Here is a 72,089-nt window from a genome sequence, read left to right on the forward strand (position 1 = left end):
TTTCCATGCTAATTCTGATTGGGCCTATTTAACCAAGATAATAAAATTAGTACAAAATTTTTATCAAGGTGTTAAAGGAATTTTCAGTTTTAAATCAATAGTTTACTTCTGAACTTCAAGTCTCAGTATAGTCTTACAGAGTAGTAATCCAAAAATGTGTGTTAACAGTCTGTCTAAACTGCTAAATAAGAGCAATAGTACATTTATGCTGCTTAAGTTATCTTAACTGATTGCTGATAACAAATAAAAATGTTTCCAAGCACAAGCTTGCATGTTACAGGCAACATGGATTCCAGAAGAAATCTTAAAAAGTAAAATCTGAGATGTGATATAATGGAGAACTTAAAAACAGCTATACCAAAGGTAAGAATTATGAGTTAATTATAAACTGTATGTTTCTGTTAATGTGTTGTAATTGTTTTGTGTTTGTCTGTTTGTTCAATGTCAGTATATATTTTGATATCTCTGGATGGTGATATAAATTAATAAATAAAAATTTTTAAAAGAGCTCTATTCAAATGGCCAAAAATTAAATAAGTGCTTATATTAATATGTAAGTTTAAATGTTAATAAGATCTCTACAATAATAAAAATTGTAAGTCTTGATTAACAAAATTACTATAATTCTTTTCATAAAAAATAGTTTTTGTCTAGATTAAAATGAAAAGTTTATTTTTCTTCACTGGATAAAATAAAGGATGTAAAACTTAAATGAATATTAAAAATGGTTAAAAGTTTGTGGGAATACTGACTGAAATTTAATGAGTTTTTTCTAAAAAGTGTGTTTTGTCTTAAAATAGGATGGCTAATTTTCATAAACTCAAGGGACCTAAATGCATGTGGCAAGTTTGTAGAAGGTTTGTGGTAACTTTAAGTAAGGGAATGTGTTCTATGAAGGTAAAATTTGTCTTAAAATAATATAATTATAGTCTATGTAGTTTTAAATAATTACAAGAAGTTTAATGAAGCATTGTTTAAATTAAGGTATTTAAATGGCTAATTCCAAAAAGTCATTATTAAACAAAAACTGAATTGATAATAATAATAATAAAACTTGTAAGCAGCCATCCTCGCCTGCCAACTTGCTGCTAGGGGACTGTTTCTGGTATTGCATGCTATTAAGTATTTAAAGTGAAGAAAAATTCATTATTTGAACAAACTTGTTTAGTCTTGATGGTAATTATATGTTAGAAGAAGTTTGCCTGGAAACAGTTTCCAAAATTGTTTTAATGATTTATGTATGTGAGATGTATGGAATGTGTTTTATTGTTAAGGAAATGAGATAATTTTGTCCTAAGATAAAATAATTGATTATTGGGAAAGAGTAGAGTGTGGGACAAAACCTAGGTGAATACTGAAGGTGTAGAACATTTGTGGAAAAGAAATTTTTATGATTAAAATTAAATAAAATTTGATGGGACTATCTATAAAGTTTTTTTTTTCTTTTGTAAAATAGATTTTTATTTTTTAACACTCTATCAAGTGCTAAAAATCATGCCACTGTTTATTTTACCAGATTCTTTTCTACATTTTCTGTTTTTTCCCAATATTTCCAAAGTTTTTCATTTTCTTGTTTATATATGAGAGACATACGTTCCTCATCATATCTTTTTTTTTTTAATTTTTTTATTTTTTATTGACTTTGTAATAATATTACATTAAAAATATATATGTGAGGTCCCATTCAACCCCATCCCCCCACCCCCCCTCTTCCCCCCCCAACAACACTCGTTCCCATCATCATGACACATCCATTGGATTTGGTAAGTACATCTTTGGGCACCTCTGCACCTCATATACATTGGTTCACATCATAGCCCATACTCTCCTCCATTCCATCCAGTGGGCCCTGTGAGGATTTACAATGTCCGGTGATTCCCTCTGAAGTACCATCCAGGGCAGCTCCATGTCCCAAAGACGCCTCCACCTCTCATCTCTTCCTGCCTTTCCCCTTACCCTTCGTCCACTATGTCCACTTTTCCCATTCCAATGCCACCTCTTCTATGTGGACATTGGATTGGTTGTGTCCATTGCACCTCTATGTCAAGAGGAGGGTCAGATTCCACCTGGATGCTGGATGCAATCCTCCCATTTTCAGTTGTAATCACTCTAGGCTCCATGGTGTGGTGGTTGTCCTTCTTCAACTCCATCTTAGCTGAGTGTGGTAAGTCCAATAAATCAGATTGTAGGTGCTGAAGTCTGTTGAGGCTCAGGATCTGGCTATCACATTGTCAGTCCAGAGATTCAAATCCCCTAAATATATCTTAAACCCCAACATTAACTGCACCTCCAGCACATTGGCATGAAAGTCTTATGAAGGGAGATCCCATCTGAGTCCAGATTCATCACACATAAACACCATTTCCAAAGAGGGGCCATCTGACCTGGTAGTTAACCCCATCGGCCATGACCATAACTCCCGTGGGTCTCTTTAGCCCTCAAAGGAACCAATATGTGGGGGTTGTATCTGCTTTATCTGTCTCTCTGACTCTGCTCAGTTGTGCATGAGGGCAAACCTTCTGCCAGCCTCCAGACTCTTTTTTAGAAACTCGTAGCCATATAAACTCATTTCTCCTTTCCATTTCCCCCTTACTTTAGGTCAAACAGCATTTTAAAGTCATGGTATTTTATGTAGACATGGATATTCTGCTGATCCGCATTGAACCTTCTGTATAAGGTCATTTTCCAGTTGCATCATCAGTTGGTAGTTGATAGTGGTCCCTCGTTGCCAGGGAGGCTCATCCCCGGGTGTCATGTCCCACGCTGGGGGGAAGGCATTGCATTTACATGCTGAGTTTGGCTTCGAGACTGGCCACATTTGAGTAACATGAAGGCTGACAGGAGGAAATTCCCAGGCACAAAGTTGTTCTAGGCCTTGTTCTTATTTTGGGTTTATCAGCTCACAAGCATAGTCATTAGCATCAGGGGCTCACTGTTGAACCCTCACTCCCTCCCGGTCCCCGCCGCTGTACCTGGGAGACTGTCGCTGCTCCCCTAGGGACCACGACAGAGCACCACTGGCCAGGAACCCAGTACCCCCCCTACTGTGGTTTTTAATTGTTGCCACTATGAGTATATCCAAACATTGCCATGCACCCTGGACATATGTTCTGTACAGCTCCCTGTCAGCCATATATCACCTGTCATTGGTACCCCATACCAGTATCCCTCCATTGCCATTGTTGAAACACTCTGTGATCCAGAACTCCCCAAAATTTGAAGCCCAATATAATTTCATGGTCCCTTACTAGGGAATGGCATATAGCGATGAGCTTAAAGGATAGATAAAGAACTTGGATAAAGTTAGATAAAGAACTTAGATAAAGAATGTTGACTTGAAAAAATTCCACATCCTATCTTTTTCTTTTTCCCCCCCCCCCCCTAATTATTCAGCTTTTCTTCACAGGAGTCCTAGACCACAGCAATGTATATATATAATATACAGCACTCCCACACATCCACCAGAAAACCTTTTCCCTTCCACAGTGATACTCTTACGCCCTATTCATATCATATTTACTTAAAGTGATGTACAGAGTCTGAGACATTAGCTTTCTAACAAGGTGACATCTGTGCTTACATTGTGGTGCATACTTTAGGATACACAGTTCTTTACATTTTTAGTTATCCTATGTTTTACATTATGGTTTACATTATCAGTCTGTCATCTCCTATATGTTATAGTGTAATATTACATGTTTTATATCCATCCTTGTGTACTCTCAAGAAACTCCTCTCTTACCCCCCATTTACTTTGGTTCCACACATTTAACGTCCATTTTCCCTTCCACCTTGGTGTCCTCAGTGATAGCCAACCTCCGTTTCCTGAGGAGCCACTTCCAGAGATAGATGGAATAGTGTTCAGGTCCTAACTTACTCAACTGCCCCAATGCCCTGGGAGCCACCCTTTCTCTCGAGGGATACAGTTCCCTCTATTTGATGGCATTAGTCCTCCCCAGGATGTGGGTCCACCCCCACTCTCACTACTTGGGTTTCTACCCCATGGTGTCACCCACTCTGGCAGAATGAGCAATTAGACATTCCCCAGGAGCCCGTCCTGCATCAGACCCTCCCCTCCGAGCATTCTAAACAGGTAACCCTCTTTATTATATTTTGATATGATTTTCTCGGCATTTTACTCTCCACCAACACCTGACCCTCTCCTGGTTCGTATGCTACCCCTCCCTCCCCCCACTTTTGGGCAACGTTACCCATCCGTCCCTCCCCAGCCACCCTCAAACCCGCAAAGCCCCAAGCAAAGGCAACCCCTTGCCCCCCTTTTATCTCTTCTTTGTGTTCATACTTACCACCATCTATAAAGTTTTAAAAGCTTTAGTATCAAGTAGTATGTATCAAAGTTAAAATTTTTGTTCTTTCTCAAAGTCTCTCAAGTCATTAGTCTGTTTTGGTAAAAGTTTCCTGAATAATCAGTATACAAAGAAAGTCTGTTTTATCAAATTACTTCTTGTGCTTTAACCTCATCATTTCCTCAGTCTTTGAAGAAGAAAGGGTCTTATCTCTTTTAAATGAACATAATATACAAACCTGCTTTCTAAAAACCAAATCCTGAAAAGTAGCTTATTATTTCAAGCTAATTACAAGAGATTTGTTCTTTTACCATGAAAGAAAATTTAAAGTAATAGTTGAGTTCATCTAATATAAGTAGAAGGTGTTTAAAAGTGTTATAAAATTAACAGGAAATTTTAACCCTCTGTTAATTAAAGTTGTATGAGTAAAATGTTCAAATGAATACTTAAGAGTGTATAAATTTACCAATATTTCAGCATAATATTAAACAGGAGTACAATGTGATTAATTATGGTTTTAATTATTATAAAAAGGTTTGTGTTACAGAAACAACCACTTATCATAATTTAAAATATCACATTTGTATGCAGCAGTCCCAAATAGTGCTAGTTTGTTGCAAGAAGTTATTGTCCAGCTGTGTCATTATCACTTTGTTTTAAAATGTGCTAAGACTTTCTTTAGTGTCTTCTTAGACAGGTCAAGCCAGCCTGCATTCTCCTACCTGTAGAAAACCCAACAATGGACTTTTGCAGGACTTTCCCAAGGCTGTGTGCATAACCCAACCATCTGTCCTGGCATGGTAATAATAATCTAGCTGCAAAGAAAAAAAATTGGTGGCTGAAACTCTACTGATGACATTATGTTAACCAGTAATCCTTTGTTTTCAGAATGAAAAGAAACATCAGAGACAATAGTATCTTATCTTAAGAGCCTGAACTAGGTAAACAATTGGCACAGGCTGCAAAATCCCTGCTTCTCTCTCAAATTCTTCAATGTTGTTTAGTTGGGTAAAACAAAACTGTACTCTCTGCTGTAATTGATAAAGTACAATGTTTTCTCATGTTAGTAGAGTTTGTAATAATGTTGAAGTACTAAAAATCATCCCTCATTTAGCTCAAGTGTTAAAACCATTGTATGTATTAATTGGGAAAGGTCCTTCATGGAAGTAGGAAAACCTCCAGCAAGCTGCTTTAAATAATAATAAAAGGAAGGTAAATTGTGGACATTAACTTAGCCTATGAATTGGATGTAGCAAGCACCAATATTGGCTTTGGGTGGAGTTTGTGGCAAAAGCAAAATTCTAAACAAGTAATCCTTGGGTTTTAATCACAATTTTGAAAAGAGGCCAAAAGCAAAATATAAAAAAGCAATTATGTGCAGCATGGGAGGCCCTGCTAAAAGTGAAAGACTTAACCCAATAGTGTCTGGTCACTCTAAAGACTGCCATCCCTATCCAGGGGTAGATTGCAAATAATAAAAGCAAGACAGAAATGATGGACTATTGCAAATCACCCTCAGATCTATGAAAAAACATCCAGGATATCTGCTAGTAGTAACAGGTGACTGTCTGTCTTGTTCCTACCCACCCCACTAACACACCTTTTAGGACTATTCACACAGATGCCTTTGTGAAGATCCAGGGCCCTACCACTGAAACCTGAGAAAAGGCAAAGTGACTCCACTGAAAAGGCAAACATCATGAGTAGCAAACCTTGTGGTGCCTAGCCCAGCAGTTATGGCTGCCTGTTACTCGCCAACAGCTCATAGACATGCCCCATAACTTCCTTCATGCTTACTCCAATGACTGTGACATCAGATCCCTTCTGCTCTTGAGAGAAATGATCTCTCAGATGCACAATTCAAGCCCTCCAGGGAGTAATACAACAAAAAGCCACCTGAGCTGTATTCATTACTTTATGAAAACAAAAAGGAGGAAAAGTGGAAATATGGCTGGAAGTTAAAATACTTCACTGAGACCTGTGGCAATTGCTGCCATGCATCACATTAACTTTACAAATCCTGGAACTGTGTACTTGCAGCTTGTGTCTGCCTATGGACTTTGGGCCTGTGTGCCCTCTCTTTATGCTATTGTGTCAGGAACTGTTAACACTATGAAGGAAAATGGATACAGGCCCCTTGGGCTAATGTTACTCAGTCATAACCTACAAAAATATTTGTGGAAAATATTTCTTGGAATTGCCCCTACTTATGAATGGTTGGGAAATATAAATAAGACAAAAGAGTATTTGACACTTAATCAAACATATCATCTTAAAGCCTGTTAGAGATCCATTTGTTTTCATAACTGGTAAGATAAATATTAAGAATGACTCACTGTTTTATGAAAATTGTGCCTTGTATACATGTCTATCAGAAAGTGTGTCACAGGATGGAGAAACAATAGTGATGGCCAGAAGAAGGAAAGGCAGCTGGATACCTGTGAGAATGATGCAGATTTGGCAGTCATCTCCTGAAAGTCAGTTATTGCTACATATGGCACAAGAATTCTTGAAATGGACTAGATGCTTTATTGGACTGCTTATTATAAGCATTTTGGGACTGATTGGAATCATTACAGCTGCTGCTGCTGCTACTGCTATGGTAGCTTTACATGAAAGTACAAACACAACAATATGTATCTGATTGGCATAAAAATGCTAGCGATTTGTGGCATAGCCAAGAGCACATTGATGAACAGTTAAATAATTGGGTTAATGATTTAGAATTGGCTGTTTTGCACATTAGAGAATCAATTGTATAATTTAAACTTGTCAAGGGGATTGAAATGTGATTGGAATGAATGCAACTTTTGTATTACTCTTCTTGCCTATAATTCATCCAATATAGAATGGAGAAAAATTAAGAAAAATTTGCTAGGCCATAAAAGTAATATCTCTCTGAAAATAATTGAATTATGACAGAAAATATTAGAAATGACTCAAAATCAAATTCATGTAGCCAACGATAAGGATATTTTCTCAGGTATGATTTCATATATTACAAAATTTAACCCAGTTAATTGGTGGAAATCAGAGCATTTCTTGTCAGCTTTAGAAATAGGGCTAATCATATTTGCTCTGTTGCTCATGATTCTTGCCTGTGCCAGACAGTGCTTTCAAAGAAAATTGCAAAGTGTAACAGCCATGGGACATGCAAAGCACTTCAAAGTCGAAGAACTTGACTGGTAGTCAGTGATGGGTAAGACTCTGAGAGGAGGGCAACCTAAGACAGGTACAGTTGCCTTGACTAAAACAAAAAGGGGGAAATGTTGGAAACTGAGGCACAGTGGTCTCACAAGGAGAGACATACTGTTTCTATGGCTATGCTTGCACCCTAAGGAATGTGGTAATTAAGAGTTCTCAGCAAATGGGATGAAGCTGTTAAAAGGCTGAAAGAAAAGATGAGCACATACCTTTTGTCATAAATAGAACATTTAGACTTTTTACCTTGAGATTAGATTTTTTGAATTCCTTAGTAATGCTAATAGTTAACTGCATGTTGCTGCTTGTTGTCACATAGACTACATGTTGCTTCTTGTTGTCATGTGGACTGGGGTATATAGAAAGCCCCTTGCAAATAATAAATTTGTCTGATGAGTCTCTACTCACAGACCTCCTGATCCCAGTTCTCTTGTTCTTCCTTTCTTTTTCTTTCTTTCTCTTTCTTTCACTCTCCTTTTTCTTTTTCTTTCATTCCCAATACCCTTTGGGTCCAAATCTCCAACAGTTTGGCTTTGGTATTAGGATAATTTTGGCATCATAGAATAAGTTAGGCAATGTTCCTTCCACTTCTATTTTTTTGTAAGTCTTTAAGCAGGACTGGTGTTAGTTCTTTCCAGAATGTCTGATAGAATTCCTCTGTGAAGCAGTCTGGTCCTGGGTTCTTCTTACTTGGGAAGTTTTTGGTGACTATTCAGTCTCATTACTTGTGACTGGTCTGTTGAGTTCATTGATTTCTTAATTTGTCAATGTAGGCTGCTTCTATGTTTAGGAATTTGTCCATTTCCTCTCAGTTATACTTCTTGCTAGCACATAATCTTTCAAAGTATCCTCTTTTGATACTCTTTCTTTCTGTGAAGTCAGTGGTGATATCTCCTTCCTTGTTTCTTATTTTGTATATTTGCTTCCTCTTTCTTTTTTCCTTTTAGCCTAGCTAGGGGTTTGTCAATTTTATTGATCTTCTTGAAGATTCAGATTTTAGTGTTTTTTTTTCTATTGCTTTCTTATTTTCAATTTCATTTATTTCTGCTCTAATAGTTGTTATTTCCTTCTTTCTACTTACTTTGGGGCTAGTTTGCTGTTCTTTTTCTAATTCCTCCAGTTAGTGCAGTTAGGTCTCCAAATTTGGCTCTTTCTTCTTTTTTGGTATATGCATTTTTGCCTATGAATTTCCCTCTTAGCACAACTTTTGCTGCATGCCGTAGTTTTTGGTATATTATCTTGTCATTTTCATTCATTTCAAGGTAGTTACTGATTTCTTTTGTAATTTCTTCCTTGACCCACTGTTTGTCTAAGAGTATGTTGTTCGATGACCATATCTTGGTGCCTAAATTGGTTCTCTGTCCTTTACTGATTTTCTGTTTCTTTCCTTTGGAGTTCAGAGAAATTCCATGTATAATTTCAGTCCTTCTGATTTCATTGACAGTTGTTCTGTGTGGCCTAGCATATGCTCTGTCTTGGAGAATGATCCATGGGCACTCAAGAAGATAATATATCCCACTGTATTTGTATGTAGTGTTTTGTAAATGTCTGCTAGGTCCAGATCCTCTAAAGTATTATTCAAAATCTTTGTTTCTTTATTGATTTTCTGTTGAAGTATTTTGTCTAAAGGTGACATGGTGTATTAAAGTTCCTCACTCTAATTGTAGAGGCATCTCTTTCTTCACTTAGTTTCTCCAGTGTTTGCTTCATGTATTTTGAGACACCCTGGATAGCTGCATAAGTGTTTATCATTGTTCTTCTTGAAAGATTACCCAATTTACTAATATATGGTGTCTGTCTTTGTCTTTCCAATTTTGCATTTAAAGTCTATTTTGTCCAATATTAGTATAGCTACTGCCACCCTTGTTTTTGATTGTTAATTTCTTGTAAAATTCTTTCCCAGCCATTCACTTTCAGTCTCCTCAAATCACTGGGTCTCAGGTAGGTTTCTTGTAGATGGAATATGGATGGGTCATATTTCCTTATCAATTCTGTCATTTTGTATCTTTTTCCTGGTGTGTTTAATCCATTAACAGTCAATGTTATTACTGATGAGGAATTACTTTCATCAGCCATAATTTATTTGGCTTTATGTAGATCATATGTTGTTTTTATTTCTCTTTTTAAATTTTTAAATTTTTTCTTACACTCTATTCATCTCTCTTTCCTGTTTTTTCTTTCAATCTGCACCAGTCTTTTTAGTATTTCTTGAAGTGCAGGTTTCTTATTGGCCTACACTCTTAGTTTCTGTTTATCTGTGGATGTTTTGAATTCTCCATCAGTTTTTGCTGGATGGAATCAGAATTTGCTGGAAAGAGAATTCTAGTCCAGGAGTTTTTGTTTTTTCTTCTTTTAGTACCTTAATTATATCATAGCACTGCCTTCTTGCTGCCATGGTTTGAGATGAGAGAACAACACTTAATCTTTTGAGATTCCCTTATATGTTATGGTTGTCTTTTCTCTTGCTGCTTTCAGAATTCTCTCTTTTTCATGAGCATTGGACAATTTGACAAGTATACATCCTGGAGTAGGCCTTTTAGGTTTTACATTGTTTAGGATGTGTTGCACTTTCTGAATATGTACATCCATCTCCCTCAATAGGATTGGGATGTTTTCACATATTATTTCCTCCAGTACTCCTTCTGTACCCTTTACCTTCTCTCCTCCCTCAAGGATGCTTATAATGCATTTGTTTGTGCATTTTATGTTGTCCCTCAGATGCCTAAATACCCTCCTGGATTTTTTCTGTATTTTATCAATCTGTACTACTATATGTTTGATTTCAGGTGTACTGTCTTCCACATGGCTAATTCTTTCCTCTGCCTGTTTAAATCTGCTGTTACATGCTTCCAGTGTATTTTTTATTTCTTTGATTGTGCATTTCATCATCTGCATATCCTTTATCTATTTATTTATGTTTACAGTTTCTTCAGAATATTTTGCCAGTGTCTTTTAAATATCCATGATCTCTTCCTTCACTTCATTAAGTTGGTTCATGATATTAGTTTGGATGGCTCTGATTAGTTGTCCCATGTTCTGCATCTCCTCCTGGTTTTTAGTTTGTTCAATGGACTAGGCTGTGTCTTTCTATTTCTTAGTATGGTTTATAATTTTTGTTGGTGTTTAGGCATCTTTTTATCTTGATGTATTTATTCAGTTGATTAGTTTGTCTCTTTACTCTAGGGTTTTATTTAGGTTCTGTTTTTGTGTGTGTGGTAACTTTTCCTTTGACACTTTGTTGCTCTTATTCTATTTATTTTCTGTTGTTTATATTCCTTGAAAGAAAAGTATTAGGGCCAGACAGGGAAAGAGGTAAGAAGAGAAAAAGGATAATAGTAATATTAACAGTAAAATGCAAAAGAGGAACTCTACAAGACCTAGAAATTTGAATAGTTAACTCAAGTAAGAAGTGCAGAGTAATAAGAATAAAATAGTAGGGTACAAACAATGACAAGAATAACTGAATAGACAAAAAATATCTAAAATGGATTAAAAGGCCAAAACAATAAGTAGAAAGGGGATTAGAAATGAAAAGATAATTAGGAAAAAAAGCAAGAAGAAGGAACTGAATAGAGAAGATAGAAATAAAAACAAAGAAAATCGAAGACTAAACAAAGAAGTGGAATGTAAGAATACAAACAGAAAGACATACACATAAAGATGGAGGAGAGAAAAGAAATAGACAAAATTGGAATACCAAAAAAGGGGTAAACAAAGGAAGGGAGAAACACAGCAAACAATAAACCAGACAGCAGCACCTAATTAAAAAGAAAAATAAAGGAGGGGGTCAGAAAAAGGAAGAAAAGGAACAAAAAAAGAACAAAAAACCAACATTCAGGCAAGTGATCAAACAAATAATTAGGAAATATTGCCTTCTGTCTTAGGACACTAGGGAGCTTCTCAAGGCTTCTGGTGTTCATCAATCAATTTCTGTGCAGCCTTCCATCTGGATCTTTTGAATTGAGTTTTAGCAAGTAAACTAAGTTAAATTAAAAAAAAAATTTTTTTTTGAGAAAAATAAGAGATCCCAGAGAAATGTACACAAAAATAATATCTATGTGTTCACTATCCTAAAGTATCAAGTGGGTTTCTGGTAACGCAACAGATCACTACTCTAAGGAGAGCCAGGAATCAATCCAGGGACCTTGTATATTCAAAGTGGAGACTCCTCCACTGAGCTAAACTTTCTTGTTGGGTCTGTTAGCTAGATAGCTATCTAGTTACTTTCTCTAGGACAGGTTTGACTATTGCATTTGGGTAGATTCCTGCTGATTAGGAGATCGTCTGTCCCTGTCCCTTTTCTATTCATGTTGTTTTCTCTTCCAGGGCAGCAGGACATGATCTGATCTATGTGATCAGATCCCCCCTCACCTCTCCTGTTCAGGTTGAGTTCCCTTATGAAATTAAATGGGACCCTGGTGTCCAAACTTACTGCAGAAAAATAACTCTCAACCCACTAACTCTCATCCCCTTCCTCCCAGGGGACCCTAAATAGGCCCTTGGAAGGTTACTTAGCATTTCCTATTGCCCACCTCCCTTAGGGAAGTTGGGATTTTGATAGTTTTCAGCACCATACCAGTCAAGGTCAATCGCCTGACTCTGCCTCTCCCTGCCCAAGTTCTCTCTCCCAGGTCAGCTAGGTAAATCAGGCTGCATGAAGAGATTTGTCCCTTTCCTCTTCCTGGGGCCACCTCTTGCCAGCTGGTATGCTCCCTAAAGTTCAAAGGGATCCAGGTAACCAAACCCACAGAAAGGAAACCCCTCTCCAACCTTCATCAGAACCCTCTTACACCCAGAGAATGCTTCCACCTGCTTGGCGGCTGGCGGGAATCAGGGGATTCACAGTGGTTTTTGCCTTGAGGGTGGGGTCTGGCTGCCCATTCTTTCCGGCCACCAGGCAAGAAACTCATGGTTTTCCCTTAGGCTTTTTATCTCTTTGTTCATTTCCCTCTAGATTGATGACTTGAAGCCTCCTGATCTGTGGGTTCCTAAAACAGCTCACTCAGACAGGATCTTGACCTTTCTCCCCTGTTTTTTTCAAGAGAAGTCATGAATGCTCCCTTAAACTGCTTCTTTCATCCCATAGATTTTAATATGTTGTATTCTCATTTTCATTCAGCTAAAGCTATTTACTGATTTCTCTTGCAATTTATTAGTATAACTATCTTATTACCTTTCTTTGTTACTTGGATGGATTATCTTTATCCATCATTTCACTCTAAACATATTTGTCTTTGTATTTAAGTCAAGTCTTGTACAAAAAACATATTTTGCCTGGGAAATGGGCTGTTGTTTTTTTTTTTAAGGCAAGTGAATAAAGTTTATTAAGAAATAAGAAAATGAGAAAATTATGTGATCTGAGGTGTGAATCATGGGCATATTCAGGGAGAGTTGCACCAATAGATTAATTAAGTAATTTATTTATTTAGTAGATTCCAGGAATTGAACCCAGGACCTCATACATGAGAAGCAGGTACAAAGCCACTGAGCTATATCTGTACCCCAGTGAGAAGTTTTTTTTTTCATTTGTTTCTTCTGCTTTTTGGAAGTAGGCACACAATCACTGTACTACCGCTGCTCCCCAAAGAGTTGTGTTTTTTTATTTGCTTTGTTTTTTAGGAGGTACTAGGTATAGAAACCAGGACCTCCTGCATTAGAAGGAGGTGCTCAACCACTTGGGCTGAATCTACTCCTCTGGATTTTTGATGAGGCTTCTTGTATAAACAATGGGGAAATATAGTCTTTTCAACAAATGGTCCTCAGAAAACTGGATGCATAAATGTAGAAGAATGAAGTTAAGCACCTACCTAACACCTCATACAAAAAATATATTTAAATTGTTTTAGGGACCTAAATACAAAAGTTAAAGATATAAAACTCCTTGAAAATGACACAGGGATAAATCTTCATGAAATGAAATTTGCTGTGCATTCTTGGACATGACACCAAAAACAAGAGCAACAAAAGAAATAATATTTTAATTTTATTTCCCCAAAATAAAAAATGTTCATAAAATTAAATTATCAAGAGTGAAAAGGCAACCAGCACAATGGGAGAAAATAGTTTCAAATGATGTCTCAGATGAAGGCTTAATAGCTAGAATTTATAAAGACCATGTACATTGCATCAATAAAATGACAAACGATCCAATTAAAATTGTCAGAGAATTTGAAGAGATATTTCTCTAAACAAGATACATATTTTGGTAATAAATGAAAAGATGGTCAGCAGCATTAGTCACTAGGGAAATGCAAATTAAGGCTACAATGAAACAACTTCAAGCTCACAAGGAGGGCTATTAAAAATTCAGAAAAAACAAATGTTGGAGATGATAAAAAGTAATTGGAAATCTAGAGCACTAGTGGTGATATAGAATTCTGAAGCCATTTTAAAATAATGTGGCAGCCCTCAAAAATTCATCTTTCCCTCTATTTGTACTACACCTTTGAGTTTTCCCTTGGGATTCCTGACTGGGATATGGATTCATTACCTAGAGTTGCAGCCCATAATTGGTGATGAGAATGAAAACTACATGATAACATAAGTTAATGAATACTGAGACTCAAGCAATTTCATTGAGCTGTTTTCCTAGCTCTGGGCTACCTAACTCTAGACCTGTAATCATGATGTATTATAAAAGTTTTAAAATTGTACCACCCATAAAAGAAGTGTAAGTGAATCTAAATGGATATAACACTTGCACACCAAATGATAAGAAATTTATTGTATGTTATCCTTTGATGACCATTCCACGTGAAAAAATTCCTTGAAAATTATACCTCAAGGAAAGAGAGAATAATGTAGACAAAAATCCAAGAACATGCTGCAGGGAAATGTCATGAAGAAATGGAAATGTATTATCTGTGTAAGTGAAGAATTAATGGCCAGGAAACCTAGGTTTAACTGCCAGGAATGTTGCCAGAGGTACTGCAACATCACTTTGAGCCATCTCTGTTGGTAATATTGGAGTGTTCACTGACCCACATCTCTACTAACACCATTTCTGCTCAACCCTCACATTTAGGAAAGGGCCAAGTCTTGCCAGAAGAATGAACTTAATGTCTCAAAACTACATCATTTTTCCAATTACTAATTCTCCATTTTCTATTTCTATTTGTAGTGTCAACTCCCCCCAGTAGGAATCAATACCCCAGCTACCAGTACTAGAATGGAAATCTAGAATGTCATCAGCAGATCAATCAAATGAGGCAGTATATGCATGATAGGACATCAAGCTGAAAGTTGTGAAGCAAGACGTACCAAGCTCTGGTAGTCAATGAAACAATATATCTTGAAAAAAAAAACAACAGATATTTTGTTTTATCCTAGGAATGGTGAGTGGCAGATTAGGGACACATTGGGAATATTTATATCTCAGAGTGCTGTGGCCTTCTGGAATAGAACTCTTATAAAACTTAATTAATTTAAATGTATACCTGTAGACTGATAGCATAGATGACACAAGTCCTTCAACTTTCTATAATCAATATATTTTTCAATAAGACTCTGCAGATATATCCAACCAGAGCTGGAGTTTTCTTTCTCCACCTTTTAATTAGGGTAGGAATGGTGATGTTTTATTTGCTTTGGCCAATAGAATATGGTGGAATTTGCAGTGTGTCTCAGAAGGTCTTGATGTGTTTCTGCTCATCTCTCTTGATTTCCTGCCTTAGTCATGTGAACAGGTCCAGCCTAGCTTGCTGGAGGGTAAGAGAACATGTGTCAGAGTGTTGTCCCAGTTAAGACCACTCTAGACCAGTGTATAGTCAATTAGGTCACCAAAGTGTGAGAGAGCTCAATCAGTATCCCTAGCTGACTCAACCAGACCATAGAACTATGAGGAGACAGAAGAGATTAAAAGAATTCCATACCATAGGCCCCTATACAGTAATAAAATCAGTATCTTTAATCGTTTAACTTGGGATGTTCTGTTATGCAACAATGGCTATCTGAAACAATAATTCACATTAAAAAAACAAAGTAAATTCCAATAAGTCTGATTCTTCATAGTGTTTTTATTCTTTCAGATATTTAAAGATCATTGATGATCATCTGGTTATTCAACTTTTCTTAGGTACCAGTACTTAAAATTAACCACAAACAAGTTTCCCTTCCAGATAACTAGGGGAGTTTGGAAGAACATACATCTTTATGCAGGCATAACTACTGACCCTGAATCAGAACTCACCATTAACAAAGGTATTTTTTGTACAGTAATCCAAACTTTTATGTGAGCAACCCTTTGATCATGAGGATGGAAGATAATTTTGAAGAAAGTATGATAAATTGTATTTTAGTATGTACCTATTTGGTTCCCTCAACTTCCCTTGTTTTTATATTAAAAAAAGAGCAGACAATTTTCTTAGATGAATATAAGGAGTCACATTTGTAGTCATAGATAAAGTTGTTAAGAAGTAATGGGAATATGACCCTATAAAATAATATAGAACATGCTGTACAGTCCTGAATACTAATGAATACACTACTTTACATATGGACACCAAACTTCAATATTTCAATGAATACCTGCACATCATCAAAAAGGAATATCTCTATTCTAAAACAATGTATGATTTAAAGTTCATCATGACAATATTTTTTTTAAAAGATTTATTTATTTATTTAATTCCCTTCCCCCTCCCTGGTTGTCTGTTCTCGGTGTCTATTTGCTGCGTCTTGTTTCTTTGTCTGCTTCTGTTGTCGTCAGCGGCATGGGAAGTGTGGGTGGCGCCATTCCTGGGCAGGCTGCTCTTTCTTTTCGTGCTGGGCGGCTCTCCTCACGGGCGCACTCCTTGCGCGTGGGGCTCCCCCACGCGGGGGACACCCTTTCGTGGCATGGCACTCCTTGCGCGCATCAGCGCTGCGCATGGCCAGCTCCACACGGGTCAAGGAGGCCTGGGGTTTGAACCGCGGACCTCCCATATGGTAGACGGACGCCCTAACCACTGGGCCAAAATCCGTTTCCCCATCATGACAATATTTAAGATCACCTATGATGCTAACCATATCACATCAGATATTTATACAAATTTATTTCATTCTAGACTACCCTTGTAAAAGAAGTACTTTGGTCACAAATTTTACCATGTGCTAGAGACATGATATACACTATGAACTATGAGCTGAACAAGAAAACAGGATCCTAATGTAGTGAGTAAAACCAGATGACCAGTAATAAGAGGGACAAATGTGTGAAAGCTGATATTAGCTTTTAGGTTGAGATATAGAAAGGGTTGATGGACACAACAGTGAAAAGTTGCTATGTCAGAATTTCCTCTAAGTTATAACTCTATTAATGGATTTATACACTACGTAGTTTTTTTCCATATGAGTAATACAACTCATCACTACTCTTTCAGCAAAACAAAGAAAATATTCCTTGTGATGATGAATGTTACTTCACTATATATATATATATATATATATATATATATATATATATATTCTTTAAGAAGTCCATGTATCTTGAGGTATGTTGGACTTTATAAATAGTTTCTTATCCAAGATTGATATATAATATTTGGAAATTGGGAAAGTGAGAAAAGGGAAAATTAAGGGTGACAGAAAGGGTTTAATAAAGGAAGGGACAAAATTTAACACATTGAAACTCTATGAAGTAAATAGAGGCAGATTCTACTTTCAAGTTCTGATGAAAGAATTACAAGTTTTGGATCTGCCTTTGTGTCCTCCTCAACCCAAGGTATAATGATCCAATTAGGTTTTTCAAAGCCCCCTTTATTTCTTTATTTCTCAGACTATAGATGAAGGGGTTCAGCATGGGTGTGACTATGGCATACATCACAGAGGCTTGTGCATTTGAATGTGTGTTGGATGAAGCAGAAGAACTAAGGTATACACCTATTGTCGAACAGTAAAATAAGGAAACCACTGAAAGGTGAGACACACAGGTAGAAAATGCTTTATATTTCCCTTGAGCTGATGAGATTGCACAAATGGCAGAAACAATCTTAGAGTAAGAGAAAAGGATTGCAACAAGGGGACCTCCACCAAGCACTACAGCGGCAAAATCTATCACTACATCATTGATGAAGGTGTCAGAACAAGCAAGTTGGATCATTTGATTAAGTTCACAGAAAAAGTGTGGGATTTCCAAATGTGTACAGAAGAAGAGCCGCAAAACCAATAAGCTGTGTAACAAGGAATTTAGGGCACTCATGATTGAGGACCCTAGAATAAGAAGCACACAGGTCCAAGAGTTCATGATGACTGTGTAGTGCAGGGGGCGACAGATGGCCACAAAACGGTCATAAGCCATGACAGTCAGTAGAAAGTTGTCCAATACTCCAAAGAATGTGAAAAAATACATCTGTGTGAGGCAGCCTCCATAGGTTATGGCTCTGCTCTGCTTGTGGATGTTCACCAGCATCTTTGGAACAGAGATGGAAGTTAAGCAGATGTCACAAAGTGACAGATTGGAGAGGAAGAAGTACATGGGTGTGTGGAGGTGTGATTCAGTGATGGTGGCCAGGATGATGAGCAGGTTCCCAGTGAAGGTGACAAGGTACATGAACAGGAACAGCCCAAAGATGAAAGGCTGTAATTTTGGTTCCTCTGAAAATCCCAGGAGAAGAAATTCTGAAATTTGGGTATCATTTCCATGCTTCAAGTTGCTGATGTGACTACCCATAAAGAAAAAAGAATATCACTAATTTTCACATAATCAAGCATTACTATTACAGCAGAATTACTAAAATTTCTATTTTAAATTCATGATATTAATTTCTACATTTTGGTTATGCATCTGTTCCTTTAGAAGACTTCTATTGCAAATGCTGATTAAGATTTTGTTCCCTCTCTGAGCCTTTTCTTCAAGCAGCCTTGAATTTTATGTTTCTATGAAATACCCATTCATTTACTTGAGGCTTGTATATTGAATGCTGGTTATATGCCAGGCAAAGTGAGGACAACTGGAATAGAGTGCTGAAACACAAAAGAAAACTACATGCTGAAGATGAAGGAGTGTAAGTACATAAAAAATAAATGTCAGATGCCATTTTTTCCCACAATTCTCTGAGTTTTTAATTTTAACATGGATTGTAATAAAACAAAAGTAATTAGCACTCAATAAAGCATGTATATTACAGTTTTCATAAATAATCACTATAGTGTTCACAGTCATTAAGTGAAGTCTTTGTTTTAACCTTGATTGAAGGTCAATAAAAGTACAAAGCACTTAGCACAGTATATATTTTCAAGGAGCACAATGTACTCACATCTGAAAAAATGTGAATAGACCAATTCTGAAACATATAGTAATCAAAATGTCAAATGCCAAAGGCAAAGAGAGAATTCTGAGAGCAGCACAAGAAAAGCAATGAATAACAAACATACAATGGATACCCAAAATGATTAAGTGCAGATTTCTCACCAGAATCAATGGAGGCAAGAAGACTGTGGTATGATTTTTTAAGATACTACAAGAGAAAACCTTCCATTCAAGACTCTTATATCCAGCAAGACTGTCTTTCAAAAATGAGGGTGATATTAGAATATTCAAAGATAAACAGAAACTGAGAGAATTTCTAAACAAGAGACAAGATTTGCAGGAAATGTTCGAGGGTGTGCTAGAACATGAAAAGAAAGAAGAGAAAGGCCTAGAAGAGATTCTAGAAATGAAGATTATATCAATAATAGTAACCAAAATTATCAAGAGAGTGGGGAAAATAAAATATGACAGATAAATAGGAATAAACTTAACCAAAATGTAAAGCACTTGTATTCAGAAAACTGCAACTCAATGTTAAAAGAAATTTAAAAAAGCATAAATAACCACCAAAAACTTTCCATGCTCATGGATGGAAGACCAAATATCATAAAGATGTCAATTCTACTCAAATTGGTATACAGATTCAATGCAATCCTGATAAAAATTCCACCAGCATATTTTTACAAAAATTGAAAACATGATTATCTAATTTATTTGAAAGGGTAAGGGATCTTGAATAGCCAGAATCATCTTAAAAAGGAAAAGCAAAGTCTCATCTCCATATTTTAAATTATATTGCCTAGATATAGTGGTAAAAATAGCATGGTAGTGGTATAAAGACAGATACATAGCCTTATGAAACCAAAGTGATGATTCAGAAACAGACCCTCATAAGCATGGTCAAGTGATTTTTGACTACTCTGTCAAACCCATACAGCTTGGGCAGAACAGTCTATTCAACAAATGGTGCTAAAGAAGTGGATATCCCTAACCAAAAGAAGGAAAGAAGACCCCTATCTCACACTTTATCCAAAAACTAACTCAAAGTGGGTCAAAAACCTAGAAATAAAACCAAGAACCATAAAACTTCTAGAAGAAATTGTAGGAAAATATCCTCAAAACTTGGTGGTAGATGGTGGGTACTTAAATGAGATATGAGGCAATATATGTTTGTTTTTTAAGTTCACAACTATTACTATACTCTTATTGTTTATGTATGTTTGTGTATGTTTGTGTGTGAGTGATATACTTCCATAAATTTTTTTAAAAAAGAAAAAAGTATATGAGGTTCCCATATACCCCATTCCCCAGACCCCCACTCCTCCCTCATCAGCAACTTCTTTCATTAGTGTGGTACATTCATTGCATTTGATGAGTACATTTTGGAACACTGCTACACAGCCTGGACCATAGTTTATGTTGTAGTTTACAGTTTCTCCCAGCCCATTTAGTGGGTTATAGCAGGATATATAATGTTCTGCATCTGAGAAGACATTTTTTAAAAGGAAAATAAGAGCTAGAGAAATGGATACAGTGAAATGGGAGTGCTGTTTTTACTTAGTGTTCAAAGAAGTATAGCATACAAGGTGACATTTTAACAGAATTCAGAAGCCTGGGGGGGGTGTGACCAGCTGAGAGACTGTCCGAAGGATTGACTTGTTTTCAGTACTCAAGGACAACAAGGAAGTCAGATTTTTCAAGGGAAAGAGACAAAAGAAGACTGATAAGAGCTTATGTCAGAGAATGTTTAAGAAGGTGGTGGTGCTCATTCTTGCTGATAGAACATCAAGACAAACAGAATCTGTTACCCACATGTTGTACCTCTCATCTTTATTGAATTGGTCTCTAAGACTTTCCCCATTTAGAAATGAATATATTCTTTATACAGATAGACCTGCATTGTGGATTCTACATTATTAGGCACTTATTTTTTTAAGATGACTGCATGTACCCCTGCTCTAAAGGTTGGAAAGAAAACACTAAACACCCATGAAGACAAGACATCATGAATACTTGGTGTGTGTTGATGCCATGGCCTTCTCACCACTCTGTGTGGTCATGAATGAATACAAGGCCAACAGGTTTAACTATGGGCTTCACATTGGTGTCACTACTTGTATCATTTGTTTAAAAATATGAATAATAAAGAAGTTCATAAGCAGAGAGGTATGCAGAAAGAGAAGAATAAAATAAACTCAGGTTATCCTTCAGTGACTTTGATGAAGAAAATCTTTCTTCAGTCCCGGCAGCAGTCAAACCCTGTTATACTGCTTCCCTGCCAAGAAACAACAGCAAATTGGTTCCAAGGGAAGCAGAAGGAAATGAGTAGCGATGATTAAAGCAAAAATAAATTAATTTGAGAACAAAAAAAAAAAAAAAACCACAACAGAATCAACACAGACTAAAGTTAGTTATTTGAGATAAACAAAATTGGCACTTAGGTAGACAGACAAAGGAAAAGAGAGAGATACTACATATAAATAAAATCAGAAATGAGAGCAGAGTCTCCTGATTACACCAAAATAAAAAGATTATCCATATAGTTGCTATGAGCGACTATATGCCAATAAAGTAGATAATTTAGATGGAATGGACAACTTTCTAGAAACACCGACTCTAAAAGAAATAGAAAATCCCAACAAACCAATCACAAATAAAGAGACTGAATCAGTCATCAAAACCCTCCCAATAAAGAAAAGCCAATATCTGGGTAGCCTCAAAGGTCAATTTTACCTATTGATTCAGGAAGAATTAATACCAATCCTGCTCCAACTCTTCCAAAAACTGAAGAGACAGAAACAGTACCTAACTCATTCTATGAAACCAACATCAGCCTAACACCAAAACCGGATGAAGACACTGCAAATAAGAAAATTACAGACCGATCTCTCTAATAAATACAGACGCAAAAATTTACAATAAAATACTTGCACATCAAACAGCACATTAAAATAATTATACACCATTATAATGTAGGTTTTACCCCAGGTATGCTAGGGGGTTCAACACAATACAATCAATTAATATAATATAAAAAATTAACAAATCAAAAGGGAAAGCCATGTGGATATCTCAATTGAGAAAGAAACAGCATTTGACAAAATCTAGCAACCATTCCTGGTAAAAACACTTTTAAAGATAGGATTAAAAGGAAATATCCTCAACATGAAAAAGGGCATATGAGAAATTCCCACATTATATTTTAGCATAGCAAATGTGATACTAATTTATTAGTCAAGCAAGTAAACAATCATGGAGATAACTTTGATCCCCTGCTCTAGTTCCAGATTACCCTAGATAAGCTCTCAAATAACCACGTGTTTTTAATAACCAGAAAATATTAACTTCTCAGAAAACTTACCCTGAAAAATTTAACTCAGATCAAAGTTATTTGCTTCCATTTACTCTGACTCTTTCTTACATTATCCATTGAGCTTTCCTACTCACCTGTATGGCATTTCTGGGAATAAAGACTCCATTCACAAGTCTGGATTTCTCCCTAGGAGACTGATGTTGGAGACTAAATCTCTCTTCCTAAACAAGAAATGAAGGAGTCAGCCATTAGTCTGCTTGCCAGAGTTAGGACCCCAAAGAAACAACCATATCTCCTTCAGCCCAAATTGTGGAGATAAGGGACAGCAGCAGAGGAGATAATTACAGCTTTCCTTTGGATCCTCATTAGCATATTTCCCTCTGTGTCCCTCACTACACCATTTTTTTGTTACTTCATCCCCTGAGCTATCATTTTCTTTTGGGGCAATGGTCAGGAGAGAATGGAAAATTTCCTGCTCACTCTCTGTTCCCTAGATACCAGGTGGCATCAGGTGAATCCAGGTTTCATCCTCTTCTCATGTATTCTGCTGCCTTGAATAAATCTAATCTAGCACATTTGCCATCCTCAAATTAAAGTTTTCACCACATCTATGAATGACATATCCATCTTCATTAGTCCTTTGGATCACAAAGTCTTTGCTTGTGTTGAAGATATAGCTCCTGATTTTCTCTCTGGAATATTCTTTTCCCTTTTACAACAAAGTGCAGAAATGTGTTCCTTGGATGTGGAACCAAAATTTGTATGCCTCTTACCTTAATCATATGTTTGTCCTTTCAATTAAGAATGTCCTGCCTGTCATGCAAGTTGAGTTGCCATTTAGTTCTTTATTTAAATAATATTTTAATTAAAAACAAAATGAAATATAATCTATAAAATTATATATGTTACTATGATAAAACTAATTAAAAAGTTAAATTACTAACATAAAGGCAAATAAAATCTAGCAATCATCTCAGAAATCTTTTGCTTGAACCGAATATAATGTTGATATAACTGCAGGATGTTTAACAGCATCCTTGGGCTTTACACACTGGTTGCTATTGGTTCCCCCCAAGGCCTCAGATGTTGGGCAAGCATAAGTACCTCCAGGAATTGCCATATATCTCCTGGGGGCCAGAATCACCCATGGGTGAGAACTACTGACTGAGGGACTGAGAACTACAAACATCTTTATATGGTTTCTAACAATGCTGTTGCCCTTACTCAATTTATAACTTTAGGTGAGTGCTTAACCTTTTGAAACCGACCCATTTCTACAAATATAGAATTGTGCTCATAAGAGTACTGCTCTACGGAGGTGGGGCAAGATGACATCTGAGCGAGTGCACCTCATAATCTCTCCTGCAAAGAAGCGGCTGACTAGAGTCAGAGTCCTGCTGGACCAGACTGTTTCGGGTGTTTGCAGGGCAGGAGGTGACTGGACATCGATTTGGTGGAATGGTGACAGAGGTGACTCTTGTAAGAGGCAGAATTTTGGGTCTCTTGCACGGATGTCAGAGGTTGTGGGCAGGACCCTTCCCCCTGGGGCTGGCAGCCTGGCTGCAGTGATTCCTGAAGGCTTTGTTGTGCTGTGGTGTTCCCAAGCCCTGGGCAGGCTGTTTTGGGGCCTTACAGGGTGGGAGGTGTCTGGATGTTGCTTTGATGAGACAGTGATGGAGGAGATTCTTGCAAGAGGTAGAATTTTGGGTTTCTGACACAGAGTTCAGAAGTTGTAGGTGGACCCGCCCCCCCAGGGCTGGTGGCCAGCCACTGTGATCCCTGAAATCTCTGTTGTGCTGTGGTGTTCCCAAAACCTGAGTGAGCTGTTTTGGGGGATTGCAGGGCAGGAGGTGTCTGGATGTCGATTTGTTGAGACAGTGACAGAAGAGATTCTTATGAGAGGTGGAATTTTGGGTTTCTGACATGGAGGTCAGAATTTGTGGGTGGGATCCCTCCCCCTAGGGCTGGTGGACCAGCTGAAGTGAAGCCTGAAGGCTTTGCTGTGCTGCAGTGTTCCCAGGTCCGTGTTAACTGGATGTGTGGTTCTCAGGTCTGTGTCCCCTAAACCCTATTGGCCCATGATCCTGAGACTCACACACCTTGAGTCTGCAATATCACAGACTTCCCATCCCTGAATCCACCACACCCTGAGGTTTGTCTGAGGTCCTTGATTATCCTAAGTCTCCACATTTAGTGTTGTTTTCTTTCTCTCTTTCTCCTTGAGCTTGGAAGAGTGTACCAGCTGATTTGGGGAGAGTCTGGGAAGAAAAGAGAAGAGAATCTTCTGAGAAAGCCCAATTTACCTAAACATTCTGGGATAGGAAACTTGGTCTGGGAGAAGGTGGAGTCAGAAAATCAATTAGACCTCCCCTAGCACTCCTAAGGGGGAGGGATTGTAGGAGGTGGTATCTAAACTTCCAATAGCATATTTGGGGTTTCTGGTGAGGTGTAGGTGCTTTCACAGTGGAAATGAAGGGCCATAGTCTTTTGTGTTGATTGGTTCAACAAGGACCTACTTGAATCTCCTGCCGGAACTCTCAGGCAGCTTTCCTGCTGCCCTGAGAGAGACATGAGGAAGGGAGAAAGGGGGAAGGTCAGATCCCTAAGTGTATTATTTTACTGCAAAGAGGATTCCTAGCTTGAAATGTTAGTTCTTTTTTCTTTTCCTTTTTTCATGGTTCCTAATTTTGCATTGTCTTCTGGTCTTTTCACCCATTTTATCCCTCAAGGTTCTTTTTCATTTATTTAGGTTTTTTTTCTCTGTTTATTTCTCTTGCTTGTTTCCCCCACTTTTGCTTTGCCCCATTTTTCTCTTCTCTTTTTTTTTCTTTTCTCTCTTTTTCTTCTTTTTTATTTTATCCTCCTTATATAATATGTGCTGCAGGGAGTGCTTCACATTTGCTGTGTTTCCTCATCCTCCATTTCCTCTTTTCTGTGTGTATTGACTTTGGCCACCTACACTATCCCCTTTCCCCTACATCTTTCTATCGTCCATCATCTACTGTTTCTCTTATATTCCACCTCCCTGTCTTTGGCCCCCAAACTGTCTGCCTTTTTATTTTTAATACCTTCATTCTGTTTTCTGTCTTTTATCCACTCCTGATATTATTGTCTTTCTTTTCTCTTTTCCTCTCTCATTAAAACACTGGCCTTTTAATTCGTACTATATTCTTCCCCATATTCAGTTGACTGTGTCATTTAGGTACTCTACTTACTGCTATAACTCTACACAACTTACATGAGTCTAATATCCATTCTCCTAGATCTCACATTGTTGCTCTGATAACATTTATTATGAATACTATTTTATATATTTTCTTTTCTTACTCATTTGCTTTCGCTGGCCCTAATAATTTTCCTCAAAGTGAACTTAGCCAGCAACAAGAAAATAGAGTAAGAAGAACAAAGTTAAAAAGAGAAGACATAAAATGCATGAACAACAACTAATTAATCCCCAAGAATAGACAAAGAAGTTAAGGAACTGATCAGAGCCATCAAGATAAAATGATGAACAGACAGCAACAAAAAACTACAAACCAAACCAATAACCAGAAAACATGGCCGAATCCAATGAACAAACTAAAAACCAGGAAGAGGAGCAGAACATTGGACAAGTAATTAAAGATCTCAAAACATATGTTAGAGACCAAATTAATGAAGTAAAGGAAGAGATTAACAGTATAAGAAAACACTTGGAGAGGAAATTGCAGACATATGCAAAAAGATAGCAGATATGATGGTGTTGAATACCACAGTTCAAGAAATCAAAAATACACTCTTAGAAAATAGCAGCAGATTAGAAGAGGCAGAGGAGAGAATTAGCTATGTGGAAGACAGAACATCTGAAATCAAACAGATAATAGAAATGATAGGTAAAAAGATAGAAAAACTCCAGCTGGGATTTAGGGACCTGAATAAGAATGCAAAATGCACAAACATACATATTATAGGTATCTCAGAAGGAGAAGAGAAGGGAAAGGGGACAGAAGGCATGTTGGAGGAAATAATGGCTGAAAACTTCCCAAATCTATTGAGATAGATGGATATACATGTCCAGGAAGCACAACACACCCTAAACACCAAAAATCCCAACAGGTCCACCCCAAGATATATGCTTGTCAAAATATCCAATGCTCAAGGCAAAGAGAAAATTCTAAAAGCAGCAAGAGAAAAGAGAACCATCACATACAAGGGAGGCTCCAGAAGATTATGTGCTGATTTCTCATCTGAACCCATGGAGGCAAAAAGACAGTGGTATGACATAGTTAAGGTAATAAAAGAAAAAAATTTCCAACCAAGAATACTCTATCCAGCAAAGTCAGCATTCAAAAATGATGGAGAGTTCAAAATATTCACAGATAAACAGAAACTAAGAGAGTTTGCCACCAAGAATCCTGCCCTTCAAGAAATACTAAAGGGAGTTCTGCAGGAAGAAAGAAAAAAACAGGAGAGGCAGAGTTGGATGAGTGTGTAAGAGCAACAAAAAAAGACAAAAAGAGAAGGAAAACAAACAAACAAAATATGACAAACACAAGTCCAAACAAAATATGGCTAACATAAATAATTCCTAGAAAGGAATAACACTGAAAGTCAATGGATTAAACTCACCTGTCAAAAGACTGAGACTGGAAGATTGGATAAGGAAATATGACCCATCTACATGCTGTCTACAAGAAACACATCTTAGACCCAGGGATTCAAGGAGATTGAAAGTGAATGGCTGGAAAACAATCTTACAAGGAAACAATAACCAAAAAAGGTAGGAGTAGCTATATTAATATTAGACAAAATAAACTGTAAATGCAAAACAATTGTGAGAGAAAAGATGGACACTATATAATAGAGGGATAATTTTTCAAGACAAAGAACAACCATAAACATTTATGCTCCTAACTAGGTGCCTCCAAATATGTGAGGCAAACACTGGAAAAACTAAGTGAAGGAATAGATGCCTCTACAATTATAGTGGGAGACTATAATAAACCACTATCAACTTTGGACAGAACATCTAAAAAGAGAATCAATAAAGAAACAAAAACTTTGAACAGTATATTAGAGAAGCTGGACCTAATAGACATATATGGATCATTATACCCACATACAGCAGGATATACATTTTTCTTAAGTGCACATGGATCGTTCTCCAAGAAAGGCCATATGCTAGGCCACAAAGAAAGGCTCAATGAATTCAGAAAGATTGAAATTATACAAAATAATTTTTCAGACCACAGTGGAGTGAAACTGGAAATCTGCAAGGGCCAGAGGCCCAGATTTCACCACCAAGATATGGAAATTAAACAGCACACTCTTAGAAAAACAGTGGGTCAAAGAGAGAATCTCTAACTACCTTGAAACTAATAAAAATTATAACACAACATACCAAAACTTATGGGATGCAGCAAAAGCAGTACTGAGAGGGAAATTTATGGCCATAAATTCATACATCAAAAAAGAAGATAGTTTGAATCTCTGGACTGACAGTATGATAGCCAGGCCCTGAGCCTCAACAGACTTCAGCCCCTACACTCTGATTTATTGGACTTACCCCACTCAGCTAACATGGAGTTGAAGAATGTCAACCTCCACACCATAGAGCCTAGAGTGCCTACAACTGAAAGCAGGAGGATTGCATCCAGTATCCATGTGGAATCTAAGCTCCCTCTTGACATAGATGTACAATGGACACAACCAATCCAATGTCCACAGAGAAAATGTGGCATTGGTGTGGGAAGGGTGGCCATGGTGGCTGTTGGGTGTGGGGAATAGGAGGAAGAGATGAGATGGGGAGGCTTTTTCGAGACTTGGAGTTGTCCTGGGTGGTGCTTCACGGACAACTACGGGACATCGTAGATCCCCCCAGGGCCCACTGGATGGAACGTGGGAGAGTGTGGGCTATGATGTGGACCATTGACTATGGGGTGCAGCGATGCCCAGAGATGTACTTACTAGGTGCAATGGATGTGTCATGATGATGGGGGAGAGTGTTGCTGTGCGGGGATTGGGGGGGGTGGGGTTGAATAGGACCTCATATTTTTTAATGTAATATTTTTTTAAAAAATGAATTAAAAAAATGTTTGGATATTTTCATAGTGGTTACAATTAAAAAGAACAACTAAGGGAGTGCTGAGTTCCTAGCCAAGGGAGCTCTATCACAGTCCCTAAGGGAACAGCAACAATCCTCCAAGTGCAACAGCAAAGAACAAAAACGAAGGAAGGTCCAACAATGAGCCCTTGATACTAATGACTATGCTTGTGAGCCTGTGCATCAGAAATAAGAACAATGTCTAGAGCTGCAGTGTGCCTAAGAGTTTCCTCCTGAGAGCCTGTTTTGCTTAAATGCTGCTAGTCTCAAAGCCAAACTCAGCATGTAAATGTGTTGCCTTTCTCCCAGCATGGGACATGACTCCCAGGGATGAGCCTCCCTGGTGTTGAGGGATTACTACCAAGTACCAGCTGATGATGTAACTAGAAAATGACCTTGAATAAAAGGTTCAACTCGGACCAGCAGAATATCTCAATCTACATATAATACCAGGATTTAAAAATGCTTTTTGACCTGAATCAAAGAGGGAAATGGAAAGGACAAATGAGTTTATATGGCTATGAGTCTTCAAAAAGAGATGGGAGGTTATCAGAGGGGTTGCCCTTATGCACACCTCAGCAGAGTCCCAGAGACAGATAAAAGTAGATGCAATCCCAGGTATGGTTCTTCTGAGGGCTGCAGAGACTCACAGGTTCTATGGTCATGGCAGATGGAGTTCAGTGCCATGTCAGTTGGCCTTACTTTGTGTTTGTGTTTCTGTGCTGGACTCAGATGTGATCTTTGTCCACAAGCCTCTCCTGTTACTTTTACCAGAATTGTAGTTGGTGCTGTGGTTTAATGTATATCTCTGAGTCATGAATCTCTGGAGTGACCATGTGATAGCCAGGCTCTGGGCCTCAACAGACTCGCAGCACCTACACTCTGGTTTATTGGACTTACCCTTCAGCTAACATGAAGGTGAAGAAGGTCAACCACTACACCAGGGAACCAAGAGTGCCTATGACTGAAAGCAGGAGAATTGCACCCAGCAATCCATGTGGAATCTAAGCCCCCTTTTGATATAGTTGTGGAGTGGACATGGCCATTCTAGTGTCCACAAGATGGAGGAATAGAATATGGATTAGAGTGGGCTTACTGATATTCTATTCATGAACTATTGTGATTAGTAATTGAAGAAAATGTGGTATAGGTGTGGAGAAAGTGGCCGTGTTGGCTGCTGGGGGTAGGGAGTGGGAGGAAAAGATGTGATGTGGGGGTATTTTTGGGGGTTGGCGTTTTCCTGGGTGGTGCTGCAGGAATAATTACCAGACATTGTATGTCCTCCCATGGCCCGCTGGGTGGACTCTGGGAGAGTGTGTGCTATGGTGTGGACCATTGACCATGAGGTGCAGCGGTGCTCAGAGATGTGTTCACCAAATGCAATGAATGTCTCATGATGATGAAGGAGGTTGTTGTTATGGGGGGAGTAGTGGGTTGAGGGGGGTGAGGGTTATATGGGGACCTCATATTTTTTTAATGTAACTTTAAAAAATAAATAAGGCAAAAGAAGAGTACTGCTCTATGTTTTATGTTCTGGCTCTATGAAATTGCTTATTCTAATTATTTCTTATCAGTGAAATCACACTATTTGTTCTCTCGTGTATGGCTTATTTCACTCAACAAGACTGTTAAACTTCCATCCATGTTGTTTGATGTATAAGGAATTCATTCCTTTATACAGATGAATAATATTCTGTTTTCTATGCATACCTCATTTTGTTTATCCATTCATGGGTTAATGAGCACTTGGATTGCTCCCATCTTTTGGCAATTATGAATAATGCCACCATGAACATTTGGGTGCACATTTGAGATTGAAGCTCTGCTTTCAGTTCTGCTGGGTGTAAAATTAGTAGTGGAATTACCTTGGTCATATGACAAATCTTTAATGTTCTGAAGAACTGCCAAACTGTCTTCCACAAAGTATGCACCATTTAACTTCTTTTAATTTTCTGTTTTTATATAGTAGCCATTCTGGTGTTTTGAAATGATACATCATTGTGGTTTTGATTTCCATAATGACTATCAATGTTGAGTATCTTTACATGTGCTCTCTAGTTATTTGTATATCTCCTTTGAAGAAATGTCTGCTGAAGTCTTTTTGCCATTTTTTTCTGCTTAAATTTATATTTTAACTTTATTTTTAAAGAAGTTTTTGATTATAGAAATGTTACTTCAAAAATAGAAGAGATTCCCATATACCCCACTCTTCCCCATCTAACATTCTCCCCTGTTAATAACATCTTACATTAGCATGGTGAACTTGTTACAACTGATTAAAAAATATTGTAGCATTGCTACTATCCATTGTCTATAGTTTAACTAGGGTTTATACTTCACAGCATACAATTTTACAGGTTTTGAGAAAAAGAATATTGGCCTGTATCCATCATTGCAATATCATGCAGAACAATACAATATCCCAAAAATGCCCTATGTTCTACCTATTCTTTCCTCCTCTACCCCTCAGAACCTCTGGTAACCACTATCTTTACACTAATGCTACAATTTTTCTATTACTACAATAATAATAAGTCTACTTTGGCCCTTGTGGTCCTGCCTGCGGACAGGTGTACCTGGGGCATGCCTCTATGGAATATGAATGTGTTCATGTGGTTATATGGTGTTAGCTCAGTGAGTGGAGACCCACACAATAAACAACTAAATAATAAATTTCCATCTCAGGGATTCCTGGTATATTCTCTAATAGCATGGCAAGAATCTCTATAGTACACAAACAGTGCCAAATAAAAGATGTCAATACACCAAGCTCTCAATATTAATGTTTGTACTTATGAACCTTATTCTTGTACAATTGAAACAGTTTAATAATATCTTTTGCCTAAGAGTTGCCTCCTGAAAACCTCCTTGTTACTCAAATGTGGCCTTTCTCTAGCCAATCTCAGTAAATAAACTTACTGCTTTCCCCCTGGTATGGGACATGACTCTCACAATAAGCCTTTTTGGCACTGAGGGATTATTATCAAACATGAAACAATGATGCATTTGGAAATATACTTTGACTAAAAGGGGAAAATTAAATAGAAAAGAGTTTTTATGGTTAAATGAATTTTAAGTCAATTTTAAGTTATGAGACTAGTACTATTTCAATGAAAATTTTATGTCCTAAAATTATTTCCATGTTACCTATTTATCTAACTTCATTCATCATTGCTATGTACATATATTAATGGTATTTAACAAAAGCCACATCATCTTGTATTGTATGATTTTCAGTTAACATTCATAGTTATTTCTATACTATGGTTCAACCAAGTCATCATAATTATGTTTAGATTGCATTAAATATAGAAATGGACCAACACAGTAGAAGTATCAGCAACATCTTTTAGTTCATATGTATGAGCAAGTATTGTTGTATTAAAAAAAGTATCATTGCCAACTACTGGTTACAAAATTTTGCTTCAACCTTAACAGATCACTTTACAATTCTAATTTTTAAGATTTTTTTCTATGATTTTATTTTTAATAAATTTGTTGCAATTCAAAAAATAAAATAATAGATAAAGGCAGCTCAGCAAGATATGGAAATATTATTCCTAAAAATAAATTCTTTCCAGGCACTTTTTTCTCATTTAATTCCAACTAATAACTCACTTGTTCCTCTAGTGTCCAGAAAAATACACATAGGCACATGGATTATTTAAATTACATAGCCAAGTTCTTATTAATGAAAAAATTTAAGGACAGAAAAAATAATCATATTCATACTTCACAAAACCAATCTCCAAATTCTTTTCTTGACCTCTAAATTAGTATAATACCAACTTTGCTTTTACAACAAAAACAATACAATGTAGTTAACTATAGTCCATAAATTGTTTTATTTTCCCATATATCATCACATTCTTAACAGCCTGTGGTAGAAGAATATTACTGTATTTATATTATTAACCACAACCTCACCTGTTGTTATGCATCCCTAATATTATCCTCTCGCTGCCCTGCAACTAACATTAATCTCCCAAGTCTACTCATTTCTGCTAGAATCACATCCATAAATCAACAGTTTTTGTTTCATTCATTATAATATATTCCCATCAAGTCCACCCACTACCACATATTTAAATTTTACCTCATTAAACCTTCAACATACATCCAGAATCATCTCCCTCTTTTCATCCCACATCCCATCTCCCTGTCAGAGTCATGGACATGAAGGGTATCGGGAATGAAAGATAAAGAGAGATTGGGATCAGGGGATCTGAGAGCAATTAAGCCTCAAGCTCATCAGACAAGTTTATTAATATCAGGGTCCTCTTTTTATACCCCAAGCAATTGTGAGAACCAGCAAGTATTCTAGCTAACGAGTCCCATTACTTCATTCTTGAAAACACAGTGCACAGTGGATAAGATAGTAACTAAAGCTCAAGATGTTCTATTATGTTATTGAAACAAATATACTCATAAATCTTGTTGCCCAGGTTTTTCCATTCTTTCAAGTCCTGGTTCTGCTGGAATGTTATGTCTGGTTCCACTGGAATGTTACATCTCTCTGAGAGATTAGCCACCTGCACATATATCTCTAGGAACAGCATGACCCAGTGGTCAGAAAGTAACTTGCCACTATGGAAACAGAATGCCTTTGTTTCCCACATCTACCACTAACCTACACTTCATCATCCAGCTCTGCTAAGTCTACTCATTGTATTTAGTTCATATCAGTGAGATCATACAATATTCATCCTTTCATGCTCATCTTATTTCACTCAACATAATATCCTCAAGATTCCTCCATGTTGTCATGCACTTCCCCAATTGAGTTCTTCTTACAGATGTATAATATTCCATTGTATAAATATATGATATCCTGTTTATCCATTCATCAGTTAATGGACACAGCTTTTTTCCATGTTCGTGCAGCTATAAAGAATGCTGCTATGATCGTTGGTGTGGAAATATATGAAACCCTGTTTTCAATTCTTTTAGATATATACCTAGTACTTAGATTGCCAGGTCATAGAGAGGAAATTTCAAAAACATGCCACAGGGAACCTCATAAAGAAAAGTAAATGTATTATCTGCCTAAGTGGAGGATAAGTGGCCATGAAACATTTGTTCAATTGCAAAGAATACTGACAAGGTACTAAACATTACTTCATGCCATCTCTGCAGGAATCATCCATTGACCACCATCTGTACTCAATCTCCATTTCTTCTCAATCCTCACATTTTAAAGGGGCCAAGTCCTTCCAAGATAATAGATCCTAGTGAAGAGAGTTAAACCAGATGGTCAACTCTAAAAGGGTCAAGAGTGTGAAAGTTAATATCAGAAAGAGTATTTAAGTTTGACATGTTGAAAGGAATGATGACACAAAAGAGAAAAGCTGCAATGTCAGAATTTCCTCTAAATTACAACTATATTAATGGACTTAAATGCCACAAGTAGTTTTTTCCATAGGAGCAGGACAACTCACCACTATTCTTTCAGTAAAACAAAGAAAATATTGCTTGTGGAGATTAATGTCATTTCACAAATGAAAAATATGTTATTTAAGAAATCCATGCACCTTGGGATATGTGGGAAATTCCAAATTGCTTTCATCCAAGACTGAAGATAAAATTAGGAACTGGGAAAGTGGAGAAAAGGAAAAAAAATGTTGGTAATATAAGAGATGGAGAAATCTTAATTAAGGAAGGGGTTTAAGATCCAATACATTGAAACTCTATGAAATAAATAAAAAGAGGCAGTCTCTAATTCCATGTTATAATCAGAGAATTGCAACTTTGTTTATTCATCTGCTCCTTTAGGCAGCTTCTAGTGCCAACTCTGATTAGGATTTACTTTCCTGCTCTCAGCTTTTCCTTCAAGCAGTCAGGAATTCTATAGTTTTTATGAAATACGATTCATTTGACTGAGATAGAAATATTGAGTCCTGGTTACATGCCAGGTAATGCCTAGACATTTGAAACATAGTGCTGAAACTTAGACCTAACATTATAATGATGGAGAAGAATTCATCCATCAGCCATGTGGGATCTAAGCTCCCTCTCAACTTAGAGGTAGAGTGGACATCATCATCCCAGGGTCTAGAGGATGGAGGAATAAAATTTGGATTAGAGTGGACTTATTGCTATTCTACTGTAGAACTATTGTGACTCTAGCAATGGATGAAATTGTATCTTTGATGTGGAGACAGTGGCCATGGGAGTGCTGAGGGCAGGGAAAGGGATGAAGAGATGTGATGTTGGGGCATTTTTGGGACTTGGAGTTGTCCTGAATGATATTGTAGGGACAGATACAGGACATTATATATCCTGCCATAATCCACTGACTGGACTGGGAGAGAGTGGAAACTACAAAGTAAACTGTAATCCATGCAGTGCAGCAGTGCTCCAAAATGTATTCACCAAATGCAATGAATGTGCCACAATGACGAAAGAGGTTGTTGATGTAGGTGGAGTGGAGGGCGGTAATGGGTGGGGCATGTGGGAACCCCTTATATTTGTTAATGTACCATTTTTTGTGAACTATGTACCTTAAAAAAGATGATTTAATAAATGAATTAATTAATAAAACAAAACCATCCAGGGGCCTATTTAGGTCCCTTGGGAGGAAAGGGAGGTCTGGAAGAGGGGTAAAAGTCATTTCTCTGTAGTGAGTTTGGACACCAGCGTCCCATTTGAATTTCAGAAGGGAACTCAACCTGACCAGAAGAGGTGAGGGGGGATCCAATCACACAGACTATCATGCCCTGTTGCCCTAGGAGAGAAAATAATGGGAATAGAAAGGGCACAGGGACAGAGAGGCTTGTAATCAGCAGGGATTCCCCAACTGCAGGGAATCAACCCTATCTTAGGAAAAGTGACTGGACAGCTTTCTAGCTAACAGATCCAATGAGAAAATTTAGCTCAGTGGAGGACCCTCCAATATGAACATATGAGGTCTCTGGCTTGATGATCAGTTCTTATTAAAGTAGTGAGCTGCCCGGTTATCAAACACCCAGCTGATACTTTAGGACAGGGAACACATACAGTATTTTTGTATTAGCTCCTCTTGGATCTCTTAATTTTCTTAAAAATGGTTCCCTTTTTAAAATTTAACTTAGTTTATTTGCTAAAACTTGATTCAAAACCTGCAGAGGGGAGGATGCTGGACAATTAATTGATGAGCACAGGCTACATGAGAAGTTCCTCAGGGGCCTAAGTGGGAAGGCTGTTTTTTCTTTGATTGTTTGCTTAAGTGTTTGCTTTTTGTTCTTTTTTTCCCTCTTTCACCCCCACCCCATTTTTTAAAAATTAGATGCTGCTGTCTTGTTTCTTGTTTGTTGTGATTCCTCCTTCCTCTGTTTCCCCTTTCTTATGTATACAAATTTTGTCTACCTATGCTATTTTTTCCCTTCCTTCATCTTCCTATCTTCTGCCTTCTGTTTTGTTTTTACATTACACTTCTCTTTCTTTAGTCTGCGGTTTTTCTTGTTTTTATTTCTATTCTCTGTTTTCTTGTATTTTTTAAACTATTTTTCTTATTGTCTTATCTTTTCTCTTTCCCCCTCTTCCTGTCATTCTGGCATTTTAATTCATTCTAGATATTTTTCTGTATTTGGTTTTTCCTTTCATCATTTGTATCCCACGTTTTTATTCTTATTCCTCTGCTATTCCTACATGGGTTAATTATTTATTTTCCTACATCTTATATGGTTTCTACTCTATCTTTCACCATTATTATTACTATTATCCTTTTTCTCTTCTCATTTATTACCCTTTCTATGACCCTAATATTTTTCTTCCAAGGGAACATAGACAATAGCAAGGAAATTGAATAAGAGGAACAAAGTGTCAAAAACAAGAGTTACTACACAAATAACAGTGACTAAATAAAACCTCCTGAAGTGTGTGGTAAGCTGGCCCACATGCAATGCAGCTGTATGCAAGGAGTGCTGTGTCATGCAGGGGCATCCCTGTGTAGGGGAGCCCCACATGCTAGGAGTGTGCCCAGCAAGGTGAGCCACCCCATGTGAAAAAAGTGCACCCCACCCAAAAGTGCCACTGCATACACAGAGAGTTGATGCAGCAAGATGACACAACAAAGAAGAGATGCAGTTTCCCAGTGCTGCTGGATAATGCAAACGGATGCAGAATGCACAGTGAATGAACACAGAGAGCAGACAACAGGGGAGAAGGGGAGAGAAAATAATAAAATCTAAAGAAAAAAATAAAAATAAAACCCTAGAGTAAAGAGACAAACTAATCACTGAATAAACCCATCAAAATAGAGATGCCAAAATATCAAAAAAAAATATATATATATAAACTATACTAAGAAACAGGGAGATGTGACCCAGTTCAATGAACAAACAAAAATCAGGAGGAGATGTAGAACATGGGACAACTAATCAAAGCTGTCCTAACATATCATGAACAAACTTAATGAAGTGAATGAGGAGATTAAGAATACTAAGAAGACATTGGGAAAACATACTGAAGAAATTGTAAACATATTGTTGGAGAAAAATGGTGCTTACTGGAACATGGACACTGATTGACCACAGGCAGAAAATGTATTTATTGGGAGGCTTTCCCAACAAAGGGGGTCTGAAGAACAGACTTCATCCCCCCACCAGCGTGGTGGGAGTCTGAAGAGACACTTGAGCCCACTCCTGGAAGAGGGGATTTGAATTTATACAGAACTTTCCTAGGTGGGGAATTGATAGTTGGTGGGAGGGAACTGAGGGTCCAAGTGAGGTGCAGGGGCCAATAGGAAGCCCTAGAGGTGAAAATTTTCCTGATAATGACTGGAAGATAGTGGGTTAGGGAGTTATGGTTTCTTGGAATGCTCCAGGAGCAGATGTTTCTTTGATCTGTAGGGGTTTTATCTCCCTCTGATGAGAAGGCAGAGAAGGTTTCCATTTCCCTTTACTTTCATTTCCGTGTATGTTTTTTTTTTGTTTAACCTGGGGGGAAGTGCTGTGCCCTTAGGCATGTAGAAGGGAGTTTGCTTTTTCCCCAATGTATATCGGGGAAAGTGAGCTACAGCTTGTTAATTATTGTAAGCCTCTAACACATATATAAATAGATAATAGATATGATGAAAGAAATAATACATAATAGATATGTATGAAGAAAGGTACAATCCAAGAAATCAAAAATACACTGGAAGCACATAAAAACAGATTTTAAGAGGCAGAGGAAAAATTATCAATGTGGAAGACACTACATTTGAAATCATATAGATAGAAGAACAGATAGAGAAAACAGAAAAAATCCAGCAGGGACTTAAGGTCTGAATGATACCAGACAAAATACTCAAAAATATGCAGTATAGGCATCCCAGAGGGAGAAGAGAAAGGGAAGGGGACAGAAGGAGTGATGGAGGAAGTAATGGCTGAAAACTTCCCAACCATATTGAGGGAGATGGATGTACATGTCCAGGAAGTGCAGTGCACCCCATACAATTGTAACCCCAACAGGTGTATTTCAAGACAAATTTTCCAATGCTTAGGACAAAAAGAGAACACTGAAAGCAGAAATAGAAAAGAGAACCATCACGTACAGTGGAAGCTAAATAATATTAAGTGCTAATCTTTCATCCGAAACCATGGAGGCAAGAAGGCAGAGGATGACATAGTGACTCTGCTAGAAGAAAAACTTCCAGCCAAGAATTCTCTATCCAGCAAAGCTGACATTCAAAAATGATGGAGAATTCAAAATATGCAGAAATAAACGGAAATTAATAGAGAATACCAATAATAAGCCTGCCCTTCAAGAAATACTAAAGGGAGTACTGCAGGTAGAAAGGAAGAAACAGGAGAGAAAGAGTTGGAGAAGAGTGAAAGAAAAAAGAAATAATAAAATAAGGCATAAATAACACCCCCCCCAAATATGACTAATGTAAGTAATTCCTTGATAGCAATAACACTGAATGTTAATGGATTAAACTCACCAATCAAGAGACACAGATCTCTGAGCTATACTAATGCTGGACAAAATAGACTTTAAATGCAAAACAATTTTAAGAGATAAAGATGGAAACTATGTATTAGTAAAATGGGTAAACTTTCAAGAAAACAAACAATCATGAACTTTTAAAAAATATTTAATTAATTAATTAATTTATTTATTTATTTATCTCCCCTTCCCCTCCACCCTGGTTGTCTGTTCTCTGTGTCTATTTGTTACATCTTCTTTGTCTGCTTCTGTTGTTGTCAGTGGCATGGGAATCTGTGTTTCTTTTTGTTGCATCATCTTATGTCAGCTCTCCGTGTGTGTGGCACCATTCCTGGGCAGGCTGCACTTTCTTTTGCACTGGGTGGCTTTCCTTACAGGGTGCACTCCTTGCACGTGGGGCTCCCCTACATGGGGGACACCCCTGCATGGCATGGCAGTCCTTGTGGCATCAACACTGTGCATGGGCCAGCTCCACATGGGTCAAGGAGGCCCAGGGTATGAACCACAGACCTCCCATGTGGTAGACGGATGCCCTAACCACTGGGCTATGTCCGCCGCCAATCATGAACTTTTATGCACCTAACCAGGGCATCTCAAAATACATGAGGCAAACACTGGGGAAAAAATACTAAGTGGAGAAATAGATGTCTCTACAATTATAGTGATGCTCGGAGAACTGGATATGCATATTGAAAAGAATGAGAAAGAAACAAGATCTCATACCTTTCCAAAATCAACTCAAGATAGATCAGAGATCCAAATATAAGAGCCAAGAGCATAAAGACCTTAGAAAGTAGTGTAGGGAAGCATCTACAGGACCTTGTAATAGGAAATGGTTTCATGAACTTCACACCCAAAGCATGAGAAGAAAAGAGAAAAATAGATAAATGGAAACTACTCAAAATTGAAAACTTTTTTTTTATTTCAAAGGAGTTTTCCAGGAAGTGAAAAAACAGCCCACAATATGGGAGAAAATTTTTAGGAAACATGTATTTGATCAAGCATAATATCCAGCATATATGAAGAAAACTATATCTTGAAAATATAAAGACAAACAACTCATTTAAAAAATGGGCAAGTCATCTGAACACTTTTCCAAAAGAGAAATACAAATGGCTAAAAAGTATATCAGAAGATGATCAACATCACTTGATTTAAGGGAAATGAAAATCAAAGCTACAATGAGATATCATCTTACAACCATCAGCCTATGGCTACTAAAAATTAGAAAACTTCAAGTGTTGGAGAGAATGCTGAGGAATGGTAACCCTTGTCCATTGCTGGTGGGAATGTGGAATGACCCAGCCATTGTGGAGGACAGTTTTTTAGTTCCTCAAAATAGTAACTATAGATCTGCCATATGATCCAGCAATTCCACTGCTGGATATATACCCAGAAGAATTGAAAGTAAGGGCACAAATAGATATATGCACACCAAAGTTCATTGTGGCATTATTCACACTTGCCAAAAGTTGGAATCAACCCAAGTGCCCATCAACAGATGAATGGATAAACAAAATGTGGTAGGTGCATACAATGGAATGTTACTGAGCTGTAAGAAGGAATATGATACTAACACACAGGATATCATGGATGCATATGGAGGACCTCATTTGACTGAAGCAAGCCAGGCATTGAAGAACAAATATTACATGACCTCACTGATATGAACTAAGCAAATCAAGCAGACTCAAAAACTAGAGTCTGAAAGGTAGGTTTACATGAACTAGAAAGGGGGGAGAAAGTTGTGAGCCAATGCCCATACAGGCAAAATCTGTGATAAGGTGGAAGTGAGTACTTGTGCAGTAAAAGGATGTGATAGGGATGTATCGATATATTGGGTTGGGTTGTGCAAGTTTGACAGGGTGTGTAGTGTAGGGAGGGTGGGTTGGAAGGTCTATGGACCTGGGGTAAGGTTGACAGAGGGAGCAGATGAACACTGGGGATTGGCAGGTATGTGGTTGAGACTACAATGTTGGGAAAGCTCTTTTAGCAATATGACAAAGAAGGGTTACTGGTTTATGGACTTTGATGGAGGAACAAGACAAGAATCCCCAATATAACCCCTCCTATTTAACATTGTGTTAGAAGTACTTGCTTGAGCACTGAGGCAAGAAACAGATATAAAAGGTATCCAAATTGGAAATTAGAAGTAAAAAATTCACTTTGACATGATCCTGTACATGATCCTATACATAGAAAGCCCTGAGAAGTCTACAGCAAAGCTTCTAGAACTTCTAAATGAGTTCAGTAATGTCACAGGTTATAAGGTCAATGCACAAAAATCTGTAGCATTTCTCTACACCAAAAATGAGCAATCTGAGGAGGAAATCAAGAAAAAAATACCATTTACAATAGTAAATTAAAAAACCAAATACCTAGAAATAAATTTAACTAAAAATGCAAAAGGCTTTTAAACAGAAAATGACACAACACCGTTAAAGGAAATCAAAACAGACTTAAATACAAGAATATTCTCTATTCACAGATATGAAGAATAAATACCATCAAGATGTCTATCTTAATCAAACTGATCTACAGATTTAATGCAATCCCTATAGAAATCAACACAGCATATTTTATTAAACAGGAAAAACTATTAAATTCATTTAGTAGTGCAAGAAGCCCCAAATATCCAAAGATATATTGAAACAGAAAAATGAAATCAGAGGAATCACATTACCTGACTTTAAAACATATACTACAAATTTATAGTGGTCAAAACAGCATAGTATTAGCACAAGGATAGAAACACTGACCAATGGTACTGACTTGATAGTTCTGATATAGATCCTCACATATACAGTCATCTGATATTATACAAGGACTCTAAGCCCACTCAACTGGGAGAGAAAGGCCTCTTCAAAAAATGGTGCTTAGAGAATTGGATATCCTTATACAAAGAATGAGGGAAGATTACCATCTCACACCTTGTAAAAAAATCAACTCAAGAAGGATCAAAGATCTAAATATAAGAGCCAAGATCATAAAGACCTTGGAAGACAATGTAGAGAAGCATCTACAGGATCTTGTAATCAGAAGTGGTTTCATGAACTTCACACCCAAAACAGGAGCAGCAAAAGAAAAAATAGATAAATGGGATCTTCTCAAAATTAAAGCCTTTTGCACCTCAACTGAGTTTATGAAGCAAACGAAAACATAGCCTACCAAGTAAGAAAAAATATTTGATAACCAAATATCTGATAGGAGCTTAATCTCCAGCATATATAAAGAAATTCTATATCTCAACATAAAAAGGCAAAGAACCCGTTCAAAAAAATGGGCAAGAGTATTGAACAGAGGCTTCTCCAAAGAAGTAATACAAGAAACACATGAAAAGATACTCAACATCACTAGCTATTAGGGAAATGCAAATCAAAACTACAATGAGATATCATCTTACACTCATTAGACTGGTGTCTACTAAAAAAAAGAGGACTACAAGTGTTGGAAATGATGTGGAGGAATGGGGACCCTCATCCACTGCTGGTGGGAATGTAGAAGGATCCAGCCATTATGGAGGACAGTTTGGCAGTTCCTCATAAAACTAGCTATGGACTTGCCATATTACCCAGCAATTCCACTGCTGGGTGTATAACTTGAAGGAGTGAAAACAAGGACATGACCCGATATATGCACAACAATGTTCATAATGGCATTATTCACTATTGCCAAAAGTTGGAATTAACCTAAATAAATGCCCATCAACAGATGAATGGATAAAGAAAATGTGCCACCTATATACAATGGAATACTACTTAGCTGTAAGAAGGAATATAGTACTAACATATGGGATAACATGTATGAACATGAAGACTTTATGTTGAGTGAAGCAAGCCAGGCATTGAAGGACAAATGTTACATGATATCTTTGATATGAATTTTAAAAATCAAGTTGTTTCAGACAACTAGATTCTGGATGATAGGCTTACAGGAAATAGGTAGAGGAAGGTTGTGAGCCAATGCCCACATGCTCAAAATCTATGATCAAGTGGATGTAAGTAGTTGTGAAGTAAAGGGATAATACGGGGGCATAGGGATACTATTAGGTTGAACTTTGCAGACTAAAGGGGACCCTGGGTTTGGAGGATGGGTCAGATTGTCCAAGGAATTGGGGGGAGAGATGGGGGAGCAAGTGAATATGGAGAATTTTGTGTATGTTGTTGAAACCCTAATGTTGAGAAAACTCTTTAGAAATTACAATAAGAAAGTGTTACTGGTTTAAGGTGTTTGATGGGAGTATCTAGCTCAGACTGCACCTGGGTCAGGCTTCTAGGGAGTGTGTGGGTGCTCATCATGTCATAGTGTGTTATATCAGTCAATGAAGTCCCATACAATGAGCATAAAGGTGTTATGCTCCCTTCCTGGGGAGCTCTGAGTTTCTCAGAGGGGTGGGTGTCTATCAAGAGCATGGCTGGCTTAAATTGGGGACTACAGACTAGCATGTCAAGTCGTCAGTATGGTTGCAAGTATCTGTGAATCTTGTCCTTCAGGCAGTGAAGTTTAGTTGTCACTCTGGCCCCTGGAGGGGCAAGAGGAATAGAATATTTGGAAGGGTGTGTAACTGGGGTGCAATGGAAGTGTTCTGCATGATTCTGCCATGATGGATACAGGCCATGTTAAATATCACCAAAATTTATAAATGTGTATAGTCTAAAATGTAAACCATAATTTGAACCATAGTGTAATCAAAACTTTATAAAAGTGTACTATCTAAAATATAAACCATAATGTAAACCATAATGGAACCATGGTTAGTAGCCATGTTTCAATATCTGTACATCAGTTGCTGCAAATGTAACATCGACATATAAAAAGAACATTGCTGGGAAAGGAAGAAAAGGGTTTGATGTTGGGTATATATGAGTCCCCTATATTCTCTATCTAGCTTTATTGTGACCTAAACCTTTTTGAAGACATAATTTAATAAAAGGTTGTAGACCCTGAGGAAGAAATGGAAGATATTTCCATGCAACTCTATATACAGGGCAACACCTATTATAGTGATGAAAGGCAAAAAGTCAAAAAAATTTTATATTTTTCATTTTTTAATACCCCAATTTATTTTTAACTTTATTTTAGCTTTTCTAAATTATTATGTATTCTATTTCTAATCTTTTTTTAAAATTTTTTTAAAGATTTATTTTTATTTATTTAATTCCCCTCCCCTCCCCCAGTTGTCTGTTCTCTGTGTCTTTTTGCTGTGTCTTGTTTCTTTGTCCACTTCTGTTGTCGTCAGCGGCACAGGAAGTGTGGGCGGCGCCATTCCTCAGCAGGCTGGACTTTCTTTCACACTGGGCGGCTTCTTTCGCACTGGGTGGCTTCTTTTGCACTGGGCTACTCTCCTTACGGGTGCACTCCTTGAGCATGGGGCTCCCTTTCGCGGGGGACACCCCTGTGTGGCACAGCACTCCTTGCGCGCATCAGCACTGCACATGGGCCAGCTCCACACGGGTCAAGGAGGCCCGGGGTTTGAACTGCGGGCCTCCCATGTGGTAGATGGACGCCCTAACCACTGGGCCAAAGTCCGTTCTCCTCTATTTCTAATCTTTAAACCTATCATTACTATTTCATTTTCCTATTAACTGAATTTGGCAATATATAAGACTTCATTTTTGAAGAAGGTTTGAACCACAGAGGGGTTCATTCATGGTAAGGTAGGAGCACTGATGTGGGGTGTCATTGATGGTGGATGCATGTGTGGGAAGGATTTCTCCACAGCATGCATATAAGGTGTGTAGATATGTTCAGATGTTCATTAGGTATTGACATAGAGTGTAGAATATCACATGACAACTGAGGGAGAGTGCTGAGTTCCCATTCCAGGAAACTCTGCCACCCTCCCCAATGGAGCAGCAACACTCTGCCAAGTACAAGTGCAAAGACCAGAGAAGAAGGATGGTTCAATGATGGGCACTTGATACTAATGAATATGCGTATGAGTCTGTGTGCTTGAAATTCCAACTGGGCCCAGAGCTGCAGGGTGCCTAAGAGTTACCTCCTGAGAACCTCCAAGTTGCTCAAATGTGGCAGCTCTCTAAGCCAAACTCAGTATGTAAAAGCATTACATTCCCCCAGTGTGGTATATGACTAGTGGGGGTGATCTCACTGGTGCTGAGGGATTACTGCTGAGTGACAGCTGGTGATGCAAGTAGAAAAAGTCCTTGAATTAAAGGTGGAAATGGTAAGGAGAAATGAGTTTATATTGCCTAAAGACTTCAAAATGAGTAGGGAGGTCATCAGACGGCTTGCTCTTATGCACATCTCAGCAGGATCTCAGAGACAGCCAACATAGATACAACCCCAGGTAGTGGTGCTCCTGAAGGCTATGGAGACACCCCAAACCTATGTCATGGCAGAATACTCTGGAGTTCAGCGACTTGCCTGTGGGCACTACTTTGATATTTATATTCCTGAATGTGATGGCGCTGGACTCAGAGGTCTCTATGCATATCTACTCTGTCACGGATACTGAACCTGTGCTTGGTGCTTGGTATGGTGAATGCCGAGGAGACATGATCTCTGGACTATGTGCCAGTTGGGCCCTGAGCCTCAGCAGAGTTGCAACACCTACTCTTTGGTTTGTTGGACTTACCCAGGTCAGCTAACAGCAAGGTGAGGATGGTCACCCACCACACCAGGGAACCAAGACAGTCTTTAGCTGCAAACAGGAAAATTCCATCCATCATCCATGTGTGACTCCTCTTGACTTAGAGGTGGAGTGGACATCACTTGCCCAGAGTCCTCAGGATGAAGGAATAAAATATGGATTAATGAGCACTTATTGGTATTCTACTATAGAATTATTGTGACTCTAACAACAGAAGAAATTATATAATTAATGTGGAGTCAGTGCTTGTAGGAATTGCTGAAGGCAGAGAGAGGGAAAAAGGGGTGTAATATTGGGGCCTTTTATGGACTTGGCTTTGTCCTGAATGATATTGTGGGGACAGATGCAGGACATTATATATCCTGCCATATCACACAGAATGGACTCAGAGAGAGTGTAAGCTACAATGTAAACTACAATGTAAGCTACAATGTAAACTGCTGGATTACAATGTAATCCATGCTGTTTAGCAAAGCTCCTCAATGTACTCATCAAATGCAATGAATGTACCATACTAATGAAAGAAGTTGTTGATATTGGAAGAATGGGGGGTTGGGAGAGTGTGGTATTTGGTATTTAATTGTAACATTTTGTGTGACTTATGTATCTTAAAAAAATAAGAAAGGCCAATGGATGTAGTTGGTTGTGGAGGATATAGTAACTAATGAGGACATATTAGCATAGCATACATATCTCATAGGGCAGGAAATATATTCCATAGATAATCAAGGGATTTCTATCATTACAAAATTCCTACCAGTCCAAAGGTCTGTGGCAGGATGAGATACACATTTCAATCTGAAGTACAAGTTTCTGCACTTACCATTTTTTAATCCTAAGAGCAGCACAATTGTTGTTGGCTTTTCTTGTATTTTAAAGGCAAGTTATACCTCATTTGTACATACTGCTCTACATACCATATCAAATTGTGGGTTAAGTATTTGTGGCATGTTGGGGTGCTGTACAGAGCCCTTGTCAAGCCCATGTAGGTGAATCACAAAGAAGATCTTGAGCATGTTGGAACAATGTTATATTAGCTTATGAAAATAACAGTTCTTCATTTCAGAAAGATCTTATGGTTCCTTTCTGGACACTAGTAGAGAAAAAGATATATCTTTGGAATATCAGTATGCCATGCAATCTCAACTGCCCCTCATAAACCCACAAAGCAATAAATTTAACATGCACAAAACACTCAAAGTGAAAGAAGTATATACAAGTTCACGTTTGAGCATGTACTGAAGAACAAGGGTGTTGGATGGGAAATGATTCAGATTCCATGGCTCTTATACCTCTTAATATATACTAATGTCCTCATGGGCAGCACCTTATCTGTCCATGGAATAAAAACATCAGGGTTGATTGACAAGGACTTCTGTATGGTATACTGGTAATATCCAAAACGAGTGATGCAGAATCACATCCCCGCCTAGTAATCACACTGATGAACCATAGAAAGGGGAATCCATGGATAGAGGTAGAAATTTGAGTTGTACACTTGGTGCCTTTTTTGTTTGGAATGAATGATGGACAGAGTATTATTTACACTAATTCATGAATAGTATTATTGGTTTGGAAGGCTACTCAGTACATGGAAGGAAAGGATATGAATGGGTACAAAACATGAAAACATTTGTGTACTGTGCAAATACTCACCAAAGAGAAATTTCAGCAGGAGAAGGTCATGGTTGTTATAGGCCAAACTGAGCCATTATGTGGATGGCAGACATTCTCCTCCATTACATTTGTCTTCCAGTGGACTCAGGGTCAGTGTTAGTTTCAGGGAAGGACATTATGCCAGGATTCAAGAACACAGACTTACACTCATCAAGGCAGATATGGTTTAATTACTACAGAGTGTCCCATGTGCTAACAACAAAGAACAAAAATGAATACACCTATGGCCACATAACATGGGAGACCTCTCAGCCATCTGGAGACAAGTTGACTGCATTGGACCACTTCCTTTAAGGAAGAGACATCACTTTCTTCTGAATAATAAACAGCTAGAAAAACTAATCCTTATAATCAACTTTTAAGGTCATCCCTGATCAGTACTGAGAGTAAGGAATTAATTTATCTACAAAATTAAATATAATACAGATCTGGTTGGGCAGAGAAGCTCAAATACCATCTGCAGTTTTAGCAGACAGTCAACACTGAGGAACTTAAGGTTCTAAATAGTGAGGTAAGTTTCTATGAAGGTGAAGTCCAAACCTCTCATAACTGGACTTTGAAGAGAGATTTCTGGTTAAAGTTGAGATCCTTAGAATTATACCTGCATTCTAAAGGGTAAAGATAAACACACTTATCAAAAAGGGGTATCCAGATACACTTATGCCTTCTGGGAAAATGGCATTGAAGTATGTAAGCAGGGGTTAACTCTGTCACAAAAAGAATGGAAACAGAACAAAAACCTATTTGATGGAGCTACTTTGGAGATCTATGGAATGGGAAAGTGCTACCCATAAATCAGGCAGGATCTAGAAAAATAATGAAGCCAAAAGAAAACTTGGAGTTACCAGTCCCTATGGTTGGAAAGGGCACATATACCCCACCCTCAAGGCAAACAGCCTTGGTAAAGTCCCTGACTCACTGCAATCAATTGACTGGGAGGGAGCATTCTCTGGGAGGAAGAAGGATCTGATGGAGGGTGGAAAGCAGTTTTTTTTTGGTGAGTTTGGCCAGCTGAGTTTCCTTTGAATCTCAGAGGGAATCCCAACCAGCACTGAGGTCGCCATGGGGAGAAGGGAAGGGGGAATTGATTGGGCAGTCTGTCACACACAGTCAACCTGGGAAAGAGATGAACTAAGTTAGAGAAGGGGTGGAGACTGCTGCCTGTATTAGTCAGACAAAGTCGTGCTGATGCAAAACACCAGAAATGGGTTGGTTTTTATAAAGGGTACTTATTTGGGGTAGGAGCTTATAGATAGAGGTCGCAAAACATAAGTTACTTCCCTCATTAAAGTCTATTTTCACATGTTGGAACAAGATGGCTGCCAGCCTCTACAAAGATTCAGGCTTTCTGGGTTCCTACCTTCCAAGGTCCTGTTTCTCTGTGGATTCATGGTTCCTCTCTTCCCAGGGCTTGCTTCTTCCTGGGCTCCATGTTCCTCTCTTCCTGTGGCTTGCTTCTCTTTCCTGTGTGAGCTTACTTAAGCTTAAGGCTTCAGCATCAAACTTCGACATCAATACTCCAACATCAAGAACCCCCCCAACTCTGTCCTTTGCCATGAATTTTTTTCTGTGAGTCCACACTCACCAAGAGCCAGGGACTCAAAACCCTTCTGATGTGGACCAATCAAGCCCTAATTATAACTTAATCATGCCCTGGTACACACCAGATTGCAAACATAAACCAGTATCTATTTTTGGAATTCATAACCATATCAAACTTCTACACTCTACCCTCTGAATTCCAAAAAGATATTACAATATTTGAGGAAACCTTAAATCAGTAACAATGGAAGTACAAAATAATATCACAATCAATTTAAATAAATACAGTTTGTCTTGAGGCAAAGTCCTGTCTGCTATAGACCTCTGAAACTTGCTAAACAATTTATCTGTTTCCAATACACAAATGGACAAAGGATAAATATTTTCATTACAATAAGGAGAAATTGGGAGGGAAACATGAGTCAAGGGTCCTCTACAATTCAGTAAACCTGCAGGGCATCCTCCATTCAATTTAAGTCTAAAAGTCATTTTTAAGATGATGTTTTCTTCTCTTTGGTACCTTATGGGAACCTACCTTTTCCATATGCTTGCCCAGTGGGCATTTCCTTGGTTGCACCCACATCAAGCATCTGGGTGCTGACCAAGCTCCAGACCTCTCCCTAAAAGAGTGTTGGCATGACTGCCACACCTTACCCAATCTTTGGTTTAGAGTCTTAAACACCCTGGTACAGTGATGTGAAGACAACATTCCCCCTAAACTTTGGCATAGAGGTTCAACCCTCTCAGAGCAATGAGTTGATCACCTGGCTTTCTCTAATACATGGGGGACAGGTCTACCCCTCCAAGATCTAGGGGATCTGACCTTAACTGCCTTAATCTTGAGGAATGTGCTCCATCCTCTGTATTCTAGGGTGACAAAAATCTCCCAAACATCAGGTGGGAGCATCCAACCCTCTTCAACTGCTGAGGGAAACTCTCTCTGTACACATGGGAGGGGCTCCTCTCTTGGCCCAAGGTAATGTATTCATTCCAGGTGTCAGCTTCCATGGTTTTCCTCTTAAAGCTGTTTTTCTTCAATATCTCCTTTCCATTTCCCCTTTAGCCCAAGGTGGCTGTGGTTTTGTTCATACAGCTCTCTCAAAAATCTTGTTGGCTTAGCATGCAAGAAGCAGGGGTCTAAGCCATCAGAGAATGAGATCTTCCACAAGTCTTTACAAGATAACTGCCTCTTCAATCCTCATTTACAAGTGCCAAGTTTATTTAAGTCCTCCAGTGGGGCACTTTCATCTGAGAGCTTGATTTCCAGAGGCTTGGAATTTCCAGAATTAGTTTCTATATTCTTTGTGCCTGACAGTTCAGTTCTCAGTATCTCTCTCTCTCATCTAGTATTTTGATATAAACTGAAAGCAGAAGCCCAACTGCATTCTCTGGGTTTACTTAGCAAATTTCTTCAGCTAAATACCCAGGCTCACTATTTTCAGATTCTGCCTTCCGTGAAATACCAGGAATAAATCTTGCTAAGTTCTCTGCAGCTTTAAAACACAAATCACCTTTCCTCCAATTTCCAATAATAGTTTTATCATTTACTTCTAAGGCATCATAAAAGTCTCTTTAGCATCCATATTGTTGTCAACAGTCTCTTCAAAGTGATCTAGATCTTTTCCAAAAAGCATCTCACAATTCCTCTAAAAAATACCCCTTACCCATTTATAAAACTGTTCCAGCATTTCAGTAATTACAAAAGCACTTCCCCATTCCTCACTACCAAATTCTGTATTAGGCAGCCAAAGGGGTGCTAATACAAAACATCAGAAAGTGTTTGGTTTTTTATAAAGGGTACTTATTTGAGGTAGGAGCTTACAGATACCAGGTCATAAAGCATAAGTTACTTCCCTCACTAAAGTCTATTTGCACATGTTGGTGCAAGATCACTGCCAGCATCTGTGAGGGTTCAGGCTTCTTGGGTTCTTCCTTTCCAGGGTCCTGCTTCTCTCATGGTTCAAGTTTCCTCTCTTCCCAAGACTGGTTTCTCTTTCCTCTGTGAGCCTACTTACTGGGGCTCCAGCTTAAGGCTTCAGCATCAAACTCCAACATCAAAACTCTAACATCACCCCCCCCCCCAACTCTGTCCTTGGCAATGCTTTTTATCTGTGAGTCTCTGCTCATCAAGGGGTAGGAACTCAATACCCTAATGATGTGGCCCAGTCAACAGCCTCATCATAACTTAATCACACCCAGGTACAGACCAGATTACAAACATAACACAATATCTATTTTTGGAATTCATAACCACATCAAACTGCTACAGTGCTAACTAGCCCAGCTTGACAAACTGTTAACAGTCTAATTCACCTTAGGGAACAGACAAAGGAACACTCAGATAAGCTTTAAGAAGCTAGGAGTGGGGTATATTGGAACCTCTTATATTTTTTAATGTAACATTTTCTGTGATTTAAAAAAGACATAATAATTTAAAAAATTTAAAAGTAAAAAATGTAGACTGTGTGGGGAAAAAAAGAAGCTTATTAAGCTGTGGAGACAGTGTAGCTCAGGGGAGAAATTCCTGCATTGCATGTACCATGTCTCTGGTTCAATTCCTGGCTCTCTTTAGAAAAATGATGCAGAGAGTGAGCCACTGGGTTGTCAGGAACACAGCTGGAATGTTATGACAGGGAACATAGAGATAGATTTCTTTGTTTTAGGTTTTCTTTAATTTTAAAAATATTTTATAGGTTCCTTTTTTATTCATTATTTTATTCACTAAAACCCTGTACATCACCTCTGGAGGGCATGCCGAAGGGTGTTTGACTGATGAGGCCTGTGAGCCTAGAAGCTCCATAGGGTCTTAAGAGGGAAGGCTGTATTTACTGGCTTGTTTTTGTTGTTGTTGTTTTGTTTCTTGTTTGTTGTTTTTTCCCATTATCTGTTTCGTTGTTCTTTCTCTTTTACTTATTTTTTTCTACCTACTTTATTTCCTTTTATTCATTCATTTGTTTATCTTTTGTCTTCTGTTGTTTCTCTTTGAACTCCTTTTGTTTGGCCATCATTATTTTTATTGCTTTCTCTTCTTTCTTTTTCTCTTTTCCTCTATTCTGATCATTCTGGCCTTTTAATTCATTCTATTTTTTCCTCCTTTTGTTTCTTTTTTCATTTTGTCCACCTTTTATATTTGTATTCCTTTCCATTTTTATGATTTTTTAGCTCATACTACTTATTTAGTTTCCTAGCTCTTATACCCTTCTATGTATTTTATTATTACTACTATTACTCTTTTTCTCTTATCTCTTTTCTTTCCTTATCTTTTTCTTATCTCTTTTCAAGGTAAAAGAGCCAACTGCAAGGATTTAGAATTAGAGGAGCCAAAGGTCAAAAAGTAACCTTATCACAAAAATAAAAAAAAAAATAATAAAACCCAGAATAGAAAGAGAAGCTAGTAAACACAAATGTTACCTTGTTTGAAAGCTATTGTCTCAATATCTGCACACCAGTTTCAGTAAATATGGTATGAATATGTTAAAAGATTATTGCTGTGGAAGGGAAAAGGTTTTATGTTGGATATGTGGGAGTACTATATATCGTATATATGAATTACTGTGATCTAAGACTCTTGTGAAGATAAGCTTAATAATTAGAAAAAAGAAAAGAAAAAGTTAGGATATAGAATTTTTCCAAATTAATATGTATTCTATATCTAACCTTTAAGCTCATCGCTATGTTCCATTTTACTATTAAGGGAACCTGGCAATATATTGGGCTTCACTTTTCAGGAAGTTTTGGATCACAGAGAGGTTCAACAAGGGCAGCAGAGGAATACTAGTGTGGGATGTTATTGACAGAGGACACATGGTTGGCAGGGAGTTCTACAGGACATATCTCCAGGGTACATAAAAATATTTGGATATTTTCATAGGGAAACAATTAAAAACAACAACTGAGGGAGTGCTGAGATTCTAGCCAGGGGAGCTCTATCACAGTCCCTAAAGGAACAGCAACAATCACCCAAGTGCAATGGCAAAGACCAAAAAAGAATGAAGGTCCAACAATGAGCCCCTGATACTAATGGCTATGCTTGTGAGCCTGTGCACCTGAAATAAGAACAAGGCCTAGAGCAGCAGTGTGCCTAAGAGTCACCTCCTGAGATCTTCTGTGTTGCTCATATGTGGCCAGTCTCGAAGCTAAACTCAGCATGTAAATTTGTTGCCTTCCCCCCCAGCATGGGTCTTGACTCTTGGGGATGAGCCCCCCTAGCACCAAGGGATCAATACCAAATACAACCACCACACCATGGAGCCTAGAGTGATTACAACTGAAAATGGGAGGATTTCATCCAGCATCCATGTGGAATCTGAGCCTCCTCTTGACATAGAGGTGCAATGGACACAACCAATCCAATGTCCACATAGAAGAGGTGGCATTGGATTGGGAAAAGTGGACATAATGAACAAAGGGTATGGGGAAAGGCAGGAAGAGATGAGAGGTGGAGGCGTCTTTGGGAAATGGAGCTGCCCTGGATGGTGCTTCAGAGGTAATCACCGGACATTGTAAATCCTCACAGGGCCCACTGGATGGAATGGAGGAGAGTATGGGCCATGATGTGGACCATTGTCTATGAGGTGCAGAGGTGCCCAAAGATGTACTTACCAAATCCAATGGATGTGTCATGATGATGGGAACGAGTGTTGTTGGGGGGGGGAGAGGGGGGTTGAGGGGGTGGGGTTGAATGGGACCTCACATATATATTTTTAATGTAATATTATTACAAAGTCAATAAAAAAAAAAGAAATGGAAAAAAAAATACCAAGTACCAGCTGATGACATAACTAGAAAATGACCTTGAATAAAAGGTTCAACTTGGACCAGCAGAATATCTCTGTCTACATATAATAACAGGAGTTAAAAATGCTTTTTGACCTAAATCAAGGGGGAAATGGAAAGGGTAAATGAGTTTATATGGCTATGAGTTTCTAAAAAAGAGCCGGGAGGTTATCAGAGGCATTGTCCTTATGCACACCTCAGCAGAGTCCCAGAACAAAGTAGATACAACCCCAGGTATTGGTTCTTCTCAAGGGCTACAGGGACTCACAGGTTCTATGGTCATGGCAGATGGAGTTCAGTGCCATGTCAGTTGGCCCTTCTTTGGAGTTGGTGTTTCTGTGTGATGGAGCTGGACTCAGATGTGATCTCTTTTCACAAGCTTTTCCTGTTACTTTACCAGAATTGTAGTGGGTGTTGGGATTTAAGATATACCCAGGGGACCTGAATCTCTGGACTGACCATATGATAACCAGGCCCTGAGTCTCAACAGACTTCAGTTCCTACACTCTGGTTTATTGGACTTACCCCACTCAGCTAACATGGAGTTGAAGAATGTCAACCACCACACCATGGAGCCAAGAGTGTCTACAACTGAAAGCAGGAGGATTGCATCCAGCATCCATGTGGAATCTAAGATCCCTCTTGACATAGATGTGGAATGGACACAACCAATCCAAGGTCCACAGGATGGAGGAATAGAGTATGGGTTAGAGTGGACTTAATGATATTCTATTCATGAACTATTGTGGTTAGTAATAGAGGAAAATGTGGCATTGGTGTGGAAAAAGTGGCCATGGTGGCTGCTGGGTGTGGGGAATGGGAGGAAGAGATGAGATGTAGAGGCGTTTTTGAGACTTGGAGATGTCCTGGGTGGTGCTGCAGGAGAATTACCAGACATTGTGGGTCCTCCCATGGCCCACTGGATGGAACGTGGGAGAGTGTGAGTTACGATGTGGACCATTGACCATGAGGTGCAGTGATGCTCAGAGATGTATTCACCAAATACAATGAATGTGTCATGATGATGGAGGAGAATGCTGCTATGGGGGGAATAGTGGGGTGAGGGGGGTGGGGGGTACATGGGACCCTCATATTTTTTTAATGTAATATTTTAAAAAATGAATTAAAAAAAAGAAAGAGAAGCTAACAAACAAAACAAGTCCATCAACATAAACAGATGCCTAGAAAAAAAGCAAAAAATGTAGAAGCCATAATAAAAAGAGTAAGACATGGCCCAGGCTAATGAACAAACTAAAAAACAAGAGGAGATGCAGAATGTGGAACAACAAATCAGGGAAGCACAAATGAATATTATGAATTAACTTAATGAAGTGAAGGAAGAGATAAAGGATATTTAGAACACATTGGCAGAACTGTCTAGATAACTTAAATGGCTAGCATGCCTGAACAGGGACTTGAACCCTGGACTCTCAGATTAAAAGTCTGATGCTCTACCGTCTGAGCTACTCAGGCAGCAGGAAATTGAGAGTGCCTACAGCTGCAAGCAGGAGAATTGCATCAATCAACCATGTGGAATTTAAGCCCCCTCTTGATACAGATGTGAGTGAACTTCACCATCCTTGGTACCACAGGATGGAGGAATAAAATATAGATTGTAGTAGACTTACTGATATTCTACTGTGGAACTATTGTGACTAGTAATGGAAGAAATTTTAGCATTGATGTGGAGAAAGTGGCCACAGTTGTTTCTGGGGGCAGGTAGATGGATGAAGAGCTGTGATGTTGGGGCATTTTTGGGACTTGGACTTGTCCTGAATGGTGTTGCAGGAACAGATGCTGGACATTATATATCTTGCCATAACCCACTGGGTGGACTGGGGGAGAGCAAAAACTACAATATGGACTGTTATCCATGCGGTGCAGCTGTGTTCCATGGTGTGTTTGCCAAGTGCAATGAGTGTGCCATGGTCCTGTGGGGGGAGGGGGGGTTGTTGATGTGGGAGGAGTGGGGTGAGGGGATGGGAGATATATGGGAATCTCTTAAAATTAAAAAAGAAAATAAAGGAAAAAAAGAAAAAATATTAGCTGAAAGAAAAAAAAGAACACATTGGCAGAACACGCAGAAGAAATTGTAAACATGCATAAAAAGATCATGGATCTGATGGTGATGAATGTCACAATGAAAGTAATCAAAAATACACTGGAAGCAACTAACAGCAAATTTGAACAGGGAGAGGAAAAAACTAGTGATGTCAAAGACAGTCCATCTGAAATCAGACAGATAGTAGAACAGATAGACAAAAAGTTAGAAAACAATCCAGCAGGGACTTAGGAATTTTAATGACAACCTGAAACATGCAAATATGTGCATGATAGACATCCCAGAGGAAGAAGAGAAGGGAAAGGGAGCAGAAGTAGTATTGGACAAAATCATAGCTGACAATTTCCAAACTTTTTAAAGGACCATGGAAGTATATATACAGGAAGGGCAGCACACCCCAAAAAGTATAAATCCTAACAGGTCTACCCCAAGACATATACTTGTCAAATTTTCCAATGATCAAGACAAAGAAAGAATAGTGTAGCAGCATGAGAAAAGAAACCCATCACATACAAGGCAACCTCAATAAGATTAATTGCTAATATCTCATCTGAAACCATGGAAGTTAGAAGGCAGTAGTATGACACTGTTAAAGTGCTGAAAGAAAAAACTTGCAGCAAGAATTCTGTATCCAGGAAATCTGGCATTCAAAAATATGGAGAGTTCAAATATTCACAAATAAACAGAAGTTAAGAGAGTTCATCAACAATAAAACTGTCTTTCAAAAATACTAAATAGAATTCTGCATATTGAAAAAGCAAGAGAGGGTTGGAGGAGAATGTAGGAAAGATTATTGGTAAGAATAATTAAAAAGATAAAAATGGAAATTAAAACAACATATGACATAGATAAAACTAAAGTAAATATGGCTAATGTAAGTAATGCCTTGTCATTAATAACATTGAATGTGAAGGGATTAAACTCTTAAATCAAGTGTCACAGATTTGCAGAATGGATAAGGAAATACGACCCATATAGAGGATAACCAGAAGAATCTCACTTTAGACCCAGGGATTCAAGGAGGTTGAAAGTGAATTGTTGGAAAACAATTTTACATGTGGACAATAACCCAAAAATGGTGGGAGTAGGTATACTAATATCACACAAAATAGCCTTTAAATTAAAAATTATTGTAAGAAACAAAGGACACTATGTATTAATAAAATGATTAATCTATCAAGAAGAAAGAACAACCATAAACATTTATGAACCTAACTCTGTCACCTCAAAATACACGAGGTAAATACTAGAAAAACCAAGTGGAGATATAGATGCCTCTACAACTGTAGTGGGGGACTTTAACACAAAATTATCACCATTAGACCATCTTGACAAAGAATCAATAAAGAAACAGAGACCTTGAATGATACTTTACAGGATCTAAACCTTATAGATATACACAGAGTATCACACCCAAATGCAGCAGGATATACTATCTTCTCAAGAGCACATGTATCACATTCTAGATTACAGAGAAACTCTCAACAAATTCAGAAAGATTGAAATTATACAAAGTAATTTCTCTGACCACAGTGGAATGAAGTCAGAAATCAGTAAGGGACAGAGAACCAGACTAGGCACAAAGATACAGAAGTTATGTAACACATTCTTAGACAATCAAGTGTTGGAGGAAATTGTAAAAGAAATCAGTAACTATTTTAAGTGAAAGCAAATGACCACACAGCATATAAAACCCTTTATCATCTTGAGGAAATTTACTTCTATTCCTATCTTTTCAAGTGTTTTTGTCAAGAAAGCATGCTGTATTTTGTTGAATGTTTTGTTCCTGGATTTTATTTAGGTTCTTGGCTACGCTGCAGAAATGAATTTCAAGAGCACACAGTGTATGTTAGGCCAGTAATTTATTCAGGTAGGAAGGGATGAGAAAAGGGAGAAAATAACAGAACAGGGGACCCAGATAGAGAGGAAGGAGTTGAAAAGTGATAAAGTGGGCTGATTTACACACTACAATTCCCCATTATAGGCTATAAATGCCCAGGTTTTATTTGTGTCACCTCTCAGCAGAGGAAAAAATGGCAGGAGCATTGTGTAGAGGTTTGGATGTGTCCACAGGTGAATGAGTGCATGAGAGAGAGAACTCAGGCCTAGCACTACCTTTTGAACTGTTAATTATCTCATCCCTTTGCTAATGGCAGGGGAGGAGTTTCAGCTTTTTACCACTTTGATTGCTTATTTCTCCCATCAAACTCCCAGGAGGGCCCAATGAAAAAGTCCTTGGGGAATATCTAGGGCTTCTTCTGGCTTCCAGAGGAAGTCTTCTTCTCAGTGGCAGAATCTTGCAGAGGATCTTCCAGCAGCCATCTTGGTGTTATTGATGTCCACATAGGTTTCTTGTCAGGTTTCAGATCCATCTATTGATTCCCTATCTTATTAGCCTGCTTCATTCCCCCCTCAGAGAATTTACACCTTTAATCTTAAAGGGGTGCTGAAAGGAGAGTATTATTCTTCTATAGCTACTTCCTGCTGGTTAGGGACAGTAGGCTTTACCTAACAAAGTGTAAAACTCCCTTGCTATTTTATCTCAGTTGGAGGAAGATGGATCTGGCATCCTATTTGAAGCTGAATGAAGTTCCCATATGGCTATCAAGATGATTCTGGAAGAAATAAACTTGATTAGAACTTTGAGAATGTGTGGTCCCACTAAGAGGACACTGAAGTACAAAAACGAAAAGGTCAGGTGACTGCAAAGGCTACATTTTCCCAAAGTTGATGGGAAAGAATATTCTTCCTTCAGTAGAATGGGAAGAAGCATTGCCTTTTAAAATTAAGTTAAAGGAGATAAAAACAGACTAGGTTTCTTTAAGGGAGTTTCCTTTGCTCTCCCCCTGGCAATAGGCATTTGGGCTAGAGTTAGAGGGAACAACTGACTTTGACATAGACACTATTTAGTTTTTCTCTTGAAGAGGTATTTCAGGCCATCCAATGACTGGCATTCATGCATTCTGTCAGGCGCTTCTGGTGAACTGGCACATTCTTGGGCAGCTGGCTTAATTCAGGATTAGTGCAACAAGCTGGATATTCCTTTAACTTTAATATCTGTGGGAGTGACCAGAACTACAGTGTAAAGTTCCTTACATTTTGGCTCTAATTGAACAAGTCCTGGTAATTTCTTTGAATGTTTTCACCAGACTTTGTTTTTCAAAAACTTGTTTGGCTAAGCTGGTTAGGGCATTTCTCCCCCAGATGAGTGGCTTGGGGAAGTCCATGAAGGACTTTCCACTGCACTGTTCCTGGCAGGTAGACTTAACTATCCTTAACAAGCCACCCATTAACCGCAAGGTGAACCCAAGGCTAGCTGCCCTGGTTTGTTCATTCTGGGTATACTGTGGAACTTCAAGTACTGGTATAGGTGCTGGAATAAGGGGCCAGAGAGACACCTGGTTTGTGACGCTGCTTTAGCAGCTGCATCAGCTCAAGCATTTCCTTTTGCTATACCAGTATTAACTGCACTTCTTGAGGTAACAGTAAAGCTTCTAATAAATCTAGGATTTCTTGCCTGTGCTTAATAGGTGACTAACTATTAGTAAGCAAGCCTCATTCATTACACAGCAAAGTGAGCATGAAAGACAAGGAAAGCACACTTAGAGTTTGTGTAAATATTAGCCCATTTTCCCGCTGCTGGTTTTAAACTTTGGATAAGGGCAATCAGTTCTGCTTTCTGGGATGAAGTTCCAGGTGGAAGAATTTTGGCCTCTATTGTTTCAAATTGAGAAACCACTGCATAGCCTGCTCTTTTAATTCCTTTGATAAAACTGTTTCCATTGTGAACCATTCCATGTCTTTTAAATGTGACCTGCTTGAGTAGTTTTGGTGAAGAGTTTCAAGGCAGGAGTGGAGAAGAGGCCCCTCAGGATCTGACTTTGGGCCCTTTACTGGTAGTAGGGTGGCTGGGTTGAGAGTCTGACACACTCTTATCTGCATTTTGGGGGTCTCTAGTAATTGAGCCTGGTATTAATTAAACAGCTACCTACAAGCAACTCATGACCCCTGGCCTCAAGCACATTCTTCACCTCGTGTGGTGTGAAGATTGTGAGAGGTTGCCCCCAAGTTAATTTGGTGGCTTTCTCAATTAAAAGGGCTGTTGGCCCCACTGCTCTCAGGCAAGGTAACCATTTCTTTTATCTTATACACTTTAGTAGACTTTGGATGAGCAAGACTAATTGTGTGTATAGTCACTGAGGCTATTGAAGCATCAGGGAACTGGTTTCTGTCATGAATTGCCACTTTTAGAACCCCCAATAGTCAAGACAGACCTCCTTCACTTCTGAGTCCTCAGAGATAAAAGGACTTTGGCAGCTGCTGGACTGGGAGAGTGGACATTCAACCTAGAGGGCCAAGAATTCCACCAGGCAGCAATTTAGTCTACATTTGGAGCCATGAGAGAAAGTTGGGTCACTAATACCAGTAGAACAGGAGACAGGGATGTCTCAAGTTTGCTTTCCCCTGAGCCATAAGAGCAAAAGCATTATGAAATAACAATAAGCAAAGGCAAAGGGCAAGGATAGGCTTCAAGTGATCATAAACAAAGGTAAGCTTAGTTTATAATTTACACAGTTTATAATTTACAAATTTAGACTTAGACTATCTCTACCTAATTATAATTCAGTTATTATCCTTCTGCTGTTTTATAATAGAAAGGCATTTATAAATGACCTTAACTCTTAGTTACAGTTTCTAGTAAGTTTTTACTTTAAGGAGAACTAGGTAACTTTATTAACTAAGTCACAAAAATTTTATTAGTAACAACTTTACGGTGTTTCTCTTCTTTTCTAGGAATTGAATTAATTTCACTTGTGATTTATACATTAAATTCACTAGCAAGACTGTACTGACATTTAAAGACTCATTTTTAGGTTACCTTTCACTATTATTCAATTTGTAACAGGTGAACCCCATATCTGATTTCCTAGGAACAAGCAAACTGATGAACTTAAATACAGATTTCAAAGTTGAACTCAAAGTTAAGCACATATTAAAACAGAAGAGAGATTTTATACTTTTAGCATCTCTAGGAACACTTTGATCTTCATTGATGGCAGATGAGATTTCTTTATCTTGATCACTATTCACACCTTTTATAGGAATAGCCAAATTTAAACTAATGGACATTTAAGGTATATTTCCTCATTTCTTTAAGGAGACATGACATGAGGTTTCTGGACCTCAGATCTATCTGTTCTCTTTTCTTATACTCATTTAACTGGAATTCCTGCTCTCAGCTATACTGTGGCCATGTAGACCAACAGTAGGAAGAATTTTGTGATTCTTAAGAGACTCCTATGCGGAGTTTGCTGGTATGCTAGAGACTGTGCCCATTACTCACAATAAGTCTAGAATCACAATAAGTCTAGAGTTAATATCAGTATGTCCACTCTAGTCCATATTTTATTCCCCAATCCTTAGAAGTTTGGGATGGTGATGCCCACCCCACCTCTAATCTAGAGGGGGGCTTTGATCCCATATGGCTTATGGGTGGGACTCAATTGCTTAAGTTTTAGTCTCTCTCGGATCCTAGGTATGGTGGTTGTCCATCGTCTCTTCCCCATTAGTTCGCCTGGATGAGACCATTGAACTGAGAGTAGGTGTTGCAACTCTGTTGTGATTCAAGGCTCAGCTGGTACGTGGGCAGCTCAAAGTTTTAAGTCACTTATATGTTTACCTACCAACTCTAGTACAAATTATATGCTCAGATAGAAGGACAGAAGAATAATGCATAGGGAAACCACTGCTGAGTCTAACTCTGTCACATGGGGGGACATAAATAATATATTTGGGCCCATTGACAAGGGGCCAAATTCCAGAGTGATTTGCCCTGACTATAATGTCTGGATGTCTCCATATCCCAGAGGAACTTTGCTATTTGGGGTAGTATCTACTTTGACTGTCAATGAGATCCTGTTGAGATGTACATAAGTGCTACCTCTGGGATGCACTTCAGACTCACTTTGAAGTCTCTTAGTCATATAACTCATGACTTTCCCCTTTTGGGCCAAGGTCTTTTTTTTCCAGATGCATTGCTTGTCGGGACTTGGTAACAGACCCTCAGTGCCAGGTAGGCTCATCCCCATGAGTCATGTATTTTTACTTTTTCTTTAGTTTTTCTGTATTGTACTTCTTATGTATAAAACTGTCACTATTATTTCACTTTCTCTTTAATTGTATGTGGCTATTTTATTGACCTCCTTTTTCAAGAGGTTTTAGATCACAGAAGGGTTACACCTGTGGCCGGGAATGATAATTTGTATGGGGTGTCTGTTGGGGGGTTTACATGGGAGGAGGTTTGCCTGGGTATGCCCCTGTTCTACCTATTTTATTCCTCTCTCCCCCTCCCCTTCAGACCCATGGCAACCATCACAATTCACTCCTTAATGGACAGGATTCATAGTTACTTGTATCTTCACTGAGGGCTTGACACACTGTTCTGTCCTCCCCTATTGGGCTGGCTTATGCTCTCAAGTGATTCCCATCCCTTTTTTTGAGAACTTAGTGGTTCTCCCTAGGATCAGAGTCCAATAACTTCTCACTCATTAAGTGGGTCTCTACACAGTGGTGCAAAACACTATTCTAAAATGATCACTCACATGTTCCTTAGAAGCCTACCCCTGTGTTTCCTGGCCTGAATGCCTGGTTTCCAACACATTGAATCAATAACACTTCCTTTTCATATTGCCAAATGAGAAGATCCAACATTGTAGTTTCTATCATGCAGCTGCCTATCCCCAGTGTTTACCTGTCCCTCCCCCAACTTCCATGGACCATCTGATCAACACTTCCTACCCTCCTCCATCAAACCTGCATTACCCAAACAAATATTATCACTATACCCCTGTAAAGTCCCTTCACAGCACAACCACACACATTTACCTTGTCATAGATTTTGCCTATATGGGCATTGGGTCACAGCCTTCTCTCCCTTTCTATTTCCTTTAAACAAATCTTCCAGACTCTGGTTCTTGGAGTCTGCTCAGTTTGTTTAATTTACATCAGTAAGGTGATTTAATATTTGTCTTTCAATGCCTGGTTTGCATCACTCAACATAAAGTCCTTAAGTTGCATCCATATTATCCCAGGTGTTAGTAAGTTTTTCCTTCTTACAGCTGAGTAGTATTCCATTGTATGTATAGATGATATTTTCTTTCTCTATTCATGTGTTAATGGGTATTTTTGTTGACTACAACTTCTGGCAACAGTGAATAATATTGCTATGAACTTTGGTGTGTATATATCTGTTCATGCCCTTGCTTTGAAATCTGGGGGGAATTGCTGCATCATATGGTAGATCTCTAGTTGGTTTTTTGAGGAGCTGCCAAACTGTCCTCCACAATGGCTGCACCATTCTACATTCCCACCAGCAGTGAATTAATGTTTCCATTCCTCCACATCGTCTCCAATACTTGCAGTCCTTTTTTTTTTTTTTTTTTTGCAAAGGAATAAAGGATTTTATTAATGCTCTTGCAAGAACTGGCACCATGTGGATAACATGGCCTCCAGTCCTATTTTTTAATAGCTACCAGTCTAATGTGATTAAGAAGTTATCTCATTGTAGTTTTGATTTGCATTTCCCTCATAGCTAGTGATGTGGATATATTTTCATATGCTTTTTAGCCATTTGTATTTCTTCTTTAGAGAAGTGTTTTTTCAAATCCATTTTTTAAATGGTTTGTATGGCTTTTTATTTTCATTTTGTAGGAATTCTTTATATATGATAGATAGACTCTATCAGATATATGGTTACCAAATATTTTTTTCCATTAGGTAGACTGCCTTTTCACTTTCTTAAAAAACTCCTTTGAGGTGCTAAGGTTTTTAATTTTGAGGAGGAAACATTTGCCTATTTTTTTCTTACACAGCTCATGCTTTGGGTGTGAAGTTCGTGAAATCATTTCCTATTACAAGGTCCTGTAGATGTTTCCCTACATTGACTTCCAAGGTCTTTAAGGTCTTGGCTCTTATATTTAAACTTTTGGTCCCTCTTTAAGTAAGTTTTAATAAGTTGTGCAATGGTGCTCCTCTTTCATTCTACTGGCTATTGATATCTAGTTCTCCAAGCACCATTTGTTGAAGAGGTCTTTCTCTTCCAGTAGAGTGGGCTTAGTAGCCTTGTTGAATATCAGATGATTGTATATATGAGCACCTATATCAGAAATTCTAATATGATTCCAGTGGTCAGTATGTCTGTCCTTCTGCCAATAGTATGCAGTTTCGAACACTATAGGCATGTAGTATGATTTTTCCTTATTTTTAGTATATATTTTTTAAAGTTATTTCAATTATACAACATGTTGCATAAAAAATTATGAGATTCCCATATGCTCCACACCCCACAACTCCCACCTTTCCAACTATTTATAACTTCTTTCGCTAGTGTGATATATCAATGGCAATTAATGAACACGTTTAGAGTATTGCCACTAAGCATGGATTATTGCTTACATTTTAGTTTGCACACTCTCCCACTCACCTCTATAGGTTATAGCAGGATATGTAATGGCCTGTATCAGTCCTTTCAATGACATTCAAGAAAACCCCAAGTCCAAAAAATGTCCCCAATTATACCTTTTCCTTCTCTCTGCCTTCAACACCTTAAGTGGCCACTGTCTACATATCAATGATATAATTTATTCCATTGTTAGAATCACAATAATTCTATGGTATAATACCTGTAAGTCCACTCTAGTCCACATTTTATTCCCCAATCCTTAGGATTCTAGGATGGAAATGCCTGCTACACTTGTAATTGAGAGGGGGGCTTTGATCCCATACAATTTATGGATGTGACTCTATTGCTTGCAGTTTTAGTGTCTCGGTTCCTTGGTATGGTGGTTGTCCATCCTCACTGCATTGTTAGTTTTCCTGGGTGAGTCCAAAAAAATGGAAAGTAAGTGTTTCCACTCCTGAGGCTCAGGTCCCAGCTAGCACAAGTTCATCCCAAAGATTTATTTCTCTTGGGCCTACACCTACTAACTACATAACCAACTATTGGTTCAAATAGAAGGGATAAAAGAGGCATGTAGAGAAAATTCATATCTGAATCCAACTTTGATACAGTAGGGAGCACACACTCTGAAGTAGAGCACACTGCCAAGGCACCAAACTCAGGAGCTATCTGCCATAACTTTAGGACCTGGTGTCTCCAGAGTCTGCAGGAACCCCATTAGTTGGGGTAGTATCTACTTTGGCAGTCTATGAGATCCTGCTAATAGATACATAAGTGTTACCTCTGGGAAGACCTCCTGACTCACTTTGAAGTTTTTGAGTTATATAAACTCATTTATCTTTACCGTTTGCCCCTTTTATTCAAGGTATTTTTCCCAGTTGCACTGATAGTTGGTGCTTGGTGGTAATCCCTTGGTGCCAGGGAGACTCATCTCCAGGGGTCATGTTCCATGCTGGGGAGATGGTAATGCATTTATATGTTGAGTTTGGCTTAGAGAGAGGACACATTTGAGCAACATGGAGGCTCTCAAGAGGTTAAGACTTAGGCACCCTACAGCACCAGGCTAAGTTGCAAATTCAAAAGAAAAACCTTATAAACATAATTCTCATGAACAAGAGTGGCCTATCAATGGATCATCCTTCACTAAGCATTGCCCTGCACTTGGAGAATTGTTGCTGTACCATTAAAGAATGTAGCAGAACTCTCCAGGATGGGATTTGATATTCTTTCTGTTATGGGAATTTCCACCAATGTGACCATGCCCCCTGAACATTTGAACATATTTATGTACCTTATATGTATGCCCTGGTAAACTTCTACCCATGTATCCCAATCACTGACAACTCACACAAATGATCCTCCCCTGCCACAGTTGTAACCCTATTGTGGTACAAATCTTCTTCAAAAGAGAAGCCAAGAATATCACCAAATACAATTAGTAGGAAAAGGAAATAATGATAATTTTAAACATAAGTAATAAAATGCATAATAATTTTGAAAAACTAAAACTAAAATAAAATTTTAAAATTGGGACATTAAAAAATAATGAAAAATATTTTTAAAATTTTTTGAGGAGGAGAGGCAAGATGGCACCAGAATTAGTGGTTCCAAATCATCTCCCCTAAAAAAATAAAAAGATGAATGGGTGCAAAATCCTGTCCAGGTGTGCCGTTTTGGGAACCCACAAAGCAGGCGGCTTCAGGGCATCAATCTGGTGAGAGTGAGACAGAAAAAGTGATTGCTCAAGGTAAAACCATGACTTTCTGACACTTGAGACTGGAGCTGTGGGATGGCTATGCCCCTCCCTCAGGGCAGGAAGTCTCAGCATTCCCTGACCCTTATAATCACCCAGCTGGAGGAAACAAACTCTGAGAGTGGGAGGGTTCTTGAAGGATGGAGATGGGTCCCCCAAGTGTGGGATCAATTGTCTGGACCTCATTTTTGACTTTTGAGGAGCAGACCAGCTGGTTTGAGGAAAAACCAGGAAGAGGGGAGAGGTGAATCTGCTGAGACAGACTGATTTACTTTACCTCCCTGGGATAGGGAAAACTGGTCTGGGAGAAGGTGGAGTCAGGTACATAACTAGTTCGATGCAACTCATCTAAGGGAGAAGGACAGTAGGAAATGCTTTCCCAAGAGAATATTTAGGGTTCCCAGCAAGGTGTGGGTGATCTCTGACAGAGACTGAGAGTTTCATTTTTCCTGTTGTGTGTTAAGTCATCAGGTTCACATTTGCATTGCAAAAGGGAACTCGCACAAAGGCTATTGCTTCCTGCTGCACTGGGAGAGAAAGCACTTAGAAAAAAAGGGAGGGAGGACAGATTCCTAATCAGCAGTTTATAAAATTGCAAAGAGTGAATCCTGGCACTATTTCTGAAGAGCTAATGAAACCAACAAGAAAGTTTAGCTTAGTGGAGGAATTTCAGCCTCGACTATACAAGGTCTCTTTTGATTCCTGGCTCTTCTTAGGGTACTGACCCACTGAGATACTTAACATCTACTTGACTTTTTTAGGACAGGGAAAACATAGACATTATCCTTGTACTAGCTTCCCTTGGGTCTCTTATTTTTCCTGAAAATAAAAGAGGTTATTTTGTTATATACTTTAACTTAGTTTATTCACTAAAACCCACTTCAATATTCTGCAGTGAGAGAGCTGCAAGGTAATTGATTTAAAACACTGACAGCCTGACAAGCTCCACAGGGGCTTAAGAGTGATGTTTCTTTTGTCTTAGTGTTTGGTTGGTTTCTTGCTTGTGTGTATGTCTGGTTTTTTTTTTTTTTGTTTGTTTGTTTCCTTGTCTTTCCATCCTCTTTATGTCCCTTTATTCTCCCTCTTTTTTAAAATTAGGTGCTGATGACTTGTTTCTTGTTTGCTGTGTTTCCTCTTCCTCAATTTCCTCTTCTTCTGTGTACTGATTTTGGCTACCAGCACTATCTCTTTTTCTTCATGCACATTTCTATCTTTCCCCTTCTGTTGCTGCTCTTGAATTCCATTTCTCTTTGTTTATCCTTCAATTTTTCTGACTTTATATTTCTAACACTTCTGTTCTGTTTCCTACCTTTTATTATTCTTTTCGGTTTTTGTACTTCCTTTTCTCTCCCTCTCTCCCCATCCTACTGCCCTTTTAAATCATACTATATTCTTCTCCATATTAAGTTTCTCATTTCATTGTAGATACTCCACTTTTTCATTTCTATAACTCTACACTGCTTACATGAGTTTAATATTCATTCTACTTGGTCTTATACAGTTCTTCTGTTAACTTTTACTATCAATACTATTATACTTTTTATTTTATTACTTGTTTTGATTTCTATGGCCTTAATCTTTTTCCTTCAAGGGAACTTAACAACAAGGAAATAGAATAAGATGAACAAAGTGTCAAAGGAAATCTTAACATAAACCCCAAAACAGCAGGTAAAAAACCCCCAAGACTAGAGGAAGAACGTAATCAACTGAACAAACCCATCAAGATAAAATGATGACCTAACAGCAACACAAAATTACAAACAACACCAATAATCAGGAAGACATGGCCCAATCCAGTGAACAATTTGAAAATCAGGAAAGGGGACAGAACTTGGAACAACTAAACAAAGCTCTCCAAACGTTATGGGCCAACTTAATGAAGTGAAAGAAGAGATTAAGGATATTAAGAAAATGCTTGGAGATCAGACAGAAGAAATTGTAAACATACCCAAAAAGATAACAGATATGATGGTGAAGAATGGCACAATCCAAGAAATAAAAAATACACTTTCAGCAAATAGCAGCAGATTTGAAGAGGGAGAGGAAAGAATTAGTGATGTGGAAGACAGTACACCTGAAATCAAACAGATAGTAGAATTGATGGATAAAAAGATAGAAAAAATCCAGCAGGAATTAGGGACCTGAATGACAATGCAAAATGCACAAACATATGCATTATAGGTATCCCAGAAGGAGAAGAGAAGGGAAAGGGGACCAAAGGGTTACTGAAGGATATAATGGCTGAAAATTTCCCAAACCTATTGAAGGAGATGTATGTATATGTCCAGGAAGCAGAACACACTCCAAACAGTGTAATTCCCAACAGGCCTAACCCAAGACTTATACTTGTCAAATTATCCAATGCTCAAGACAAACAGAAAATACTGAAGGCAGCAAGAGAAAAGAGAATCATCAGATACAAGGGAAGCTCAATAAGACTAAGTGCTGACTTCTCATCTGAAACCATGGAGGCAAGAAAGCAATGATATGACATAGTCAAGGTACTAAAAGAAAAATTTCCAACCAAAAGTACTCTATTCATCAAAGCTGGCATGGATAGGAAGTTCCAAATATTCACAGATAAACAGAAACTAAGAGAGTATGCCAACAAGAAATCTGCCCTTAAAGAAATACCAGAAGAAGTTCTGCAGAAGGAAAGAAAAAAACAGATAAAGTTGCATGAGAGTATAAGAACATGTAAAAAGACAAAAAGAGAAATAAAAATAATATAAGACAAACAAATCCAAAGAAAACATCGCTAAGGGAAGTAATTCTTTGAGAGTAATAACTTTGAATGTCAATGGATTAAATTTACCTGTTAAGAGACACAGCTTGAAAGAATGGATAAGGAACTATGACCCATCTATATGGTGTCTGCAAGAAACCCATCATAGACCCAGGGATTCAAGGAGGTTGAAAATGAATGGCTGGAAAACACTCTTATAAGCAAACAATAACCACAACAGGGCAGGATTAGCTATATTAATACTGGACAAAATTAGACTTTAAATGCAAAAACTGTTGTGGGAGAGAAAGATGAACATTACATATTAGTGTAAGGTGTAATCTTTCAAGGTGAAAGAACAATCATAAATATTTTTGCTTCTAACCAGGGCACCTCAAAATACATGAGGAAAACACTGGAAAAACTAAGTGAAGGAATAGATGCCACTACAATTATAGTTGGGGACTTTAATTCATCATTATCACAATTGGACAGACCATCTCAACAGAGAATCAATAAAGAAGCAAAGACTTTCAGTGGGTTATGGCAAGATATATAATGTCCAGCGTCTGTCCCTGCAATAGCAATGAATGTGCCACGATGATGAAAGAGGTTATTGATGTGGGAGTGTTGAGAAATAAAAAGCATAACCTTGCAGAAAATTATCTAACAAGCCACTTCTGCCCCTGCTTCTGTATATCAGCCCATGAGAACATGGCCTTGCAGTAGACTATCAAACAAACCACTCATGTCCCCTACTTCTGTAATCCAGTGCACTACTCCTGCCCCCCACTTCTGTAAATTAGCCCACAAAAGCATGACCTTGCACCTGCCTTCTGCTTCCATAACCCTGCTTGCAAAATTTCACCTAGCAACATGTTAGCCAATAAGCAAGAGCCAAGCCAGTCCCACATAAAATCCTATATAAACCTATGAAAACTGAAAAACAGGGCTCAGAATTTGGAGATTGACTCTCCTCTGGGCCCACATGTAATAAATCTGTTTCTCCACCTCTCTGAGTGCTGTTTGGGTTTTTCTGACACTCAGAACTCTTGGCTTTGCCTCAACATTTGGTTACCTGGCCAGAAAACCCAACCTAGCAGGTTCTTTGAGTCTTTGGTTTGGGGTGGTGGCCACGGCTGGCAGAGATGTCCACACATGAATGAGGCAACACCACCTGTCAACAGGGCCTCATTAAGGGAAAGTATCCTCGTGGACCGTGCCCTCCTACTCAGCCTGACTCAGTGGAGAGGTGGATTGAACAACATAAGAAGATGCCAGAAAAGTAAGACCCCAAGGTTCTGTGACCCAGTCAGGTCCATCTCCAGACAGAAGTGGAGACTGATCACCTCTCAAAATCTCGAGATTTGAGATTCCAGGATAGGGTAGTCCCTTGGGTGGGACTGTGTAACCTCTGAGTGATTGAGTGAATGAATGGGGACTGCAGAGGATTGCCTCTGCTGATCCAGTTTGTGGCTCCATAGCCTGTACTATGGAGTCTGAGTGGGCCCCAACCTGCACTCTGCAACTATGTCATATGGCATAATGGCTAATCCGGACTCTACATGGATGTCTTAGCTAAAATGAGCCTAAGTTCTTGTGAAAGATAGGGACAGGCAGGCATCTGAGCGACCTTATGAGAGGCACCCCTCCTTTGTCCTGTGATACTGGTTCAGGAATGGAATCATCACAATATAAACTCACAGTCTTAGATTGTATGTTAAAAAAATTCAAGAAAGGCTTTTCTGAGAATTATGGTGTCTATATGTCCCCTGAAATTCTTCAGACCTTGTGCAAGTTGGAGTGGCCCATGTTTGGTGTTGACTGGCCCTCAGAAGGAACCCTAGATGTAACCAAGGTTTGTGCAGTTTGGCATGTAGTCACTGGAACTCTTTGCTGCCTGTTCAGTTTCCCTACATTGATTCTTGGTTAGAAATCACCCAAACCCTGCCCCCTTGGGTCTGATTCTCTGTTGGAAGGAAGGGTCAGAGTAGGGTCCTAATAGATCAAAAGGCCAGACCTCAAAAACCTATTATTTTACAAGGACCTCCAGAGGAAGTCACTTTACTCCCTCTATATGGTCCAGCCTTTCCAGGGCATCTCCTTACCCTGGAGCCTCCAGAAGTGGATCTCCAAGAGACTCCTCCACTTTCAGTCTCCCTGGGCCCATCACTCCCCCCAAGGGGGATCCTGAGACCCCTTTGGTGAGAAGACTTCAGTCAGCACAATCTGCACTTCAGATGCCCTTCCATGAACACAGAGTCCAGCCCAGATTGGTGCAAGGATGATCCAACCTGGGAGGCAAACCCTGTTTTTATCAGCCTTTCATAACTACAGATCTCTTAAACTAGAAGCACCACACCCCTTCACATTCAGAAAAACCTCAGCTCTTATCAACGTCATGGATTCCATTTCCAAACCCACTGCCCCACTTGGGATGATTGCCACCAACTCCTCCTAATCCTGTTCAATACAGAGGAGAGACACTGGATCCTCATGGCAGCCAGAAAGTGGTTGTGAGAACAGACATGCTCTAGGTGTCTTGGAACCAGAGCAATGGGCCTGAGGTGTAACACCAGAAGCTCAACCAGCCTGGAATTTTAACACAGATCAAGGATGGGCTCCCCTTCACTGGTATCGAGAAGTCCTCCTCAGAGAAGTATGGGTAGGAGTGAGGTGGCCCGCAAACATGTCCAAAATGGTTTCCATCACTCAAAAGCCTGAAGAACCTCTAGGAGATTTCTATAAGTGACTCTGCAAGACCTTCAGGACCTAAACCCCCTTTGACCCAGAGGCCCCAGAAAGCCAGAGGCTAGTCAACACATCTTTCATCACCCAGGCTGCACCAGACATCAGATGAAAACTTCAAAAGATAGATGGATTTGCAGGGATGAATGTCTACCAGCTCCTCGAAGTCACAAAGTATTCATCAATTGGGACAAAACTGCTGAAAGGGAAGTGAAAAAGCAAATGAAACAACAGGTTTTCCTGTTAGCAGCAGCCTTAGGGAATCCAGACCCAACCAATCAAGGAGGGCCACCCCAAAAAGGGGAAATACTTACAAGAGAGCACCCCTTGTAGGTACTGTTAAAAAAGTGGACACTGGAAGAATGAATATCTGCAAAAATACTGGACTAACAAGGGAAATGCTTGCAGAGGACAATACTGGCCTGAACCCCAAGACCACCCTATTCAGACTCTGAACAGGGGCAACTGGGCTCACTAGAACTCAGCCCTCATGAGCCCATGGTCAAAGTAAACATCGGAGGCCAATGAATGACTTTCACGGTAGATAATGGAGCTGAATATTCAGTAGTAACCACACCAGTTGCCCCCTTTAGAAAAAGATGGCTAACATCATAGGGACAACTGGAAATCATTCCAGAACATGAGAGCTGTGTGGCCATGAAGTAACCTATGAATTTTTGTACCTACCTGAATGCCCAGTTCCCCTACTGGTTAGGGACCTTGTAACAAAACTGGGAGCTGAAATCACATTTTGACCTGAGGGGTCAACAAGTTTAAACTTCAGCACCACCCTCACCCTCCTTGTCACTGTTCCTCAGAGTGAGGAATGGAGACTGCACAAAGAAGAAACTTCAAGTCAAAATCCAGAGAGGTTATTAGAACTGTACCCTGAGGTCTGAGTTGAAAGAAATTCACCAGGAATGGCCTGGAATCATGCCCTTCTCATCATAGATTTAAAACCTGAACAGATCAAGAGTGGCCTACACTGAGGCAACCCTTGGAGGACTTGCAGGACTTCAGGGGAAAACGTAAAGAACTAAATACCAGGTTGGAAAGAGGCAAGATGGTGGCTGCGTGAGCTTGCCTGGTAATGTCTCTGCAGGGGGTGGCTGGGCAGCGTTGAAGGCTCTTTGGGACCGCGCTGTTTCGGGGATTTTTGCTGGTTGGAAGGTGTCTGGACGTCAATTCGGTGGGAAGGTAACAGAGAGGATATGTCTATAATATATAAACGGAGGTCCCAGCTGGGCGCGGGAAGTTCCCTCCTTGGGTGAGCGGAGCTGCGGTAGCGGGCGCTTCTGCAGCTCCGGAGCTGCGGCGGCCAGGGTTTTTTTTTTTTTTTTTCCTTTTTCTGGAGGCTTTGCGGTGCTGAGGAATTCGCGGATACTGGGCTGGCTGGTGAGGGGTTGTTGGGACAAGACTCCTTTGCAGATCGATTTGGGGAGACAGACGGTGTTTTGTTGTGAAGCGGGGGACGTTTTGGTCGCCGGACAGGGGGTGTTGCGCTTCCACCTGGAGCCCCATCCCCACAGGTCTGGCTGCCGATCTGCAATGGAATTGGATTTTGGGGCAATAAGGGGACACAATTGGGAGACTGTTGTAGGGTGCAGTGAGGGAGGAGGACATGTCTGGAAGCCGATTGGGGAATATTTTGTGAAGTTTGGGATTTCGGGTCTTAGAGTCTGTTTTCCGCATTTCCAGC

At 38.7% G+C, this 72,089-nt stretch overlaps 1 protein-coding gene and 1 non-coding gene across 2 annotated transcripts; both read right to left on the bottom strand.

Annotated features, from left to right (window-relative positions):
* Positions 1–17,166: 17,166 nt before the first annotated feature.
* LOC139436958 (olfactory receptor 7A40-like) lies at positions 17,167–18,156 on the bottom strand. Its single transcript, XM_071209683.1, has one exon. The coding sequence runs from the start codon at positions 18,154–18,156 to the stop codon at positions 17,167–17,169; it is 990 nt and encodes a 329-aa protein (XP_071065784.1).
* Positions 18,157–54,044: 35,888 nt separating this feature from the next.
* TRNAK-UUU (transfer RNA lysine (anticodon UUU)) lies at positions 54,045–54,117 on the bottom strand. Its single transcript has one exon. It is a non-coding gene; the product is annotated as a tRNA-Lys (tRNA).
* Between the last annotated feature and the right edge of the window lie 17,972 nt (positions 54,118–72,089).

This window comes from Dasypus novemcinctus, chromosome 19 (genome assembly GCF_030445035.2).
Source record: "Dasypus novemcinctus isolate mDasNov1 chromosome 19, mDasNov1.1.hap2, whole genome shotgun sequence".
Taxonomy (NCBI): Eukaryota; Metazoa; Chordata; class Mammalia; order Cingulata; family Dasypodidae; genus Dasypus; species Dasypus novemcinctus.

Bases quoted from the DNA above. Each gene is read 5' to 3' on its own strand.
- LOC139436958 (XM_071209683.1), bottom strand. From the start codon at position 18,156: ATGGGTAGTCACATCAGCAACTTGAAGCATGGAAATGATACCCAAATT.